This window comes from Pyrus communis, chromosome 4, assembly GCF_041283825.1.
Source record: "Pyrus communis isolate YQ-2024b chromosome 4, ASM4128382v1, whole genome shotgun sequence".
In the NCBI taxonomy this organism is placed as follows: Eukaryota; Viridiplantae; Streptophyta; class Magnoliopsida; order Rosales; family Rosaceae; genus Pyrus; species Pyrus communis.
In genome coordinates, this window is record NC_142568.1 from 7574484 (window position 1) to 7646572 (window position 72089).

The 72089-nt window shown below is 38.0% G+C and overlaps 3 protein-coding genes and 2 pseudogenes across 4 annotated transcripts in view; all 5 read right to left on the minus strand.

The window, feature by feature from the left end:
* Positions 1 to 9646: 9646 nt before the first annotated feature.
* Positions 9647 to 10961, minus strand: LOC148697381 (carnosic acid synthase-like; annotated as a pseudogene).
* A 1281-nt stretch (positions 10962 to 12242) lies between these two features.
* Positions 12243 to 15398, minus strand: LOC137723336 (flavonoid 3'-monooxygenase CYP75B137). Its single transcript, XM_068462502.2, has 2 exons — positions 14306 to 15398; positions 12243 to 13072 (listed from the first exon to the last, which is right to left on the minus strand). The coding sequence occupies exons 1-2, from the start codon at positions 15254 to 15256 to the stop codon at positions 12452 to 12454; spliced, it is 1572 nt and encodes a 523-aa protein (XP_068318603.1). The 5' UTR covers positions 15257 to 15398; the 3' UTR covers positions 12243 to 12451.
* Positions 15399 to 34932: 19534 nt separating this feature from the next.
* LOC137723415 (uncharacterized) lies at positions 34933 to 39420 on the minus strand. 2 transcript variants are annotated; one of them, XM_068462608.2, is made up of 3 exons: positions 39247 to 39420; positions 36034 to 37696; positions 34933 to 35424 (listed from the first exon to the last, which is right to left on the minus strand). In XM_068462608.2, the coding sequence occupies exons 2-3, from the start codon at positions 37691 to 37693 to the stop codon at positions 35069 to 35071; spliced, it is 2016 nt and encodes a 671-aa protein (XP_068318709.1). In that variant the 5' UTR covers positions 37694 to 37696; positions 39247 to 39420; the 3' UTR covers positions 34933 to 35068. The 2 variants fall into 2 exon arrangements, with proteins under 2 accessions (XP_068318709.1, XP_068318708.1); XM_068462607.2 differs by lacking the exon at positions 39247 to 39420 and having other exon boundaries at positions 36034 to 37849.
* A 2535-nt stretch (positions 39421 to 41955) lies between these two features.
* Positions 41956 to 42563, minus strand: LOC148697382 (uncharacterized; annotated as a pseudogene).
* Positions 42564 to 70113: 27550 nt separating this feature from the next.
* Positions 70114 to 72089, minus strand: part of LOC137723558 (MYB-like transcription factor ODO1) — a 2082-nt gene continuing 106 nt past the window's right edge. The window contains exons 1-2 of the mRNA XM_068462758.2: positions 71817 to 72089; positions 70114 to 71174 (exon numbers count right to left, since the gene is read on the minus strand). The exon at positions 71817 to 72089 is cut by the window's right edge and continues 106 nt beyond it. Of these exons, the coding sequence (XP_068318859.1) occupies positions 70529 to 71174; positions 71817 to 72079 (909 nt within the window). The 5' untranslated portion in view covers positions 72080 to 72089 and the 3' untranslated portion in view covers positions 70114 to 70528. The remainder of the gene's footprint in view (positions 71175 to 71816) is intronic.

The following is a 72089-nucleotide window of genomic DNA, read 5'->3' on the forward strand; positions in this document are numbered from 1 at the left end:
TACCTATGAAATTCAAGGCCTAGTGAGTGTGGTGAACCAAGACTCAACTCAAGAACAAAGTGAGTTGAAAAATATTATACCTTTGTTGATTCCTCTTTGCATAAGCAAAGGCTAATCACCCAAGAGATAGGGCCTTCATTCCTTACTTCTTAGCTCCATGGATTTCTTGGATAAGGATGGTAGAGTGGATTCTCCAAGTTCCCAAAATAGAGAACCTCTAAGTCTCCACACCAAGGAGAGCATTGATGAAGAGATGAGTGACCTAGAGGAAGTAAGATTGCTAGCTAATTTCCTCTAGGTGGCCGGACTCTTAGAGAGAAAAGAGAGCTTTGTGTTCTTATATTTTCACCAAAAGAAACCCTTAATGATAAAATGGTTATAAAGTCCTTTATATAGTCTTTTCACTTAAGTGACAAAAAGAACCAAAACCCTTTTCTTTCTCTATATGGCCAACCTCCTTAAGGCTATGGGCTATTTGGGCCCTTTTGGGTCTTTAGTCACTATGTTGTCATACAACTTATGTTAATGGGCTTGTCATTCAAATCCCATTAGGCCTTAAGGCCCAAAACTAACCCGAGGTCTATAACAAACTTATTCGTTTGATTAAATAACATATTAATTAATCCTAGCCATAAATAATTAAACCATTTAATTATCCTTACTCATCTCCATTTTTTCTTCAATCTCTACCTTACATGGTGTACGATCCATTAGGTTCCTTTTAGCGAGACAGTGGGCGATTAGAACTCTTCAAATCGATTGTGAATTGAAACATACTTTCAATTCTCCCTTTAGTGATTATACACCTTTAGGGCTTTCATAAACCATGAGTGACACCTAACAGTATGTCATGGCTACCCAAGCTAATCAGAAGAGGTGGAGAACTATTCAGTTTAGGATTATAATGCAATACGGTATTTCTCTAATACAATACTCTTGACCACATTGTTTAGCTTGATAGTTTATTCATGTCTATTATCCAATGTGATTCTCTTACTTATATGATTACCTTGAACATGATTTGGAACAACTTCCTAAATCTCATTCATACTCCGGCCAGAGATTCTTAATCATATCATATAAAGTATTCTCCCTCAAACAGTTTGAAGGTTTGAGATCCCTTGTGCATTCACTTGCCTCCATGACTAAGTGGCTTAACCCCAACTAGGCCATGGACACCCTTTGACGGAGTGACTTTGACATAGTCAAAGATCAAGGACCTAACCACAAGACAACTATGATGCCTCAGGTTAAATGAATACTTTGCATTATCCCAACCATGAGTTCTCTTATGACATGGGTATAAGAACTCCTTGGTTATCGCGTTCAGTGAACTCATTCTCTATTGAGCACCTACATGATTTTCTTGGTGCCAATCACACCAATGACTTGAGACCAGTCACTATCCTAAGAGAAGACATAACACGTATTGATCTTAACGGACTGTCAATGCCCAATTAGTAATCCTATGATCATGAACTTTTAAGATATGTATAAGAAAGAGAATGGTCTCATGAATCTAACTTCTTTAGATCAAATTCTCCCAATTACATATTCCTTGGACTTATTGTTTAAGCATATAACATTTATATGAGACGGCTTTAAACAATAATTTTTGCCCTTTATATTAAACTAGATTAGTTTAACATGTGAAATGTTTGTAAAGTATCATCATATGATTGGTTTTAGGGCACTTTTCCAACACCTTTAAAACCTATTAAATAGTGTTTTGGCCTACATTTCGAGTAGTTTTGAGAAGTTTGGTGACTTTTGGAATGCAGAAACCTCGGAGAAAATGATTCTCTAGTTTTCTGGCAGCTTTCAAGCCTTTTTATGACCAACTTCAGCCACGACTTAGTTCCACCTAGGTATATTTTTGTCCCTAACCTCTTAGTTTCATTTTGGCTTTTGAATCTTTGAATTTGGTTGAGAAATGAGCTTGTTATGGCCCTTGAAAGTTTTTCGATCACTCTCCTACAAATTTCCAATCTTCTCTTACGAAGAAACCAGCCAACCCGAATCTAGAACCAGGTCGACTTGACCTGAGGAAAAAAAAATGATCCATGGGCTGGCCTAAACCTTTGGGCCATTACTTGACCCGATCCAATTCATAAATGGGCTCAGAATATCTCTGGAATATTCATTGTGTTGACTTTTTCGAAATTTTCTCGAAAAACCTCCTAGGCTAATTTTGACGTCCCGAGTCCATTTTTGACATCCATTTAGTGAAATTATGAAGTTTGAACGTAGTTGACCGACTCATCATCTTGGTTGACTTTTTAGGGTTGACTATTGACTTTTCATCAACTTTTCAAGAAAATTTGCTTAGACTCTTTTTAGCGAATTTCAATGCACTGATTCCAAATCCGCCATCCGTTTTTCCAAATTTAAATGTATTAATTGAGATTTACGAATGGGTCTCCATTATGCTTAGGTGGGATTACTGTCGGAGACTCCGGCTTCGCTCATTCGGGTTACAACTTTGCAAGTATCTGTGAGGGTTTTTTCTTTTATATAATATGTATATTTGTTAGTTTCCACATATATATTTATTAATGAATTTTCTACGTGATTGCCGTAATTAAATTAATGGTTATAAGAAAATGTTGTATTGTTGGGAAATTATGATTAATCCTATTGGATGCACAAGTAAGCAGACTATGGGGAATGCCTTAATTATATTTACGGCTCGGAAATAGTATTATATTGACTGGAATTGTTGAATTATTGTGGCATGATCATATTTACGTTATTTGCTCATCGTGTGCTACACTGGTGTTAGTACTTGCCAAGGACAGGGCCAGTCTTCACTTGTATGTTCACATCACGCTCTATGCTTATTTTGAATCCATTGAAGGTGCGAGTCCTATCCTAGATTGCTATAGGCAATTAGGACTCGTATATGACGCACATAGCACCAGTCTTCACGTGATTGTAGTACCAGAGCGTAATTATTACACCCTGTCCTATTTATGTCAGAATATCTCTACATGAACTCGTGTGTCATCATATGTCGATGAGCACCTGATATTACATGTTCATTTATGCTAGATATGGTACCAGTTGTCATATGTTTTATAGGTGAAATATTGGGATTTATTGTATTTTTGATATATTGCCGTTCACGGTAAGTGTTTACTTACTATATGTAGTGTGTGTGTGTGTGTGTGTGTGTGTGTGTGTGTGTGTTTGGAAACTATACTTGTTTTACAGGGAGGATTTATTACATTTTGAAAAGGTTTTACAAAGCTTTATTTTTAGGCCCACTCACCCTTGTCTTTCACCCCTCTAGGTTTTAGTAGCAAAGCTTTCGTATCGACAAGGATTCTTAGCAAATGTTGGTATACGAGTGTACCTTCCACGGTATGATTCTTATCCTACCTTTACTATATTGTACTTATGCTCTGACATCACATGTGAATTGGGTTCATTCCTGCTCACATGTGCAATCTTGCATTTAGGCACTTTTAGGTTTAAAGTTACTCACATTTTCTACATCACTACACTTAAAAGATGCTCATGAATGCGAATGAGAAACTTAACTTGGCAAAAAGAAAACCCATTGTAGTGTGCAAATATACTCGCATCGTTTTATTTTTATTTTTTATTGCTTCATCCATTCCGCAACATATTTAAAGAATTCTGCTTGAAAAAGCTTTGCTATGATGATTAAGTTTTGTGAAAAATAATACAAAAAAATTTAAAGAAACAACCACCGAAAAGACAGAATAATGGCCTAGTAATCACAAAATACACTCATCAACAATGCACACGAATATGTGAGTTGAATTTTTGAAACATTCGACAACAAAAATAAAGAAGAAAAATTAGAAGAAAAGAAAGATTGCTCACTCAAAAAGAAAGAAGAAACAATACCAGGCTTATTCCCTTCGGCATCCAAAATTCCATCGCTGACTCATTCTTCAATCTTAAACGTATTTAAAATATAAAATAGAAAAAACCCAGAAGAAATCATCACATAGAATTAAATCACCCAAGTAAAATTAGACCATGGACACAAAAAGAAGGGAAGGCAGTTTAATCTGACTTAATCAGTGACTTGCTGAATAACCTTGGAATCTGTCCCACGCATGCGTTTAACTTCAACCCATATCGTCGTTGCCCCTGTAATATGTAGACATAAAGAAAAAGAAATCCACTTTAAGTTGCCAAATATTAAACCCCCATCGTCGTTGCCCCTGAAATATGTAGACATAAAGAAAAAGAAATCAACTGTAAGTTATCAATCAAATCATTTGCTTGGCTAAAAAAGTTAAAATACAATAAATATATTCATATCTGTTGCAGTTATATTTAGAATAGGAATTTAATTGTGTAAAACCTAGTGTATCTACGGATATCTTTGAATATTCCCTTTGGTAGTTAATATCTTATTAGAGTTGTAATCCTTAAAAGATAAGGATTTAACATATCCTACTACTATAAATAAAGGCACAATGGGGTTATACAACACACCTCATAATTAAATCTCTCTTCTCTCTCTCTTTCCGTCGGCTTCTCTCCCTCTCTAGTCCTAAATACAGTTTATATAAATAGGCCTACAACAAGTTATCAGCACACTCATGCCAAGCTAAGGAACTAAAGGATCGTATGATGAGGTTTTCTTCTACAACATTCAAAGGCTTTTATTTGTTTTCTACCAATCAGGTACACTTAAAATCAATTATGATATTTGAAACGTCCACGAAGCATGAAAACATTCTCCATGATGCATGAACCCCCTATATTTATATTTTCCTTTTGATATATATATATATATATATATATATATATTGTATATGATTCATATATTTGTCAATATATATATATATATATATTTCATGCATTACACAATTATTTTGCTATGTGGAATTTGTGATTCAAAGCATATAAATAAATTAGAAGCAATTTAGGGTTTTTTTCAAACCCTAAACATGTCAAAATAAAAAAAACAAAATATAGGAATTTTATGCGACATCGCCGCTGGCACCACTGCCGACCACCGTGTTGGCCTGCAGCCATGCCACGTCGATGCACTCCACCAGAATGACGTCGTTTTGACGTCTAGATTACAGCAATAGCCCTTTGGGCTTTGCTGCGCCTACACGAGCAGTAGGCTTCGGCCTGGTAAGGGTTAACATGGGCCTGCAACCCTTCCAAGCCCAAAACCAACAACTTTTAAGTTACTGGCCTTTGTCTTAGTCCCTGGCCCAAACCTACAGCAAGCCCGTAGCTTGCTAGGTCCAACTCGTGCCTCAGGCTTGCCTGCAACAAGCCTATGTTGCTTGTTGGCCTTCGCGACCCCTCGGCCCACTTGCCCGCAACTTTTGCTGCTAGGCTTGACTTGCCTCGACCCAAAACCAGAAATGCAACCTCAACTGGGCTTCCATGTACCAAACCACAGGCTAACACATGCTAGGCCTACACTTGTGTTATGTTTTTGGCCCAAAACCAATAGCTTTTGTTGCTGGGCTCACCTAGACCACACGACTCCAGGCTTGCAGCCCTCCCTAAGGCCCAATAGCCTGCATTCGAGATGCAAGGCCTATCCCCGCATTGTTACTAGCCCACTTTTTTTTGGGCCGCGTTATTTTTTCAAACCAATGCCAATTTTTGGCATCCTCGTGTTATAAATCATGCCTAAATATATATATATATATATTTTTTTTGGGATACTTTGGTTTACGCTAATTAATTCTAATTTGATTATCACTTGTTTTATCACCAATTGAAGCTAATATGACCCGTCTATCATTATTTTGCTTCCACGATCAGCCCCGTTTGGTCCCAATTTATTGAATTAAGTAGACCTGCAGTCCATTAATCTAATAATTAATCCAAAATTATTGACCTGAAGATCACTTTTGGACATTAACGATTCAATAATTTATTTTTCTATTTTAAACCATCTACATCCTTTCATAATCCCAAAACTTTCACACTTGAATTCCCAAAGCAACTCAAATCCATTACACTTAAATCAACATATGCATTATGTGTTCTTGCAAGAACCTATCCTTTATGAACTAATCGTTAATAAAACAAAATTGAACACGCAGTTTCATATTTAGTGCCTTTGAAACCCAAAGTTTTCATTCAAAACTTACCATATGAAACCTGTAGCTTTCATGCTTAAATTAAACTAATACATGTCTATAGAACCCGAATGTTCTATGATGTATGTCTATAGATTACCATATGACTAACCACATTTTATTGTACCCTCCATTTTAGGGACATGTCTAACTTGAACAAGCTTGATTTCACCACTTTGGAAGTATCTGGAAGAAACTACTTGAAGTGGGTTTAGGATGTGAAGCTCCATTTTACTGCAAAGGGTATTAGAGCCACCATTGAGGCACCTACCGACGCCAACCTCATTGATAAAGCTCAAAAAGCTACTGGAATGATCCTCATTCGAAGATACATCTATGATGCACTGCAGACTGAGTACCTTGCTGAGGAGGACCCACGCACCCTTTCGCTTGCTCTGGCTGACCGTTTCGATCACCAGAAAGACATTTACTTGCCTGAAGCAAGACACGACTAGCAGTATCTACGCTTCCAAGACTTTAAGTCCATGAATACAACTCTGAAGTTCGTAGAATCCAATCACTGCTTAAGTTCTGTAAAGTAGACTTCACAGATGTAGATCTCCTAAAGAATACCTATTCGACCTTTCATGCCACCAATAATGTCATGCAACAACAATATAGGGCACAAAAGTTCACCAAATTTTCAGATTTGATCTTTGTTTTACTTTTCGCTCAAAAGCGGAACCAGCTTTTGATGAAAAGTCATCAAGCTCGACTCATTGGATCGAACGCAACACCTGAAACGCACGCGACCAATTCTAGCAGCCACAAATGATGAAAACATCATTGTGGCCGTGGTAATGGCCGGCAAGCCCAACCATAGGCAACAGAGCCAAGGCCCACCCAAGGGAGGAAATTTGACCTAGAAGTGCCAACCTCTTGCCCCTAAGGCCCCAAACTTCAAGAACAAAGGAAAGGCTACCGTTCAATTGGCTTCTACTGAAATGGACATCTGCTACAGTTGTGGATCAAAAGATCATTGGCCATGCTAATGTAGATCTACCGTTGAGGCCATTGCCAAGTATCATTCCCATCGCGAGTTAACTTTGCCCGTGTGGAACATCCCGAAGATGCTACTACATCCATGGAGATATCAGATTTTCAGGAGGCATCAGCTCCTATGGACGAATAAGTTTTATTCTTCTAGATATGTTTTTAGGGAGTTTTTACCCCTAGTGGCCAAACCCATTAGGAGTGGCCGAAATCCCCCTATTTTCTAGGTTCATGGTTTAATTTTTGGATAATTTTTTCTAAGTATTTGGAATAATTTGTTTGGTTTTGGTTTGTTTTGAATTATGGATAATTATTTTATGGATATTATTTCTCGAATTGATTAATTGAATGAATGAAATTATATTTATGCATGTGGCCAATTCAATTAATTTATTTCTAGGTATGACTAGTGGGGAAGTTAGTTGTCTGGCTGATAGTGCTACTACACACACCATATTGTGTGAGCAACATTATTTTACTAACTTCATACCTAAGAAAGCACCTCTGACAACCCTCTCAGGCTCATCTAACCTGATTGAAGGATAAGGAAAGGCTCGTACAATGTTGTCTAATGATATTGTCTTAACCATTAAAAAGGCCCTCTATTCTCCACATTTCGGAAGAACATTGTTGAGTTTTAAAGATATTCAATATAATCAATATCATGTTGAAACCACTGAAGAGAATAGTTATGAATTTCTTTGTATCACTTCTTACGAGTATGGCCAGAAGCATATTCACGAGAAGCTGGAACATCACTCGAGTGGATTATATATCACAACCATTTGTGACATAGAGACTCACCATGTGGCCAGCTTTGAGCCCAGATTCCAGAGCACTTTGCTGTTTTGGCATGATCGTATGGGACATCCTAGGCGTGACATGATGCATCATATCCTTAAATCATCACATGGGCATCATTTACCTCCCTACGTTGGATTTCCGCCATGCAAAGCTTGTTCTTTGGGGAAGTTGAATACTCAACCCTCAATTACAAAGATTATTCACAACCCTCCTAAGTTTCTTCAGAGGATTTAATGGGATATTTGTGGAGATATTTGTGGACCTATCTAACCAACATGTGACCATTTAGATACTTTATGGTGTCGGTTGATGCATCGACATGTTGTTCACATGCTTGTTTACTATCAACACGCAACGTTGCATTTGTGAAACTCCTAACACAAATTATTAAGCTTAGGGCTCACCACCCTAATTATCCGATCAAGTTGATACAATTGGATAATGCTGGAGAGTTTATGTCACAGACTTTTGACGACTATTGCATGTCAGTTAGGATTGAAGTCGAACATCATGTACCCCATGTTCACACCCAAAACGGCTTGGCAAAAGCTTTCATAAAGCGCATTCAATTGATAGCTCGAACATTGGTTATGCGAACCCAACTACTGGTATTTGCCTGGGGCTATGCAATATTACACACAACCATGTTGGTCTACCTCAGGCCTACAGCTACCCAACCTCATTCACCGTTATAGTTGGTTACAGGATACGAGCCTAACACCTCGCATTTACGTGTGTTTGGGTGCACAGTTTATGTGCCGATAACGCCGCCATTACGTACCAAAATGGATCATCAGAGAAAAATGGGAATCTATGTTGATTATGATTCACCATCAATTATTCACTATTTAGAGCCCTTGACAGAAAATTACTTTACCACACGTTTTACTGATTGTCACTTTGATGACACAGTCTTCTTGTCGTTAGGGGGAGATAAGTATGCTAATGTTCCTAGAGAACGCCACGAATTGTCATGGTATGCTCCCACTATGTCTCATTTAGATTCACGCACTGCCCAATCTGAAACTAAAGTGCGACATATTATAGATCTTCAAAGCATATGCTAGATGTTCTTACTGATCTAGTAAAGGTGACGAGATCACATGTAACCGTAATAAATGCACCTGTAAGGATAGACTTACATCGTAATACCGCTTAAGAAGGCTGAACCATCCCCGAAGGTTAGGGGCAACATCTTCCAGTCGACTCGGTACATTGGCGGTAAGCCGATTACTGCTCCTACCCTGAAGCGTGGCAGACCTTCTGGTTCAAAGGATTCACAACTCTGGAAGAAGAAAAGGGCACAAACTAGTAACCCAGTCTGAATCTGATCATCACTCACTCATTTGTTCCAACACATGAGGTTATTCTAGATTACGGTGATGTCTTAGATGAGACAACCTAACCTCCCGAGAATCGCAAGATTTCGGTCCACTAGCAGTATTGGATGAGGTTTAGAATCGAAATGAGATGATTGTCGATGATGTATTTACGTACACAGTAGCTACTGACATCATACTTAGCAATGACATTGAACCACGTTCTGTTGATGACTGCTGACGTAGCATAGATTGGTTAAACTAGAAACAAGCAATCTAGGTTGAACTCGATTCGCTTGCGAAACATAAAGTGTTTAGACCTATAGCTCATACTCCATCACATGTGAAGCTCGTGGACTACAAGTGAGTTTTCGTGAGGAAACGTAATGAGAAGAATGCAATAGTGATACTAAGCACGCCTCTAGCAGCATTGTTTTACTCATAGAATGCTGGATTTGATAACCTTGGAGTTGGGATGGCAACCAAAGAAATCTTCTTCTTCAACACAATTCCAAACTTCTTAGAAAGATCCAACTTCTCTCATTTTGGTAATTTCCAGTCAAAAGAATGCAAAAATGTAGCCAGTGAATGCATCACCATCCTCTCAGCCATTATAATCCCAGCACATATTCTTATGCCTGACCCAAATGGAAACTAGTTGAAGTTTTTCCCACTGTGTAGTCCCATTTGCTATCCAAGAACCTCTTCAGCATGAACTCTAATGGGTTTTCCCAAATTGAAGGGTCTTTGTGTATAGCCCAAACGTTGACCAAAATCTGAGATCCTTTAGGAATGATGTAGCCTTCCACAATGCAAGTTTCACTTGGGCAATGAGGGACTAAGGTCATCTCCAACCGAAAGAGGACTAAAGGACCATGTTTAGCCCTATAACCCTACAAGAAATTATTTTTTAATAAACAGTGTCATGCCATATTTTATACCATCTCCAACCGAGTGGGCCAAAAGCCCATAGGCCAAAGCATAGCCATTTGACAAAAAACCCATCTCCAACTGAAAGGGGCTATTTTTTAGCCCCTTCAATAATTTATTATTTTAATTGAATTAATATAGGCAATTGAATTAAACTACCAAATTAAAATAATGTATTCGGACATATTTTAAGTGCCACTTGTCGCTAAATTAATAAACCTCCGGATTTCTTATCTTTATATAATGAAAAAGAATGTGAAAAATTGGTGAAGAATTGAAATAAAATGAGGTAAGATATTATTGGAATGCTTAAAATGATGTGAGAAATGGGGTAGAAATGGCTTAGGTATTATAGGGAAAAAAAATAGACTTTTTATTTTTAAATTCGTCTAAAAAAAAAAGTTAAATCCAACAATAACCTGACATCAGGTAGCATGTGTTTGGGCTGGGCTATAAGGCCGGTTGGCTAGCCCTTTAGCAAGTTCTCCAACTTTTGGCCAAGTGGGGCCAACGAGCTCTTTGGTCTAGCCTTCGGTTAGAGACGATTTTCAAGTCAAAATGGGCTATATTTTGGCCTATGTCCCTTTGGCCAGGTCGGTTGGAGATGGCAAAGGCAGGGCTAGGTGTAAGCGCAAAGTTTCTTTCATCACAGCTTGTAAGTATGGCAATTTGTCGATGTGGAACTCTTCTACAATGTTGTGTTTGCCAACTACATCTCCTAACTCTTTCTAGGCTTTTTCCATCATCTCTAGCTTATTCATGTTTTCAGCTAGTGCAAACTCAGTTGTGTTGGAAAAGTGTCAATCCCACCCACCACCATATCCTATGCAGAGAAAGATTCCACACTATTATGTTACTGTACTAATTTGTGCACTCCATCCATCTTCTTTATCTCAAATTCAAATCACGCTAAGTAAATATACACTTAAGATTACCACACACAAACAAGCCCTTAAAGGAGAACTGAGAAAGTAAATGTTCAATACTTAAAATGATCTGTCAAACATTTTCACTTAACGCAAAATTGAAAACAAATATCCAAAAACGAAATAGTAATCAAGCAGGCCACAAGCAGTCAAATTGCATCATGTTGGCAACCATAATTATATAACAACCACATGCTTCAATTTTTTTTTTATATTACTACTATTGTTCAAAATAATCAAACCAGGCTCACTCTTTATAGGGATTAGGTAGGGATTAGAACGTTTGTTACACCTAACTATTTCAGACTGGATTAGCTTTAGAGATTAAGCTGGACTGGATTGGCCTAGACTAAGCAGGATAAAAATAGTGAAGTGTTTGGTGCAGTGCTGGACTAAGTCTCGGACTAAAATATTTTAGTCCCAATTTTTTTATTCCATTTTGCAATGGAACTAGACTTCGTAATTTGCCATTATCCTACAAAACGTTGCCGTATTACCTTCTATGTCTCCCTCTTTACAGAAAACATAAACCACAACCTCTGCACATACCAAACTGATTTGAATTTCACCTTCGAGTTGTACATTGCCAATTTGATGTCCATGGAGACCTTAAGTGACTAGAGGTAGTTGGCAAAGAGGAGGAAGAGAAACTCGACTTTTGAGAGGTTTGGATTCGAGTACGAAAGATCCGATAGGGCGATTTTCGAGACGTTAAAATCTAGGTGGCCTTTGTGGGGTGAACGAACTCATTGAATAGGATTATTGGGCACCAGCCAGATCAGATTAAGGAGAATCAAATCTCGGCGAAGCAAAAAAAAAAGAAAGATAGGAGAGAGGAGGAGAGGGAGAGATAATTGGCAAAGGGGGAACAATGATGGCTTGGTTTGTGAAAACATGTAGCAGAGAGAGACGTGAGGCAATTAGTCATCGCAAATCCCCTGGTTCTTGATAGGCCTCACCAGCGAGAGAGTTTTTCCACGCGTGTTCCCTTTAGTCTCATTTAACTTAGTCCCTGCACTTAACAAAAACAGGATTACATTAATATATAGTCAAATCCAGTCTAGTCTAGTGATAGTTAATGAGGCCAAACAAAGGCGCGAGATTATGGTGACGAACATAAGAAATAAAACATGTCAAATCACGAGAAAAGAAAACCGTAATAAGAGGAAGATAAGTTTAAGGTTTCAATAACAAATTCTCTTACACCATCAAAAGAGGAACATAAGTTCGGTATAAATTCAGAGTCAAATTGATTACACAACGTATTTTATTTTGACAAGAGAACATTATCGTAAACATGCGGTTTTCAAGAAATCTTTTTGGGCTAAGTGAGTATCATTTATTACAAGTGAAGTATTCCAAGGAATTTGGTAGCAGCATTGTTTTACTCATAGAGTGCTGGATCTGATAACCTTGGAGTTGGGATGGCAACCAAAGGAATCTTCTTCTTCAACACAATCCCAAATTTCTCAGAAAGATCCAACTTCTCTCCCTCTGGCAAATTCCAGTCAAAAGAATGCAAAAGTGTAGCAAGTGAATGCATCACCATCCTCTCAGCCATTGCAATCCCAGCACACATTCTTCTACCTGACCCAAATGGAAAATAGTTGAAGTTTTTCCCACTGTAGTCCCATTTGCTATCCAAGAACCTCTCTGGCTTGAACTCCAATGGGTTTTCCCAAATAGAAGGGTCTCTGTGTATAGCCCAAACGTTGACAAAAATCCGAGATCCCTTGGGAATGGTGTAGCCTCCCACAATGCAATTTTCACTTGGGCAATGAGGGATTAACAAAGGCAGTGCTGGGTGCAAGCGCAAAGTTTCTTTCATCACAGCTTGTAAGTATGGCAATTTGTCGATGTGGGACTCTTCTACAATGTTGTGTTTGCCAACTACATCTTCTAACTCTTTCTGGGCTTTTTCCATCATCTCTGGCTTGTTCATGATTTCAGCCAGTGCAAACTCAGTTGTGTTGGCGGAAGTGTCAGTCCCACCCACCACCATATCCTGTGTAGAGAAAGATACCACATTATTATGTTACTGGACTAATTTGTGCACTCCATCCTTCTTCTTTGTCTCAAATTCAAATCACACTAAGTAAATATACACTTCAGACTTTTAATGGACAACGAGTTGTATGCTAAGAAGTCAAAGTGTGATTAAAAGTTCAATCTCAAAGCTTAACTGTCACAACTCCAGTAGCCTTGAATGACTATCTCATGAAAAATACTTGTAACTAAAGAGCAATCTAACCAAACCAGAACACCTACTAACCATTTGGGATTTTAGTGAATCTTCATCATCTTAATCTAAAGATAGTTCTCAAACGGAAGAGTAACTGTAAAAATTATTCCTAGTGTTTCCATAGAGAATTTTAACGAAAAGTTTTTTGTACAACTATTTTAACGAAAAATCATATTTTTACACTAAAAAATCAATCCTGGTACATTCACTTTGTCTTTTATTTTGTCCTTATCGTTACAACTTAAAGTTTTCAAACCCTTTTTATTAATTTTCCTGACTCCTTGAGCTTTCATCCATGACACCACATCCGGAATTGTGACCATCACCTGACCTACTATTTTAATGTTATGTTCTCATCATACGTCATTCGTGATTTTGTCATACTCATCACATAGCTGGAAGTTATATAGGAATGAGGATCGGTAATCTCATCAACAAGAAAAAATGTACTGAAAAAAAAACCCATTTAATTGAACACATCCAAAACTAACAACACAATAAAACGTTGGAATCTTTTAGAATTGTTTTTTTATTGAAATAAGTTCGACAAATTTCATAAAATTTCACAAATTGCAGGCCAATGATCAATCAAGTACAAATAACAAAATCATCGAGATTCTCATGGACCACATGCAAGGGTAGGCACAAACTTCCAACCAGAAATCATTTATTATGTGATAACTATTTATTTTGAATTTATTTGGAAACTTGTTTGATCACCCCAAATGAAAACTGAAAATCAAAACTCAGAAATTCAAACTGAAAGCTATTTTTTTTAGTTTTCAAACCTCACCTTTCCATTTTTAGCTAAACGATTCTAGAAACATTTACTAAACAAGTTTTCGATGAAAATAGATTAAATTTGTAAACAAAATGATATGTCAGCAATACAAAATAAACACGTTAATCTACATTTGGTTAATAATAATTAAAAAAAAAATTGAAAACCAAAACTAAAACCTTGCGGCAAATTCAGTCAATCAAAAATTTACTAACCATAAGCAAAGCTTTGAGATGAGACATGGTGAAAGGCGTCTTGGAATCTCCTCCCTCCTCCTTAAACTTCAACAAAAACGTTAAAAAATCCTTATTGCTCTCCTCCTTCTCTCCTTCCTTGTCAAGCGCCGGCCGTTGATCTATTATCTTCTCAAATATCCCATCAAACCTCCGGACCAACCTGCTAATCTGTTTCACCACCCCCTGTAAATCAAACGGGGCCAAACCCGGATAAAAGTCCGAAACATTCGGCTTCCCTAAAAGCTCCGTCATCTCCGACACTACTTCTCGAAACTCCGCCCCGAGCCCCGCCCTCTCGTCTCCCTCCACCGTTCCGCCCCACAGCATGTTCGTAATAACATTCAGCGCGTTCAGGAACATCTGCTCCCCCACGTTGACCCGCGACCCTATCCGATCGTAGAAATACCCGACGGTCTGTCGGAGCTGTTTCCTCCGGAGCGCATACATCGTGTCGAGAGTGGTGTTGCTGAGCATTTTCAGCATGCAGACTTTCCTCAACATTCGCCACTCCGGTCCGTACGGAGTCCACGCGATGTCGATTCCCCCGTACGTCGCAGCCCGACCCGCGGCGGGGACGTCGCGGTTGGCGAAGGTGGCGTCATGGTCCTTGAGAATCTCGCGAGCAGAGGAAGCGGAGTTAACCACAACACCGACGGTGTTGCCGAGGCGGAGTTTGAAGATTGGGCCGTGGGATTGGGCCAGGCCCGTGAAGTAGGAGTGGAGTTCTGGGTCGAGGGAGAGGAGGTTCCCGACCAAGGGCAGGGCCCGCGGGCCAGGTGGCAGAGGCGGGTACGGGTTGTTGGATTTTTTGACCAGCCAGAGGTACAGAAAGACGAGGAAAATGGCGGAGATGAAGGTCAGCGAAGTTTGATCGGATTGAGACCACAGCGAGTACAAATAGTTGGAATGGGAATGGGAATCGAATGCCATTGCTGTGTACTGTACTACTGTGCAGCGTTTCGGAATGGGAGGAGGACTGGGTTAATATAATATTTAGTCGTCCGTATGGATAATTTAATATTAGATGAAATTGGCACTTAGCTAGCACAACATTGTTATATAACCATTTATTAGTGATAGACTCATCCGAAAGAGGGCCACGTACACCATTATTCAGTAGCCGCCCCATGTGCAATGCCATCTGTTTATGACCGCTAATAAATAAAAAGGTTTCTATCACCAATAATTTTTGAAGTTCACTCACCTTATTAAATTGAAAATTCAATCAATATATTTTTAAAAATAATTGTTGCAAATTAATATGATCATTCCGTCGTAATTCTATTAAAAATTCTATTCTTTATTCTTTGATTATGTGCACGTACTGAGTTCTACAAGTCTAATTAAATATTTTCATATAGATAAAAAAAATATAAATAAATAAAAAACGATTTTATCTTTGTCATAATTAAAATATTAAAAAGGGAAAAATAAAATAAAATAAATTTGTCTTCTAGTGGGCCCACCTAGTAGCGGGAAGACCGAAGACCCTTCTAGCTGGCGCCACGGCTGGCGTGGTTGGGACGCCGTTTTTTTTTTGTATGTTAAGAAAGAGATCTCTGATTAATTCTGATTGATTGGTCAAATATTGTAAATTAATTTTAGTTATTTACTTTCTTATTTAGCTCCCAGTTAGCCTTGATTATAGGCAATAAAGTAGGATCGTGATATGCAATCTGTGTATAAAAGTGTAACCCTAGTTCTGTGAATGAATAAGAAAAGAACAATTCCATAACGCTACTGTTCTTTAGATGGTACCAGAGCACTGATTTGGGAAAACACACAACAAAAAAAAAAAAAAAAAAAAAAGTCAACCCTAGCTGACACGGCATGGGTGACAAGTTAGAATCAAAGTCAACCTCCTCTGGCATGACTTCTCACTCACAATGGGAAAATTCCAACCATCCACTTTTCCTTCATCACTCGGACCAACTTGGTGCAATTCTTGTACCACAGCCATTGATGGAAGATAATTATAGCACATGAGTTCAGTCCTTGAGCATGGCCTTAACGGTCAAGAACAAACTTGGACTTGTTGATGGAACAATCAAGGAACCAAGTGCAAACAATCCTGAGGAGTTGCAACAATGGAACCGCTGCAACAACTTGGTCAAGACATGGCTACTGGGGTCCATGTCGAGAGAAAATTCAGGGAGTGTTATCAATTGCAAAGATGCTCGACAGATGTGGCTTGACTTGCAAGAGAGATTTTCACACGTAAATATTGTTTAGCTATTTCATGTAGAGAATGAAATCCATGATTGCATACAAGGTAACATGAGTGTAAGTTCTTATTTCACAAAACTTAAAAGCTTGTGGGATGAACGCGATGTCTTGTGTTCAATCCCAGCATGTAATTGTGAAACAAAGATAGAAATCACGTCCTATTTTGAAACTCAGAAAACAATGAAGTTCCTTATGGGACTGAATGACTCATATGCTATTATTCGAAGCAATACTCTTTGATGCGAGATTTATACGCACACAAATTAAACCCTATTTGTGACAATTGTAGTAATGATGTAAGTAGGGATCGTTCTAACCGGGGATTAACTAGGGGTGCTAATCTATTTTGAATTGACTTGAAAACACAAAAACTAAATGTAAATACTCTTAACAAGACTACTATGACTCAGAATAGCTTTGAAATACTCAAACTGCCTAAAACAATCAAATTGACTCAAACAGAAACTAGAACTTGATTTAGACGAATTTGAAAGTGTTCATGACTCCAAATGCTTAAAGACACAAAAATAAAACAAATACGAATGATTAAGACTCAACGAAATATGGGGGAAATGTGTTTGGACAATATTAAATTAAATGGACAGAATATAATTAAGGGCAAAATGTAAATATGAATGTTATGAAAATATGGATGATGGAATAGCCAAGGGGTTCTTCTCCACACATGTTACACTTGCATACAATATTGATTCTCAGTTGGTCTTTCGATAAATTATGAAACTCAACGCCCCGGGTCAATTAGGTCCGCTTAAATTAACCGTCAAGTTTTCCTTAAGTTAATGAATTGGATGGGTTTGCGCAACGCAATTCACTACATTCTCCAAAAGTCCTTTACGTGAACAGCACAATAAAGATACAATCAAAGATCATTAAGCATTATGAAAACTATAAGTGTTGACGAGGCATTCGTTACTATGATGAGCATGAAACTCGTGCCAAGAATTCATTTAACGCGATTGTTTATAAGCAACCTCCACTACTTGTGAATATAAGTTCATAACGATTAGGTGAAACTCACTTATATTCTAGCGTCATATTCATGCATGAAAATTAAGCGCGCATTCTTAATAAACATACATAAATAAGTTATCAATCAAACGGTTAAACAAATTGAATCAACAACTTATGAAATTCCAACGAAAGTTAATCAATTCATATTGCAAACATAAACATAGTTTCGAATCACCCCCTAGCTAAATGGGGGTTTAGTTCCTCATAACTTTGAAATCAAAGAAACACCTAAACATTCCAACAACTCAAACTTGAATTGTATGAACGTTTAGGCACTCTTCTCTTCCATTCCTCATACGTACAAAACAAAGAGAATTGAATTTAAACATTGAAATCAAAGAAACACCTAAACATTCTAACAACTCAAACTTGAATTGTATGAACGTTTAGGCACTCTTCTCTTCCTCGTTGTTGTAGCACAAGGTCTAAGGAGATGTTTAGGGCTTTAGGTGTATGTGGAATGGAGTGGGGAATGGTTGGAGTGGCTGCAATGGAGGAGAAAAACTGCACAAAATGGAAGGTGATGCACGGCACAAGATGTGTGTTTTTGTGTTGTGAATGGAATGAATGGGTTTTTATAGGGGGAATGGGAGAATATGTGGCTGAAATAATGATGGAAAAACAGCTAGGAATGGGATGGGAGTGCACGGCAATGATGGGAAAAAGGGATGCTGGATGAATGATGAAGAGTTGCATGTGGCTTAGTGATTAAAGAATGAATGGATGTGCTGGAATTGAGTGGATGTGTTGCTGCCAAGATGGGGGAAAATATGGAAAATGGAAGTGTGATGCACGGCTAAGTGATTAATGGGATAGAAATGGGAGTGAATGTGGCTTAATGATGAAGGTGGAAAGCTGGAAAGCATGTGGCAAGGTGTGTAGATGCTGGAATTGATGGAAAGGCACGACAATGAAGGGAGAATGTGGCTGTTTGTTTTTGGAAGAATGAAATTGAAATGGGAAGGCATGTGGCTGCCAACTAGGGTGAATGATTGAGGTGGGAATGGAAGAATGTGGCTGCAATGATGAATACATGTGGCTGAAATGAAAGGGAAATGCAAAGGGAAAAGCTGGAAAAGGAAGGGTAGGTACGGCAAGGAAAGTTTCTTGATGGTTTTGGGGTTGTGATGCATGTGTATGCATGTGGATTAAAGAGGGAGAATGTGGTGCAATGATGAAGTGGGAAGGTGGAAATGCAAAGGGGAAATGCTGAAAATGAAGGGGAAGGCACGGCAAGGGCTTTGTTTGGGTGCATGTGTGTGTGAATGGTGGTTTTGCATGGCTTTGATGGATTGTTTGATTGGGCTAGAGGTTTTGCATGGCTCAAAGGATTGTTTGATTGGGCTAGGCCCTTTGTTTTATGTCCAAAGTGCATACAAGGCCTTCAAATTCGTCCAACACTTTGGTTCCAAGCATAAGCTTTCCATTCTAAGCCCAATTTTGCTCCAAAATGCTCCGACATGCACCTTTTTGCCTCCTTAGCCATATTAACCTAGAAACACACAAAAGAAGCATAAAGGACTAAAATAACTAAAGAAACATAACGTAAATGCACGAGAACAAGCCATTTAAGTCGCATGAATATACTCCTATCAAATTCCCCCACACTTAGCTTTTGCTAGTCCTCGAGCAAAACAAAACAAAAGAAACCAAAAACAAAACAAAACGAACAAAACACAACCTACACCTTCCAACAATCGTCTCAGGGATTTCCAATGCACATGACATGTTAAAAATCATTATTCCCACAGATTTTAGCCATCTTTACACTTAAGTACATTCTTACTCATAGTCACCACATACTAGTTCACAATTAAGCGTTTAAAACCATGTTTTGAATGTAGTAACATGCCTTAGAGAATTCCCTCAATTCCTTACTAGATGTACTCTCGTTTTTCACACAGATTTTCTGACTACACTCCCTACACTAGGTATATGTGAGAAGATTGATGTAAACATGTAGACGAACACTCACATATGTTATAACAAGGAAAGCATTTTCTGGAATTATTAACATGTATATATATGATCTCATGAATGGAATGCCACTACTTAGACGCGAGAACCAGGGATACCATAAGCTCATACCAAGTTCAAACTCCACAAATTGAAACACATAACACTCAAGATAGAAGTCAAAGGGTTGTAACGGGGCTAAAGGTGTTTGGCTAACAAAGAAGGGATATGGAAAACAAAGGTTCTTAAAGAAATAGCGAGCAAAGCATTTGAATTAACTTAGAATTCACTTTTGAATGAAAACTCAACTTTTGAACAAATAGGGGGAACAAGCTCTTTTTCCTTTCTTTCTTTTCTTTTCTGTATATTTTTCACGCTTTTTTTTTTTTTTTTTTCTTTTGAATCTCAAAACATACATATAAACTTAAGAACAAACATTCCTTCCCCCACACTCATTTTCTTGCATAATGTAACTCAAAAGGAATTCATTTAAGTCATGCTCACTATCTTTTAAGAACAAGGGTGTGGACAGTCCTAAACTAGGCTAGGTTAGGATAATGTGGGTTAACAATGAATAAAGGCTAAACAAGGCTCAACAGGGTTAAAACTTACAACAAATACGAAATATGGGAAGTAAGGCTATTTGGCTATGGTGGCAACTACACAACTTCATCTTGATATATGTTATGCAATTCAATGTCATGCTTTGAATGAAACGGATATAAGTTCTAGCATTTAGTTCTATCATGATACAATTGCATTCTAAGTAGCAACCAAGCAAGGAATAATGAGATCATGCAACAACTTAGAAAACAAAGAATCACAGAAAAAAAAAACTCTCCAAAGAAGGTAATGGCTCGAGTCTCACAGGGTTGTAGCATTTCTTTGAGTTCCTTCCTTCAAGCATGTTATAAAAACGAATTTTTCTTTTATGATTGCATGTGAAGTCATACATTATAACCATAACCAAGCATATACCAAGAGTAAATCAAACTTTTCTCTATGTTTATAACTCTTTTTAACAGTCATGCAATTACAAACCAAATCCTTATCATTGTGTTGGAAGGTACCCTAAGACACAAACACACAAAAACGACTCAAAACACTCTTTTTAGGCTTTTCAAAACATGTTTTTCAAATTTTTATGTGATTTTCGGAGTTATAAAAACAAAACATACTAAAACACTCTAAAACAACTTAAAAACAACTTAAAACAGCAAGGAACAACATTTGAAGTTATGGGTGATAAAATCCCACGAATTTGCATCAAATATACTTAGTTACCCCCCCCCCCCCCCACACTTAAATCAAACATTGTCCTCAATGTTTTAAGCATAGATTCACACAAAACATAAGTAAACACATAAAAAACACTTAAACATACTAAACATGGCAGAATGTAACTAACAAAGAGAAGAATTTAGGGACGCAAATCTGGTTATGGAGTGTAAATTCCATCTTCTCCTTGGTTGAATGCATGGGTTGATCTTGGTGATTCCACAGGCTTAATCTTGAACTGGTTTCCTCCCATCGTTGATTTTCCTTTGTGCTACTCTTGAACTGGGCAGCAGGATTCTTTTGGTCTTCCCCGAAGGTCTGAGCTTACTCCTTTGGTCTGTTTCTTTGTTCAATCTTTCCAATTCGTATTGAAAAGGGTTGGAGGATAACTCAGCCTATGCAGTTGTTGCGCTTGTCTCCACATGCTTCAATGTATCATTTTCACTTGCCTTACTTGCTCCCCTTGCAGAAGTGGTCCCTTCTCTGGAAGTGTATCAACCGTTGAAGATGACTACTCGAGAGCAATGCTAGGTAAGCAACCAGGGAATAGATTCCAGGCAGTCGGAACCAGATCAGAAGACTGACTCCAAGTACCGGCTGATTGCTTCTTTCACTTTGCCATGCGAGTAAGAACAAGGACAAAGAAAAAGACAGGGAAAAAGCATGATATGAGATACTTTTGCTTTTGACCTTGATGATATGAGATACCTTTGCTTTTGAAGAAGCGGTGAATGAATCAGCACATGTATTTGTTGTGCTTGTCTCTATATGCTTTGATCTACCATTTCCTTCTGGGTCATCTGTACTCCAGGCATCTGGTATCATCTTTGGGGAAGAAGAAAAAATTGAGTATTTCGAAAGGCTTTGCTGGGAGTGCGCCCTCAGAGGCGAGGAAGAGTTGGGCATTTTCTTCAGGTCTGCCTTGCCATAAAAGATGAAGGTCGACATATATAGGGATTTCCCAATAGCAAGTGGAGGTACTGTTCTTTTACCCTTGTCGACAAACGTTTTGATCCCGCAAATCCGGCTTTTTGAAATAGTGACGACTCTTCGATCTTTGAAAACGCCTCTTCAATTTCTGAGCAGACGCCTCTTCGATTTCTGAACGACGCCTCTTCGATTTCTGAACGACACGCCGTAGTGCGGATACGGCTCCTTTTGACAAAGTTGCACGCGTTTTCTGAAAAGCAGAGAAAGCGTCGCCGAACTTTGCGCTTGTTGGCAAAAGTGTGTAGTTGCGATGATGGCCTCCACGTGTTTTCGACTTTGTCAGATATCTTTTGACAAAGTTGAACGCGTTTTCTGAAAAGCCGAGATATCGTCGCCGAACTTTACCCAGGAAAATCCGGCTCTTTGAATCGGTGGTCGTGGCGCCTTGGCTTTTTATAGAGGTATCGATCACCTCCAACATACACACTCTGAAGATTTCCCATTCTTGAAAATCGTCTCCAGCCTTTTGAAATTTTACTCCATCCAATCCTTCTCTCTGAACACCTTTGAAAAATGACTAACCCATCGAACCTTTGCTTAGATTTGAGTCTCAGCAGCGATCCGGTTGTGCCCCGTCAAGGTAATGTATGGCGCCCTTCTTTCTTATCTTCTAACGGTCCTCTTACAGGTGAAGACTCCATGATGACGGATGCAACAACAGCTACGATAGTAGCTAGGAACCTCCTCACTCCTAAGGATAGCAGGCTGCTTTCAGGACGGTCCGATGAGTTGGCCGTTCAAGAGTCCATCGCTCTCAGTGTTCAGTGTGCAGGCTCTGTGTCCAACATGGGCCAACGCCTACTTGCTCGCTCCCGTCAGGTTGAATCGTTGATGGTAGAGGTGGAAAGTCTCAAGCAAGAGATCAAGCAGCTGAAGTATGAGAATAGAAGTTTGCACGTGCTTGCAAACAACTATTCGACGGGCATGAAGAGGAAGCTTGATGAGCTGCAAGAGTCTGAAGGTCGGATTCAAAGTGACCGTCAAAGACTTTCCACTTTCCTCCAGAGGCACCTTTTTCCTGGGTCTTCTAGTGTTCCACCAAGTATTGTGGCATCGAATGATCTAGCTCCGATGCCTCCCGCTTCGCTGCCTCGTAGTGGGGCTTCACGTAATCAACCTTTGTGAAGGCTCCATCATTCTGCCATGTTGCTTTTTCTTTTATTTTAATTTTAATTTTTTTTTTTTTTTTTTTTTTTTTTGTAACTTCCCATAGATCAATGGACAGCTTCATTTTATTCAGTGTATTGGGTTGCCTCCCAAGTAGCGCTTTCTTTTACGTCTTGCAGCCGGACGAAACCTTCATTTCTCACTTAGAGCCCACGGCATGCAATGGGATCTCCTCCATAACATGCCCTTCAACACTTCCATAATACGGCTCACTGAATGGGAGGGGATAGTGATCCTCCCTGATGGTGATGTTTTGGTTCTGAACGTCCATGTACATGCTCCCACCACCTTGAGATATATTGGGTACCTGCACCAAAGAAGGTAACAACCTATTAGTTGAAATGGGAATCGGAATTGGGATTGGAAACTTACTAGGATGTTGTGGCAATGCCCCAAGGACAGCCACCCTCTCGCCAATTTTAGCACAAGGCACGGCCATATTGGATGTTTTTAGGGTAGTGGCATGCTCGTTGTGCTCCAATCCAATTCCTTCTTCGATGGTGATTCTTGATGCATCCTTCTTGATTTGTGCGGATCCTTTCGGCCTTATGTCCTTATGCACATCTATGACAAAACAAGAATGAACATCATTAGTATTCTTAATAGATTCAGAAACTTCAAAATTAATCATATCACCACCAAACTCCATAGTTAAGGCTCCTTTGGCCACGTCAATCTTGGTGTGAGCTGTTTTCATGAACGGTCGTCCAAGTAAGAGTGGCGATGGTGGAGAGTGGGTTGAATCCTCCATGTCAAGCACATAGAAATCTGCAGGAAAAATCAAGTGGTCCACCTGCACCAGAACATCTTCCAAAACTCCTCTCGGGTATGCATTAGATCGATCAGCTAATTGAATAATGACACCATCATTTTTAAGCTCTCCTAGATTCATAGATACATAAACAGAGTATGGCATGACATTAATTGATGCACCTAAATCTAGCATAGCATGTTCGAACCTTTTATTACCAATTACACAAGGGATGGTGAAACTACCTGGATCTTTGCATTTAGGTGGTAACTTTCTTTGCAATATTGCAGAGACATTCTCACTTACATGTACCACCTCTTTTTCCTGAATCCATTTCCTTGTTGTGCAAATCTTTTTCAAAAACTTCGCATACTTCGGAATTTGCTTTATTGCATCAAGGAGCGGGATATTGACATGCACCTTCCTAAACGTCTCCATGATGTCTTTTTCATCTTCCTCTTTCTTGGCTTGCATAAACCTGCTAGGAAAGGGCACATTTGGTGGAATCACATTAGAAACCATTGAGTTTGGACCTACCTTACATTTGTTGGACGACCTAGGAGCTTGAAGTGGTTGTGGCAATGGTTGTTCCACCCTTTCCGTGGCTTTGCCCTTCTTCTCTTCCTCTTGCAACAGCTTTTCCTCCTCTTCTTGGCTTGATTTTGGTGGTTGTGAGGTAGTTCCAACTTCCTTGCCACTTCTTAAGGTGATTGCATTGGCGGTTTCAAAGCCACCCTTTGGATTGACCACCGTAGTGCTTGGTAACTTACCATTTTCACGAAGTTGTCCCAAAAATTCGGCCATTTGGCCCATTTGCTTCTTTAGCTCAGTAACCTCCTTTGCTTGGTTCTGCATTCCCTGCACCATTGTGGTTAGTAACTGATATGTTTTATCGTCATTCACAGACGTACCTGAGTTGGTTTGGGATGATTGTGCTTGAGGAGGTGGTTGTGGTGCCACCTCCTCAAGCACAATCATCCCGGAGGTTGTCGGAATCCACTTTGTTGGGCAGGTTGTTGTGCATCTCTCCATCTGAAATTTGGGTGGTCTCTCCAACCTGGATTATATGTGTTAGAATATGGATCGTACCTCGGTTGGTTTTGATTCCCATAGCCCATGGCATTGGCAGATTCCCACCCTCCGTTCTCAATTAATTGAGGGCATTGATTAGATTGGTGTCCTTGAATGGAGCATACACCACAAATTGTAGTTCCTTGCGCTTTGGGGCCCTGCACAAACTGCGACAACATAGATGTAAGGTTAGCCATGTGGGATTGTAACTCAGAAATAGAACTTACCTCATTTACATGATGTGGCCGTGGGGTGTCTCTCTGCCCAACACCTTCATATTGTTGTGCATTGAGTGCTCGATTAGCAATGAGAGTTTTGGCATCCCTAGGTGTCTTGTCCACTAGAGCTCCTCCCGCGGATGCATCCAACATTTGCCGTTCAAGTGGTAGAAGACCTTCGTAAAAATATTGAAGAAGTAGCTCCTCCTTTATTTGGTGCTGTGGACATGAAGCAACAAGAGTTTTAAAACGTTCATAATAAGTTGGAAAAGATTCACCTTGGCTTTGCTGAATTCCACTAATCTTCTTGCGAAGAAGAATGACTCGTGATGTTGGAAAGAACTTCTCCAAGAAGGCTCGCTTCATACTCCCCCATGATGTGACAGTTCCGGGAGCCAACTCATACAACCAATCCTTGGCCTTCTCCAACAAAGAAAAAGGAAAAGCCTTCATCTTCAATATGTTGCTGTCCACGTTCACCGGTGTCATACTTGAGCATGCGACTTCGAACTCCTTTAAATGCTTATTGGGGTCCTCCATTGATAACCCATGGAACTTGGGTATATGATCTAGCAAGCTGGACTTCAACTCAAATTCATCGGTCTTCTCAGGGGCTGCCCTAGGGTATTGGATGCAAAGAGGGGCTGCATTGGCCAAACCCGAGGCAGAAAGCTCTTTGATGGTTCGATTGTCCATTGCCATGGTTGGTACTTCCTCTTCAACCTCAATTTCAACTTCTTGCTCCTTTAATTTAGGTTCGGGACTAGGAGGATTAGACGCTTTTGATTTCTTTTTCCTTCTCAAATTCCTTTCGAAATCACCGTCAAAGTCGGAGATATGCTCACGAACAGGTTGTGAGCCACGGGTCATAAACTAGTATCTACACACAAGAGCAAACAAGATAAATAACCAACTTAATAGGCTCGGCACAAGTAAGGAAATAAGGTGCCACACACGGCACAAAAACAAAACACACACACACGGTGCAAAAGAAAATTAAAACAAAACAGAAACTAAACAATTTAAACAAGACTCAAGACAAAGGATTAGCAACTTTGCCAATCCCCAGCAACGGCGCCAAAATTTGATGCGAGATTTATACGCACACAAATTAAACCCTATTTGTGACAATTGTAGTAATGATGTAAGTAGGGATCGTTCTAACCGGGGATTAACTAGGGGTGCTAATCTATTTTGAATTGACTTGAAAACACAAAAACTAAATGTAAATACTCTTAACAAGACTACTATGACTCAGAATAGCTTTGAAATACTCAAACTGCCTAAAACAATCAAATTGACTCAAACAGAAACTAGAACTTGATTTAGACGAATTTGAAAGTGTTCATGACTCCAAATGCTTAAAGACACAAAAATAAAACAAATACGAATGATTAAGACTCAACGAAATATGGGGGAAATGTGTTTGGACAATATTAAATTAAATGGACAGAATATAATTAAGGGCAAAATGTAAATATGAATGTTATGAAAATATGGATGATGGAATAGCCAAGGGGTTCTTCTCCACACATGTTACACTTGCATACAATATTGATTCTCAGTTGGTCTTTCGATAAATTATGAAACTCAACGCCCCGGGTCAATTAGGTCCGCTTAAATTAACCGTCAAGTTTTCCTTAAGTTAATGAATTGGATGGGTTTGCGCAACGCAATTCACTACATTCTCCAAAAGTCCTTTACGTGAACAGCACAATAAAGATACAATCAAAGATCATTAAGCATTATGAAAACTATAAGTGTTGACGAGGCATTCGTTACTATGATGAGCATGAAACTCGTGCCAAGAATTCATTTAACGCGATTGTTTATAAGCAACCTCCACTACTTGTGAATATAAGTTCATAACGATTAGGTGAAACTCACTTATATTCTAGCGTCATATTCATGCATGAAAATTAAGCGCGCATTCTTAATAAACATACATAAATAAGTTATCAATCAAACGGTTAAACAAATTGAATCAACAACTTATGAAATTCCAACGAAAGTTAATCAATTCATATTGCAAACATAAACATAGTTTCGAATCACCCCCTAGCTAAATGGGGGTTTAGTTCCTCATAACTTTGAAATCAAAGAAACACCTAAACATTCCAACAACTCAAACTTGAATTGTATGAACGTTTAGGCACTCTTCTCTTCCATTCCTCATACGTACAAAACAAAGAGAATTGAATTTAAACATTGAAATCAAAGAAACACCTAAACATTCTAACAACTCAAACTTGAATTGTATGAACGTTTAGGCACTCTTCTCTTCCTCGTTGTTGTAGCACAAGGTCTAAGGAGATGTTTAGGGCTTTAGGTGTATGTGGAATGGAGTGGGGAATGGTTGGAGTGGCTGCAATGGAGGAGAAAAACTGCACAAAATGGAAGGTGATGCACGGCACAAGATGTGTGTTTTTGTGTTGTGAATGGAATGAATGGGTTTTTATAGGGGGAATGGGAGAATATGTGGCTGAAATAATGATGGAAAAACAGCTAGGAATGGGATGGGAGTGCACGGCAATGATGGGAAAAAGGGATGCTGGATGAATGATGAAGAGTTGCATGTGGCTTAGTGATTAAAGAATGAATGGATGTGCTGGAATTGAGTGGATGTGTTGCTGCCAAGATGGGGGAAAATATGGAAAATGGAAGTGTGATGCACGGCTAAGTGATTAATGGGATAGAAATGGGAGTGAATGTGGCTTAATGATGAAGGTGGAAAGCTGGAAAGCATGTGGCAAGGTGTGTAGATGCTGGAATTGATGGAAAGGCACGACAATGAAGGGAGAATGTGGCTGTTTATTTTTGGAAGAATGAAATTGAAATGGGAAGGCATGTGGCTGCCAACTAGGGTGAATGATTGAGGTGGGAATGGAAGAATGTGGCTGCAATGATGAATACATGTGGCTGAAATGAAAGGGAAATGCAAAGGGAAAAGCTGGAAAGGGAAGGGTAGGTACGGCAAGGAAAGTTTCTTGATGGTTTTGGGGTTGTGATGCATGTGTATGCATGTGGATTAAAGAGGGAGAATGTGGTGCAACGATGAAGTGGGAAGGTGGAAATGCAAAGGGGAAATGCTGAAAATGAAGGGGAAGGCACGGCAAGGGCTTTGTTTGGGTGCATGTGTGTGTGAATGGTGGTTTTGCATGGCTTTATGGATTGTTTGATTGGGCTAGAGGTTTTGCATGGCTCAAAGGATTGTTTGATTGGGCTAGGCCCTTTGTTTTATGTCCAAAGTGCATACAAGGCCTTCAAATTCGTCCAACACTTTGGTTCCAAGCATAAGCTTTCCATTCTAAGCCCAATTTTGCTCCAAAATGCTCCGACATGCACCTTTTTGCCTCCTTAGCCATATTAACCTAGAAACACACAAAAGAAGCATAAAGGACTAAAATAACTAAAGAAACATAACGTAAATGCACGAGAACAAGCCATTTAAGTCGCATGAATATGCTCTTATCACTCTTCTTCTCGACCCACTGCCCACGGTGAATAAGGCCTATGCATTAATCCTTCGACATAAACGGCATGCAGAAGTCTCCAGCGGGAAGAACACTCAACCAGAAGCTGCTGTTTTTGTGGTAAAGAACTTTAGCCAAGAACCTGAATTAGACAACAATGGGACTCGATGTGGAAAGTGTAACAAAACTAACCACACCACCAAGAACTGCCGTGCACATCTCAAGTGCACGTTTTGTGGGTGGAAAGGTCATACCTTCGAGTTCTGTCGAAAAAGAAAGGCCTCTGCTGAGATCGAGTCAAATCGTTCTTTTTCTTCAAAAGGAAATCAAGTCATAACATATGAAAAGATGGACACGCCCACTTTCCCATTTTCCTAGGAGGAATGCAAGCAAATCCTTCAAATGCTCAACAAGAACAAGTCATCCTTTGTCAATCAAGTTGGTAATTCCTTTCCTCATGAAGAACTTTCAGGTAAAGCTTTCTCTTTCACTAATAATGGCACGAAAAACATTTGGATCTTGGACAGTGGTGCTACTGACCACATTGTTTGTAACCCTAATTTTCTTACAAATTTAAAGCCTGTTGAAAACCACACTGTTGAACTACCCAATGGATCATTTGCCAAAGTCACTCATATTGGACAAATAGTGTTCTCTCCCAATCTCATCCTTGACAATGTCTTGTGTGTGCCACCTTTTAGGTTGAATTTGATATCCATCAGTAAACTAGCCTATGATTCCCTATATGTCACAGTTTTCCTTAAACATTTTTGTGTCATACAGGACCTACGCTCGGGGAAGATGATTGGGACGGGAATTAAACGGGAAGGGCTCTACTACCTCGATCCACTGAAGAAAAGAATATTCAACATTGTTCACACTATTTCTTCAAATCTTTGGCACCAACGTCTTGGACATCCATCTCATAAAGTGTCTTCGTTATTTCCCTTTTTCAATAATAAGTCTTGTGTAACCAACAATTGTTTAATTTGTCCCCTGGCTAAACAAACAAGATCACCATTTCCATTAAGTTCCATTTCTAGTAAATCAGCTTTTGAATTACTCCATATTGATATCTAGGGTGGTTATAAGGTTCCTTCTCTTTCAAGTGCCAAATATTTCCTTACTATTGTCGATGATCATACTAGGACCACATGGGTCTATTTGATGAAGCATAAATCTGACACAAAAGATCTCTTAGTCAAATTTATCCACATGGTTGAAACTCAATTCAATACTAAGGTCAAAATAATCAGAAGTGACAATGGTCCTTAATTTAAACTTGAGATTTTGTATGCTCTCAAAGGGATTATTCATCAGTCTAGTTGCGTCAACGCACCACAACAAAATGGTGTTGCTGAACGTAAGCATCGACATTTGCTCAACGTCGCTAGGGCGTTACTTTTTCAAGCATGTCTGCCAAAACACTTTGGGGGGGGGGGGGGGATGCCATACTTGCTTCAGCCTATTTTATCAATTGTACACCAACTCCACTCCTCCAAGGTAAAACACCTTATGAAAAATTATTTCATAAAGAACCTAATTATTCCCATTTAAGAGTTTTTGGCAGTTTGTGTTTTGCTTACACACACGCACACAGACCCTCTAAACTTGACCCCCGTGCAACACGTTGTGTTTTTCTTGGATATCCGTATGGCTAAAAGGGTTATCAACTGTTTGATCTCACTCTAAAGAAAGTCGTTGTTTCACGGGATGTTGTGTTCTTTGAGGACCAATTTCCCCATCAAGATAATGAAGCTTCTGTTGCCCAACACCACACCTTGTCACCTACTCCCACTTCATTGCTGCAGTCCCCAATGGCCTCCTTTAATGAGTCCCCCAATTCCGCATACATATCAGGGGACCTTCATCTTGATTTTTCCCATCACCTTGTTGATTCTACTTCACCATTTAATGAACCTAGCCCACCCTCATCAACCATAACTAATTCCCCTATTCTGAGTCCTATTTCCTCACCCCTCATCCTAGACCCCCCATCACCTACTTCCCCACTTCCCCCTTCACCCATCCCATTAACCTTACCGTCCCCTTCTTCCCGTGTCCCCACCCCCCTCGTCGCAGCACGCGTCCCACCAAACCCTCCACTTTTTTGCAGGATTTTCACGTAAAGGCAACCCTCCCCTCCCGCGTTGTTCCCAACTCTTCCACGAGCATGGTTCAATCGTCAGGTACATCCCATTCTCTCTCCCATTATTTATCATATGAACACCTCTCTCCTAATCACAAAACCTTCACCACTAATCTCACCCTTGTCAAGGAACCTACTAGTTTTTCACAGGCTGTTTAGGACTCCAAATGGCGTGATGCCATGCAACATGAGATTGCCGCACTCCAGGCAAATCATACCTGGACTCTTGTGCCCTTACCATCTCACAAACGTCCCATTGGCTGCAAATGGGTGTACAAAGTGAAGCTCAAACCTGATGGGAGTGTCGAGCGCTACAAAGCTCGCCTTGTTGTGAAAGGTTACAGTCAAATAGAGAGGATTGATTATCGGGAAACATTTGCTCATGTTGCCAAGCTCACCACTGTCCGTGTCCTTCTGAGCGTTGCTGCACTTCGCGGTTGGCATCTCCACCAACTCGACGTGAACAATGCATTCTTGAATGGTGATTTGTACGAAGATGTCTATATGACCTTGCCTCCTGGGTTCGGACGAAAGGGGGAGACTCGTGTTTGCAAACTACACAAATCACTCTATGGTTTAAAATAGGCCTCGAGACAATGGTTTATCAAGTTATCTAATGCCCTCAAAGCCGCTAGTTTCCATCAATCATGGTCTGATTACTCACTGTTCGTCCGAAGTCGTCAAGGTAAATTTATGGCATTACTAGTCTACGTTGATGATGTAATACTTGCAGGAAATAACCTTCAAGAGATTGAAGAGACTAAACGATTTCTTTCCCAACATGTCAAACTAAAGGATTTAGGACAGCTCAAATATTTTCTGGGAATAGAAGTTGCAAGATCAAGCAAGGGAATTACTTTATGTCAACGCAAGTATGCGTTGGAAATATTAGATGATGCTGGTTTCCTTGGATCAAAACCCTCACGGTTCCCTATGGAACAAAACTTGTCCCTCACGCAAACAAATGGGACACTGTTGGATAATCCATCTTCATATAGACGGCTCGTAGGCAGGTTAATTTATTTAACAATTACAAGGCCGGACCTAACATATATGGTTCATGTGTTGAGCCAATTCATGGATAAGCCACGACAACCACACCTTGAAGCAGCACATAAAGTCCTCAGATACATGAAACAAGCTCCTGGACAGGGAATTTTTCTACCTACTACAGGTTCATTGCAATTACAAGCTTTTTGTGACGCTGACTGGGCTCGATGTAAAGACACAAGAAGATCGGTAACTGGTTATTGTATCTTTCTTGGACAAGCACCTATCTCTTAGAAGACAAAGAAACAAAGCACCGTATCTCGTTCTAGTGTAAAGGCAGAATATCGCTCCATGGCTACTACTTGTTGCGAAGTCACATGGCTCAAGAATATTTTGAAGGACTTGCGAGTGAATCATGCACAACCTGTTACACTATTGTGTGACAATCAAGCCGCCATGCACATTGCTTCAAACCCAGTATTCCATGAACGAACGAAGCATATAGAAATAGACTGTCACCTAGTACGCGAGAAAATTCAAGGAGGGATGGTGCGAACAGCCTATATACAAACAACAAATCAACCAGCAGATTTGTTCACCAAGCCACTAAGTTCGACACAGTTTGAGACCTTACTTGGCAAGTTGGGTGTCATCAACATACACTCCAACTTGAGAAGGAGTGTTAAGAAAGAGATCTCTGATTGATTCTGATTGATTGGTCAAATATTGTAAATTAATTTTAGTTATTTACTTTCTTATTTAGCTCCCAGTTAGCCTTGATTATAGGCAATAAAGTAGGATCGTGATATGCAATCTGTGTATAAAAGTGTAACCCTAGTTCTGTGAATGAATAAGAAAAGAACAATTCCATCACCCTACTGTTCTTTAGATTGTATAATGAAAAACATATTTACATAAAATCATTTTCGAAAAGTAGATATGTATTTGGATTTCATGCTATTAAGATTGAGAATGTTGTACCAATATTGGGGATAGTGACTAACCTGCAGGATTTAAACTCTGCCATCAACGAAGATAAATTTTAATAAATCGTCCCTCTATTTTTTGAAGAATACTACTAGTCAGATCTGAAATGATATTTGTCAATATTATTCAAATCCAACACAAAACTACGATTGGGAAATACTTAAGAATATGTTAGAAAGATCCTATGAAGACAAGGGATATCATATTAAGAATAAAAAATAAACTTAAAGCTGGTAGAGTAAATCTTAAGCAGAAATATTTGAGGTGGGAATACTTTATGAAGGCAAAGGTTAGATAGAATCATTCTGCAGCCTGAAAAGGAATTTTGAATGCAAGATCCATTATTGAAGGGATGAAATGGATCATGGAAAATAGGAGGAACATTTTGCTCTAGATCATAATTGGGTTTTTCGTTTCACTATCATTAACCTTCTCCAGGAAGATCAGTTAGTTCAACTACATTTAAGCCTTAAGGTAAGTCACTTTATTATAAATGGGGCTTGGAACAGATCCTTGTTGCTCTCCTTATTTGCTCGCAAATTGGGAAGATGAGAAAACCAAGTTGTTTCAATTAGGCAAAAGCTTATCCGGCTAGAGTGGTAACGCTGTCTTTAAATGTGGGAAATGATTATGGTAAACTTTGACGGCTCTGTGAGGAATTCGAACGCGGCGGCTGGCTTCATCGTCAGGAATGAACACGATGACCCGGTGATTGCTGGCGCTAAATCCCTAGGCAAAACCATTGTTAAGGTTGTGGAATGTCTGATGCTAACCTAGTGATCGATGCGGTTCGGGGCACGAGCGATGTTCCCTGGCGGCTTCTGAATATTATTGAGGACGTCAAGAATATTGCCAGGTCCTTGGAGTGTATCTCGTGGGCACATGTTTTTCGTGAAGCAAATTTTCTGGTAGATGTAGGCATTCAGTATGATACCTTCACATCTGCGATAGATCATTACCGTCTTTTGCCTGTAGAGCCTATTATTTGATTGTATCAGAACTAGTTGTTCTCGGGGAGATTCTATTCAATAAAAGAAAAAACTTTGCCATCAACATCGGGCTTGGCGACAGTCACCTGTCGGTCAAACCTCCCAGGCCTCAACAACGCTGAACCAAGAACATCCGGCCTTCCCTCTCGCCGCCCATCCCCGCCTCTCTGCCTCCCCACCTCATCTATCTCATCAATGAACACAATACACGACGCCTTCAACTTGGCCTTCTCGAACAAGTCCAGCACTCTCGACGCCCTCACTTCCCACAAACAACTCCACGAACTCCGAAGCCGCGCACGAGAAAAACATCGTCTTAGCCTCGCCGGAAGAATTTTGAATTTTTTTTTTTCAAGTTTTTAACTATAAAAAAGATAAAATTGTTTTTTTTCATTATTTAATTTTTTTAATCTTCGTGGCAATATTTAATTAGACTTGTGGGATTTCGTATGTGGCACATAAGCACATAACTGAAGTTTTAGTAGAATTGTGATAAAAGGAACACATTGATTGACAACGCCTATTTTCAAGGACTACATTGATTAATTTTTAATTTCAAGGATCATCTTAATAGAGTAGGTCAATTTTATGGACCATTTGTGGTTAAAACCCTAAATAAATGATAATCCATGGACATAAACAAATAAGGGGCTTTTAGATCCAGGTCCAAAAACGTAGAGTGTTTTTAGGAATGAGTCCAATTATCTAATTATATGTTTTTATTTCTTTTATTCTCATTTTATATTTTCTAAAAATATTAAAAATCAATTAAAATCTTCTAATATTATGCATTTTCCAACTCCAAAGGAATATATTTAATATCTTATAACAAAAAAACTAATATACTAACATAAATTTATATGCAAAGCATTCTACCCTAACTCAAGTAACAAATATATGAATGTATATAATACCTATACATGAGATATGAAACCTAATTAAAAGGTAGAAAAAAACATAACATACCTAGAAGCAAGACACATTAATCTATGACAGGTTGATTATAAAAAAAGAATCTGTCATATAGGTAAATAAATATAATTAACCTGTGATATAGGTTGATTATAAAAATTAAAAATAAAATCTATAAATGGGGTTTAAAGTAGAAGGAAGAACGAGAAATAACAAAAAGATAAATGAAAAGAAATAAGCAAAGAGATAATTGGGAAGAAATTTGATTTTTATAATAAATCTTATCATTGAACAGATAACTATTGATAATTAAATAATTAAAGATAACAAATTGGACTTATTTTAATAACCTAGACTATTCCTAGTATTGGCTCAAAAAATTGAACTTATATCAAGTTTCCCCAACAAAAATAAAGGTGTGCAACAAGCGAAAAATATGTGCGGATATCACTTACAATATCATACAAAATTACCTAATAAAAAACACACATTATACACATGCGTATATGAATATACATATATATAGTACTTCGTTTTTTCTCCCTGAACAATTTTAGGGACTACCTCTACATTCAAGGGGTAAGTTGTCCAGCCATGAATCATCCAAAAGTGGGACAGAAGAATCCAACTCAGTAGGCCATTGAGAACTTACATCTACTTCATCAAACACAATGGGTTTGCATTTCCCATCTCTGTGGTGATAAATAGACTGCAACCAAAGGTTGCAGTGTACGAAAACCAGATCATTGAATTTTTCCAGCTCTCCTCGGTTGTGTTTCTTGCTGTGCATGCTCTCGAAGGTGGTCCAGTTCCAACAGCACCAATGGGAGCTACATGGTTGGCTCAGTATCCGTATTGCACATCTCTGGATTGTGGGAATTTCATAACCATAACCTGCCCACCAATCTCCTGTAAATGTATGAGAAATGTTAGATACATACCCCACGTTTTTGAACAAATATAGACCAAAATAACAAAGAAGAGCTACTGTCCTATGACAGATGATTGGAGAAGAAAAAACCATTAATCAGTCTTAAAGCTCGTTTGGGACTGTTATGGGAAACACTTTTGCTTATAAACGCTTTTACTAAAAATCCTTTTCTTAGAAACAAGTCGAATTTTTTTATTAGAAACTCAGGCTCTTCCTGGAAAGCACTTGGAAAGTGCTTCTCTATAAAGCGATCCTATAAAACAAAGAATTTTTTTAAAGTCTTTATGCCAAACGTAATCAAAAGCACTTTTTGTTGTTAGATGAAGCTTAACGCCATTCTAGAAGCATCACGAACAAGCCCTTAAAGGGGAACTGAGAAAGTACATGTTCAATACTCAAAATTGGTCTGTCAGACCTGTTTCACTTAACACAGAAATAAAAACAAATAACAAAAAAACGAAATAGTAATCAAGCAGGCCATAAGTAGTCAAATTGGATTATGTTGGCAACCATAATTATATAACCAGCACATGCTTCAAATTTTTTTGTTTCATTAGTACTTTGATAATAATTGCAAGTTTACATACCTGGGGAATTCAGTGTCCTTCCCAGGATTGCAAAATCCGTCCCAAAAGCACCTTGTGCATTAACATACATAGGATGTTCTTTTGTTACTTCCATTCTATCGTCATGTGTGGTAGCCATCCTCAACATGGTTTCTTGAAATCCATTTCTCATCCTTAAATCAATCTTAAAGTTTGGACTGTAGAATACCGAAGGGTTAAGGGAAGCTGCCGCTGCATGCAAGGATGAGTGAAGCTGCATATTCCATCTCTGATCAATTATATCCCAGATCAGCATATATTTCTCTTCGATACCCTTATAATGGGTCTTTATTGCAACTTTTGCCCTCTCTATTCCTTCATACATGTACCCCATAGCTGGCATATCCCCGTCAACAACCCTAAGGATTTTAAGTAGCGGTTCAGAAATACTCACAGCTTCTCGTGCATGCTTCCAAAATCTCTCTAAATACAACGACGACTTAATAGCTTGAGCCTCAGGGTGTCTACTGTATACTGAAGACAAGGAAAACATGTGCTTTAGATTGTCCTCCTGAATCACAATGGACCTCAAGGTGAGGAAATTAGTCACGAATCTAGTAATTTTTGGCCTTAGCAATTCCATTCCACCAGTGAATTTTCTCATCGTACTCAAAGTCCATGGATGACTGTATAGGAACCTAGCGATGGTCTTTGCCTCTTCCAGAACAGTAGCTAGCCACTCCTGTTTACCGATATCCTCCAGCATCTTATTAATACAATCAGACGCACAAGGAGACCAAAACAATGAGTTGTACTTGGCCATAAGAAGTCTTCCTGCGTAAACATAACTGGCAGTAGTATTCGTTATAACTTGCACAACATTCTCAACACCTACCTCCAAGACAACAGACTCAATCAGCTCAAACAAGTAAGTAGCATCGTCTTCATGACCCGATACATCAACTGACTTCAGAAACAGAGTTCCCTTCGGATATGTAACTGAGAATATTACAAGTGATTTGTTCCTACCATCAGACCAGCTATCACATAAGATAGTGCAACCAGTTTCTTTCCATTCATCTCTGCATTTCTTGTAGCAATCATGTATATCACCTTTGACTTTTTCCAGAAGAGAAGATCGTAGGCTTTCGTAGCTTGGGGCTTTGTAGTCAACCCCACAATCTGCTATAGCATCCACCATTTCCTGATAACATATGGATTTAGCAGCACTAAAAGGGACAGAATTTTGGATGAAAAACACAGCAATTTTTTTATCAGCAACATCCTGCTTTTGCTTTTGAGCATCACCCACTTCTAGGTGTGCCACCGGTGAAGGGCACGGAAACAACAAAGACGGGGATGTGCTTCCATTCTGTCCGCTAGTCCCATGGTTAGGATGGAAGCCACCACTAGCAGAGGAGCTATTCTGTTGACCATTGGCTGCAAGTGCCTTATCAACCTTTGGTTTCTTGGGAGTTTTCTGTTTCTTTGGAGTGCTTATTATGCTTAAAATGTTATCCCGCACATCAGTCGGAACTTCTGTGCAGGGGACTATATCTTTGTTTTTAATTTGAGCTAAGTGAAACTTCATTCTGTATACGCCTCCACTGAACTCCCGTTGACAATAATTACACCTAACCTTCTGCTTTGTTGCATCAACCAGGACACAGTGTTCCCAACACGCATCTCTTCCACGAACCATTATCTTTGACAACAAAAATGCAATAACTATTATTTCCATTCAAATGAATATAAATGTTACAACACATTGCAGTAATTGTCCTATAAAGGCATTATTTGATGCAAGAGAAGAAGAAAACAAATAGTTTGAAATGCCTTCCAGAATAACATTCTATATTCAAACACCTACTTGCCATTACCTGGATCTCCCGACAATTGTTTATCATTCATTGTTACATGGTAAAAGGAAAGCACCTAAGCATGCTAAATTGCTAATTCAATCCAAGTATCCATTTCTACCTAAGGTTTCACTAACTTTACAACCCCATTCCTCGTTTCCATTATCTAAGTTTGAACTGAAACACCATTAATAGCAAATGCATCTTCGCAACTTTTTGTTTGTTTGTTCATTTATTTTCTGTATAAGCAACTAAAACAAGAAATTCACACGGAAGATGTCCCACCTCTGTACCGGATCCATACAAACGAAGTCAAGTAATACAGTACAATGCCAGTTAAATATGCACAATTTGTTACACATTCTTTTGTCACAGTGATTAACTTGGGAACTCTAATATCTCACTCAGTTACAATCCATCCCAATAAAACAAACTCTGCATTTCAATGAAGCATTTACCATGAATCTTTAGGCATCAAATTCTTCAATTTTATGCTGCAGAATTCTATACATTAAAGACAACACATATCCTCTCTTCTTTTCTTTTTTTTCAGTACAAAGATAAATTTTACACTAAGGGGAGGGAGAGTTCGGCTAAGCCACACAATGAGCAACCTAATTTGATATCAAATTCGTTATCCACGAGATTCGATTCTAAAACCTCACTTAAAGAGGAATACCACTAGACCGTAGTGCTAAGTGGCAACATATATCCTCTTTTAGTTTTTCTAACTTATTCAAATTCTATAGCACAAGCTACATTCAAATATTAAGGGTACAAGTCAGCAATACAGTTAGAAATATAGTTAGCAAGTTTGTTAGTATTTGGTTAGAGTTGTTAGGCTTACTAGTATAACAACAAAGTGTGTAAAACCCTAATCTTCATTCTCTCAGTTAATACAAATCATATTTCTCTCTCTAAACTCTCTCTCCCTAAGATCTCTGTGTTCATCCTTCTATTCATCATTTCTTCTTGATTTTCTCCTCAATTTCCAAACATTTCAATGTAGTTAACATCAAAATGGGTTCATGTCTTTTGTTTATCACAAGCGATATTCTACACTAATGTATATTAGGGAGGTTTTGAACAAGAGACGCGGTACATTGAACAGAAGACCCTAACCACCAGGGGTCCGGGCCGCAGTGGATTCATGTCTTCTTCTTTCAGACATATCTTCCTCTATACGTTAATTTTCCCAGTAACCCACAAAATCATTCGTTCCAACCGACAAATATGTTAATCCAAAACAGCAACCTAACTTGTAAATAAGTATTCAAAAGTTCAGTAACTAAATAAACATTTATTTATTTTTATTGAGCTTAAGCAACTCAGTTATATTAGTTCATGTTGTTAATCGGAATTTAGACTTACAGAGAGAGAGAGAGAGAGAGGGCACCTGCTTGTAAAATATGGTCTGAAAGCGTAAAGACCGGAGCGGTCGGTACCCGCAAACTGGGATCGGCGATTTTGGAGGGAAGGATGCAGGAAGAGTGCCGAGGAAATGAAAAACCACGGCGATAAATCAGTGGTCTTCGCTTGGCCCTTGACCGAGGAAAAGGCATAGAACTCTGAACTCTCCTAAAACCGTTGCACATGACTTGCTCGTGTCCCTCATTTTCTCACAGTTGTCCTTTGAAGTTTGAACTGCGAAAACATTTCTACCTTTCCATTTCTTTGCTATTTTTTTCTTGCTTTTTTTTTTTTTTTTTTTTTTGGTAAATTACAAAAAACTACCTCAATTATTGATGTTACGATACTTTCATACCTCATCTTTTAAAATTGACAATGTCATACCTCATCTTACGAATTTGTGTCAATGTCAAACCTCCGTCAGTTTTTCTATTAATTTTTCTGTTAAATGCTGACGTGGCTAGAGACGGAACCTATTTTTTTATTAAAAAATTAATTAAATATTTTTAAAAAATTAACTAAATATTAAAAAAATTAAAAACAAAAAAAACCAATCAACCCGTGTCCCCCCACCCCAGATCCCCCCTTCTCTACCACCCAACCCTCTCTCTCTCCTCTCTCTCTCTCGCCTTTCTCTCTTCTTGCTCCCCGCAACTTGCATCCCTAAAATCCCAAAATCGAGAAACCCTTCCCACCCGTCCCTCCCCCAACCTTCCTTTCCGATCCCACCAACGACAACCCTACATCTGTCATTGACTCCAGCGATGACAACCATGACCCCCAATCGCCCCCAAACCCTAACTCTAGCCACAACCTCCACAACAACATTCCCTTCTCCTCCTTGCCCCTGGAGTCTGCCCCTAGCGCCCCACTCGCCTCCATCACTCTTCCACGTATGCTTTAACCAAGACTAGGCCTGATTTGCCATGGGGACGGACCACGGGTTCCAGATCTAAAACTGCTACCCATTATGCGAGCTCTTTCTCCGCAACTTCGACAACGGGGGCGGAATCGGTGTCGTCGAGATTCTATTTCGTTGAGACGATCGCGAACCCCAAGGGGTTGTGCGCGATGTTGCAGGTGGCGGGGTCGCTGGTGCTGGTGTGCCCTGGCCTGTAGAAGGGGCAGGTTAAGGTGGAGCATTACAGGTTGGGTGGGAAGGGTTTCTGGGTTTTGGGATTTTAGGGATGCAGGTTGCAGGGAGAGAGAAGAGAGAAAGGCGAGAGAGAGAGAGGAGAGAGAGGGTTGGGTCGGAAAGAAGGGGATCTAGGGATGGGGACACGGGTTGATGGGTTTTTTTTATTTTTTTGTTTTTATTTTTATTTTTTAATATTTAATTAATTTTTTAAAATATTTAATTAATTTTTTAATAAAATGGGTCCTGTCTCTAGCCACATCAGCACCTAATAGAAAAATTAACAGAAAAACTGACGGAGGTCTGACATTGGCACAAATTCGTAAGATGAGGTATTCAATTCTTTTATTTATTTATTTTTTTTTGTTTCTTTATTTCTTATGTACTTTTTAATACTATGCTAGGATTTTTTGTTTGTTCCCATTATTTTAGACAAAAATGTATTCGAACACACATTATTTGACGAATAAATCAGATGGATGAATTTAGTGCAATTTAACTTTATTATATATATGTGAAGATGTATTTCTTAGTTTGCCCTCTGAAATTGTATAAAGCTGTCAATTTCTACCATGAACTTTAATTTTAGTCAATTATCCTCTTGAACTTTTATAAGTAGCCAATTTTCCCTCTGAAATTTAACTTTAGCCGGTTAGCCCGCTTAAAATTTTATAAATAACAATTTCCCCCTAGCGTTAGATTTTAAAAAATTTCATCCAAATTTCATCAATCAATTTTTCCATTCTTTTTGCCCCCATGTGGTCGTCATGTATTTTCTGTGTCATCAAAATGGATGAAAAATTAGATGAAAGTTTTTAAAATCTATTGTGAAGGGGGAAACTGGCTATTTATGAAAGTTCATGGGGGTAATCGGCTAATGTTAAAGTTCAATAGGGAAATTGACTAATTATAAAAGTTTGGATAATCAACTAAAATTAAAGTTCAAGGGAAAAATTGGTAGCTCCATACAATTTTCATTTCCAAACCCATTCATCATCCATCTACTTGTATATTGTCAACTTTTGTAACCATGAAGAAAAGAGTGGAAGAAGGCACGATAGTGCACTAAGGTTGAGTAGGCAACCAACACCAAATGGGTTTTTAGAATAATGATTGAGTGGCTCTGAATAAGGAATAGTGGATTTCATCCTACTCGGATAAAATTGGACTGTAGATGTCCTATAAGAGAATTCCATCAATCGCTCACGCGCATGTAGGTTAATACGGCTGAATCAGTAGATGTTACCATACACAATTGATGAGCAATCCATGTTCAGTATCAAGATCCAGTATACTTTTCACATGATCTTAACGCGAGGAAGAATGCTTGATTTGAATACAAAAACTTGTAAATTTGTGATAGACACGACTAAAATAGTGAACATTTCACTTGTTCTCGTGAATTAGCAGCAGTTTCGGTGTGTAAAGTTGAAGAATCAACATAAATGTGATGACAATATAAGAATATGGCACTAATTAGTGTTTAGTTTATTTTATACTACCAAAATCTTGGAAATCGGCTTGCAATCGAGTATATGACCTGAAAATCCCTATACTTCATTACTTTTCTGCTGAACCCATTTGCTGCCTAATTCTGCAAGTGTAATTTTCAAAACTTATAACAACACCAGCACATTTCCGAGGGTTGTCGACATGCTCCTTGTAGTAAGACAAGCAAGCATCTTTTTCATTTGAGTAGGGCATAGGCTTCTGGAACGGAAGCTTGAACTCCTTATCATGAAGTTCCTTGGCTTTTTGTGTTACTTCCTGCAGCATGTTCTCCTCTTGTTTCTGCAACCGCTCCATATCCCTCTCGCTCTCTTGCAGAACAGATCTGATGGCATCAAGCTCCTTATAGGGTGACTATGAATGAGGCGTTACAGGCACGAATAGAGGAGACTGAAAAGGCCATCCTTTAGCACCTGGCCCCTTAAGTGTTTTAGAGTCATCAGAACCCTGCTTCTGAGTTATCTTCACTTGGGGCTATAAAGGCTTTCGTGGTAGCTTTTTAGTTCTTCTAGGTTTCCTCTTTGACTTCTCACCATCCTCAACAAGCTTATTAACCAGATTGGAGCTAATCTGAATACTAAAATTATCCATGGTGGGACAGTTCCCTAATAGCATACCTAGAAGGCTGGAAATATTTATGCAATTGTGCCCAATTAGAACCTAAATAAAATGACTATCGAAAGAGAGCCAATAACTGTGAAACATTGCTGCAACAAACTCTAGAATTTGAGAGATGAAGATGAGTTCTGTCAGAAATTGAAAAGGAAAACTACAATTTAAATTAAGAACTAACAGAAATATACATATTCTGGCCTTGGGCCCACATTCATGTGTGAAGATAGCAAGAGATTTTGACCAATAGGGTCAAATAAGGATATTAGAATCCAACACAACTCTCGTATACTTGAAATTTCAAATGTGAAACACTAACCCTCGAATAGGGATATTAGAATCCAACATAACTCCCGCATACTTGAAATTTCAAATGTGAAACACTAACCCTATATTTTTTTTTCAAATCTTATAAATATCTGGGTTGGTCAGCCAGCTGAGTGATTTCATCAGTCAAAAACTTTAAATTGTTTGAAAGATACACAAATCGTACATTGTATAGCTATGTAATTCCCTTCATCTCACGCACGCTAAGGACAATGGCAGTAGGATACTAGTAATTGAGGACCCTCAGCCCCATTCTTGGATGAAATTCAACAGCCAGTTGTGAACACACATTATTATCAAACACCAAAGAAAAAATGACAAACTTAATAAAGTTCAAATGTAACTGTACCATTGTGATTCAAGGTATCTCTAAACCTTCACAAATTATGTTGCATGCATAACAAATATTGAAATTTAAAATCCAAGATCAAGTTCAAGAGAATAAAGCCTATTCAACAAAGTAAAACAAGGATTCAGTTGCTGAATGTTAATGGTTATAGCTTCATTGACCAGACAGATGTATTATGATACATGATACACACAACGGATTTCCGTGGATTTTGAAGAAATCCCATCTCCCAAATCTCTAAGGAATCCTAAGTTGTGGCATCTTAGTTCATACACTTTCCAGCAGACAAGGTTTACTTCAACAGTCTATTGTCGATATAGAGATTACGTACTCCAATGTCCTCCTAAAGTTTGAAAAGACTCTTTTATAAAGATATCTTATTTACATATAAAAGATATTCAACCTCAAGTTTTGATAACATTAGACTCATTTGTGGGGTTTAATCAACACAAAGTTACGAATGGAAAAGAAACCTATCACCACAATAACATATCTTATCCACGGCATGTAATGACATCAACTTAAGTTAATCTATAAGTGGAAGTGAGACAACAAAAGACAAAATACACACAACTCAAACAGAATAAACTATTTGACATCTTGTTAACTTTTTTCCTCCTTTTCACATTTCCAAGCCTAATATTACAAACAAAAACAGTATAGCTTGTGCAAATATATCTATGACAAATGGAATAATTATACTTGAAGAGTACTAACATGCAAGTATGGAAGACTAAAATACAATAGAGAACAAATTTTGACAGTTAAACTTTCTATCCCAATCTTTTTGGGAGCACTTATTATTCCATAATGTGTAACCAATAGGTTTCAAACTCCCTAATCTATAACTGGTTTCAAACTCAGGAAGCGAAACACGAGTAAAGATAAGGCAGACCATATCACTTTTGTTCAACTGAATTCAAGTTGCATTAATATGCCTAAGCTAGTCCTTGCATTTCCCGAATAAGAAAAATAGTGGTCTACATTCACCTATTTCCTATAAGAATTATGATTTGTATGACCACAAACATCAATATGGCCGCCCAGTAATTCTTAATACTAGTCGAGACGTGAAATCAAAGACCACAATTTTCAACCCCAAAAATTTTACAAACAATTGCAGCATAAACAGCAACCCTAGTATATATGTATCGACCCAAAATCTCCACAACATCAAATTCATGTCAAAAATTACAACAACATTACACACATTATACGAAAAACAATTAAAAACTAAACCAATAGAAATTTCAACAGACGAAAAAGGAGCAAAAAAACCTAACTAATTCGTCAGATACTTCTTTGAGGCATTTAATCAAACAGCTTGCAGGCCAAACATGCAAAACCCTAAACGAATGATCCCAGAACAAACTATGAAGCGACAAAAAACCCTAATTCGACGAAAGATTGATCCACGAAAAGAAGAAGGCAAACCTGGCTGTGCCTCTGGAGAAAGACAATAGGATGAAGGGCACTCTATAACCGCTTTGGGCCGCACTTTCTTCTGCTCGATACGGGCATCGGTGAAACAACAGACCCCGCGGAAAGTAAAAGAGTGGGCGAAATTGTAACTACCCGTCAAGTTTTGGGGAGGAGCTGTAAATTCCTGTAATTTTTGAGCAAGCAGAATAGAGTACAGGGCCTGGATTTGGAGGCCCGCCTAATTTGGCTGAAGTAATTTTGGGTTGGGCTGGATCAAATAACAAGCCTGGATAAATTCATGGGTATGCCTATTTACTTCAATTTTTAGTTTCAGAATTGTTATTGGCAATCCAAAAACATTATTATTTACTTCAAATTAATGAAATTGCAAGTGAACATTTGTATACAAAGAATGCTGATGAAAGTTTTTTTATTTATATTTTTTGTGATTCAGACATGAAGAATGTATATTAGAGAAATGAGGGATGAAGAAGGATGATGGGATACAAGGCAAGAATAAGGAGGAATCAATCAAAGCAAAATCTTGAAAGTGAAAACATCTTAAAATAAATTTTGGTTTTTAGTTTTCATGTGTGTATATACTTGTACATATTTTCAGCAACTTTCCTACTATCCATCATCCACTCTTCTTCATCACTAACACAAAAGTGAAAAAATAAAAAAATAAAACAAAAAACAAAATGGCATCATACGTGTCGAATATGTGTAGAAACCAAGCTCCTTATAAGCACATATAAGATTCCTTGATTCCTCGATGTGAGATTCACCACTCTTAGGGCTGGTTTGGTATTGTTGTGCTTTGAAAAAAAACTGATTCTGCTGTGCTGTGAAAATAAGCGGCTGTGAAATAAAGCAGCAAAGTGTTTGGTAAACTTTTTTGTAAAAGTGCTTTTGAAAAAAAAACAGTATTATAGTGTTTGGTAAATTTTTATGTAAAACAGATGTGAAAAAAAGCCGATTTTTCAAAGCTGGGTTTTGCAGCTTCTTGTTTTTTGCTTTTTTTTCACCCAAAACTGTGAAAAAAAGCTGAAGCTGAATGTTTACCAAACACAAAAACAGCTCAGCTGTTTTTGATAACAGCTCCCAGCTTTTTTTGATAACAGCTTTTTTCAGAATCACCTCAGTACCAAACCAGGTCTTAATGTGCCTCTTCACGCTTGAGGTATTTAAGCATAACACATACTTGATGATGTGGTAGCACATCGATTGTTGGGCTCAACGTGTTAGTTAACCTACTTTGATATTGTATAGGAAGTTGAGGTTCTACCACAGCATGAGTAGTATCCTAACTCATTATAAGTACGTGTAACGTCCCATAATGTTGGATTTACACTACTTACAATCAAATAGGTAAACTGAAACAATACATGTACCCGCCTACTTATATTGATTTAGGCCTAGGCTGAGCTACCTAGATACTTATATTGATTTAGGCCTAGGCTGAGCTACCTAGATAGAGAGATTTGGTGATACAGATTTTCTATGGTTCCCTGAAGTATGCCATATTCTAGGAATTTTAACTGCTAGATCTTTATTTAAAAATAAATAATAAATTAAGAATCAACAGTTATAAAGTTTGCAGTATCTATACTCCCTAGCATCATAGATTTACTATTTTTCTTACTTGAAATAATTTAGATTGAATTACTAATTAAAATCTTATAGATGATGAGTAAGGTTATGTAGTCAAAGGTCAATATAATCTTACTAATTAGCCATGTATCATTGCCAATTTTTATCTTTTTTTTTTTTTAACATAATCAATGAAATATAGGGGACCATGATATTCCAAGCCGGAGTAAGATGGATCAGAATACAATACCTCAGAAGTCTAGTCATGAACTCAACAACTCGAATTAGATTGAGTTGATCAAACAAGCCAATGATGCCACCACATCCTACTGAGCTCCAAAAAAGTAGGCGACCTGATTCGATTGGGGATCATACTAATTTCCAATATTCTTGGAGATTCTTATAATTTAGGGCTTGGCATGTGCTGCAGTAACCATACTCTAAAGAGAACACAATATATAATCTTAAATATCCTCTTGGATTCTCCTAGTTTAATACGGATTCCATATCCTAAAAGGCCTCTCTCTTGACTAGTATAAATACACTCATCCAAGGTTCATCTATGGTAATGCAATTATCGTATACTCTATTCTCTTGCTCACTGTTTAAGTCTTACATTGCTTACTAACTTGACTGTTGGAGATCCTTTGGCCGGTACCTCATATATACCCAACTTTTATCTTTGTTGTTTGTTCTTTTACAGGTTGTCGGATTTGTGTAACTCCTCTGTCTGCGATGGTGTGTGAATTTGATTCCAAGAATTGGTAATTCAGATAGTTCAGTGAATGCTAGTACTTAATATTCCCCCATCCTAATCACTCTACCACATCATGTCTAGTTCAGATAGTTTATATAGTTTAGTGAAGGCATGTACCAATTCCTATTGAGGAAGCAATCAAGATTTGTACACTTTTGTCGCACTAGGAAACAACGGGGCCCTAACGATGAAGTTACCCGTATCATACACTAGATTTGGGAAGTCTTGATGAGGATCAATACCTCTGTCAACAAACTTCGCGAGATCTTGATGACTTTTCAGGTGGAGAATTGATCAAAACTTGTTAACAAACTTTGCGTGGAAGCTCTAGAAGATGCTGTTTTCAAATTTAAGGACCTGAATACCATAATTCCAGAAGAACAACCAGCCGTGACAACACTTATTTTGACCCCAAACCTACGATAAATGACATGGCCGAACTTTCAAAACCTCTCATAAAAAGCCTAAGCATGATTTAGAATAGTATGATAACCAAAGGTTGGTGAATAAACGAACACTAAATGTCAACTGCATCTACGAAGAGCAAAAGCATATGACAATACCAGAAATGAGAGAAAGACCGCATGCAAAAAATCTAGAATGCTAGCTTCCATCAACAAACTTTTTCCGATCGAGTCCAACATCTTGATGTTCTTTGATCAAGATTTGGAAGATCTGCGCTCTCACATAATGACACTTTGATGATTAAGATTCAGATCTCAAATGCAATGGTCAACCGAGTTCTGATAGATAACAGATCCAAAGTTAACTTCTTCATTAAAGAAACAACGAGGAGGATGAGAAGAGTAAGACTACTCTACATACCTTTAATGGCACTTCAACTCGATCTCTCAGAATTGTGAAACTGGCGATTTAGGCGTAACCCTACAACAACCTGGTAGTTTTTCATCTTATGCACCAATGAATCATCAGCATGCAAAAGAACTCAATAAGGCTAAGGAAACAGAGTATACCTTATAGTAGCAATAGATTACTTCTTTAAATGATTCGAAGCAGAGCCCTTGTCTCAGTACTAGTGCAGTGGTCAAGTCTTTTGTCTTGAAAAATTTCTTCAAGTCTTTTGTCTTGAAAAATTTCAACTACTAATTCAACATTTCACACACCATTCTCCAACAATGATCTGCAAAGTCACAAACTGGTACAAAGAACTCGAAATCCTCTATCTTACTTCCACTATGCGATACTCTCGGAGCAATGGTCAAGTAGAAGCTTCAGACAAAACGATCATCCATTGCTTGGAGAAAAGACTTGAGCAAAAGAAAGGTAAGTAGACAGAGGAATTGTCTTGAGTTCTATGGATGTATCACACTATTGTGTGGAAACCAACTGGAGAAACTCCATTTTCCATGCCTTAGAAACGGAAGCCATCATCCTAGTCTAGGTCATAATAATGCCAAACTTGGATACTGAAGAACTGACTAAATTGGAAAATGCTGGAATCCTTAAATCTAAATGACTTTGCGAAAAAGTGCAAGGAATGTGCCTAAGTCCAACTTGTCGCAACCAATTTAGGTACAATCAAACATAAAAGCCTGGGAGGCTTCCACAGTGAGAAAATTATCCCAAATATGCAAATCAGCTGAAAAACCAACTCTACTGGCAGCATCAGCCAGAAAATTCGCTTTCCTAAAGACATGATTCCAACTAATCTTCAAGAACGACTTAGCCAACTAACGAATATCTTCAAAATGGTCCTTAGTCTCCACTAGGGGTTATAGTTACCCTTAATAGCCTCAATCACCAATTTTGAATCACCTTCCACCATGATACGAGACACACCTTTGGCCTTAGCCAACCAAAGTCCATCTTGCAAAGCAAGGCATTCCGCAACAGAAATCGTGTTTTTGCCAGTATGTCTAGCCCTCGTAGTAATAGGATTCTCTGCCTCATTCCTAATCACAAAACTAGAAGCTGCACCTTGGTCCATCACAGAGCCATCAAAGTTGAGCCTAACAAAACCATTATGAAGAGGCCGCCATTGAATATTAGAATAATAGGGAGATGAGTTACCATTTTGACTTACAAGGCTTAAATTATTAGTTTCAAGAAACTCCTTTCCAAGATTAACCGCAACCTTAACAATCCAGGAATGGTTTGGCATTTTATTCTGAAATATCACCTGGTTTCGTTCCTTCCAGATTTGCCAACAAATGAGTAAAGCTTTACTAAGAGCACACATACAAACATCAATCTTAACCTCAAGATCATTAAGCCAATCAATAAAATGGAGATTTTGATCTAACCTTATAGAGTTAGGAATAGCTTGACCATTCCATATTAATCTTGCAAGGTTATAGTTCAAGAATAAATAGGCTTTATTCTCTTCCTCATCATCGCACATAGGGCAGGAGGAATGAATTGTTGACCAACCTGGATAATCTATCTCTTGTATGCAATCTTCCTAAAATAAGAAGTTAACTAAACATCTTAACTTTATGAGGGATCTTAAGCTTCCACATTTTCTTAAGAAGCCCACTAACATTATTATTATTAAAATTTCCGTTTTGGATCCACGTTGCTGACTTAACCGAAAACTTACCATTCACATTAGGGCCCCAGCAAAACACATCATCTTGAGGTGTCATAGGGAGAAGAATGATGGATATCTTAACCACAATGTCATTATCAAGTAACTGGCTCAACCGACTACAATCCTATTGACCATTAGTGATGAAATAACTCACTTTCAAGTTTGAATCAATATTAACCAAGTTACTGGGTGGGATCAAGTTGGATAGGGGGAAAGGAAAAACCCAATTATGGGTCCAGAAGCAGACAGCCTAACCATTTCCTACAATCCACCGCATCCCCAATTAATGATATTCTTGGACTTAAGAATACATTTCCAGGCACATGAGTGGTGTTGTCTGACTTTAGCTTTAAGGAACCTCTCTCTTTTTAGATATTTATCCTTTACAATTTGAACCCACCAGTTTTGACTATCCGTTAAAATTTTCCATCCAAGCTTAGCTAGACAAGCATTATTGAAATGGCTACTTTTCCTAATGCCCAAACCTCCTTTATCTTTAGGGCTGCACACTTTATTCTAGGCCACAGGGACAAGCTTACTATCTTTTCCCCACAAGAACTTCCTACTTTCTCTATCTAAAGTTTCAGAAACTTTCTCAGGACATTTAAAACAAAACATAGTATGATTGGGAACACCTAGCAGGTTAGCCTTGATAAAAGTTAGTCTTCCAGCTTTAGAGAGAGTATGTGCTTTCCAGCCAGCTAACTTATTCTTTATTTTGATAATAAGCTCTTCAGAATTAACTTGGTCCTTCCATAGAATAATATTAAGGATACCTAAATACCTGCCAATCGTGGCTTTATGTTGAATAGCAAGAATATTAACAATGTCATTCCTAATGTTGTTAGGGGTGTTGTTAGAAAAATAAAGAGAAGACTTATGAATGTTTAGTTTTTGGCCAGAAGTTTGGGCAAAATTATTAAGAACTCTAGCTATATTCCTATTCGCAATGCTAGTAGCACAAGAAAAAAAATCAAACAATCATCCATAAACATCAAATTAGAAATTCTATAACCTCTAGGTGCCATTAAAATACCAACATTACTTTTAGGTGAGTTTCCTAACTTATCTAAATGTCTAATTAAGGGCTCCATACAAAGGATGAAAATATAAAGGGATAAATGATCACCTTGTCTAATGCCTCTGGACGGGCAAAAATAACCATAAGCCTTATCATTAATAATCACCGAGAAGGATGCCAATGTAATACAATCCATGATCAACTTGAGCTAGTGATCATTAAAACCGAACTTAGCCAACACTTCCTTAATAGAATCCCACCTGAGAAGAGCATAAGCCTTTTCCAAATCAAGCTTAATAGCCATAGCACCCTTCCTATCTTTTTTAGCCTTAAAAGAGGCAAAGATTTCATGAGCTATAAGAATGTTATCCTGAATGGATCTTCCAGGAGCAAAGGCCCCTTGGTTTTTAGAAATGCAACTGTTTAACAAAGGTTTATTCTACTCAACAAGATTTTGGTAATTATCTTATAAGTAACATTACACAGGCTTATTAGTCTGAAGTTAGTAACCACTTCAGGGTTCTCCACCTTTGGGATAAGGGCAATATTGGTATGGTTTATTAGATGAAGGCTTGAACCATTCAAGAAGAAATCTTTAACCAAATTAACCACAGAAGGGCCAATTATTTCCTAGCAATTATGATACAAAGAAGCATGAATACCATCTGACCCTAGAGCTTTCAAGGCTCCAATACTTTTAACCATCTTAAACACTTCAACTTCGATAATAGGCCTATTAAGATTATCATTATGAACATTACTTGTACAAGGAACAAGGATGTCAATGAAGCTCGCCAGAGCGTCATGGGAAGGCCTCAAAATCTAGATTTGAAATCCTCAACGATCACTCTCTCCATGCCCTCACCCATCTACCACCAATTGCCTTGACTATCCTTGATTCTACAAATTTCATTCCATTTCCTTCTTACATTAGCCACCGTTTGGAAATATCTAGTATTCCTATCACCAAGCTGTAGCCAAATGGTTCTAGCCTTTTGGGCCCAGAATAATTCTTCAATCTTAAGAACCTCATTAAATTGATTCTTGATCCACATTTCCTTAACAAACTGGCTATTAGAATTAGGGTTATTCATAATCTCTTCCTGCACTTTATTTAAATCCCACAGAAAACTCTTCTTTCTCTCGAATAAATTCCCAAATACCTCTTTATTCCAGTTCTTGACTAGAAATCTAAAAGTCCCTAAACAACCCATTAATTTCTCATTCTCACTGCTAATAAAAGTTTGATCCCAAGCCTTCCCAACAACACTTTTAAACTCTGGATGAGAAAGTCATATGGCCTCAAATTTAAAGGTGCTAACCCCCAGAGTGTTACCACTTCTAAGATTATTCGTATCAAGAAGAATAAGACTATGGTCAGACCCAAAGATAAGGTAGTTATGAAGATTAGCATCTGGAAATGTATTAATCCAATTCATATTAGCAATGGCTCTATCTAGTCTTTCAAAGATAATAGCTTATCCTTATGACCATTACACCAAGTAAATGGCACCCCAGTAACAGAGATTGAAATTAAACTTCCCTCATTAAGAAAATTATTAAAGTTTACCATATGCTCACTAACATTCCTATCACCCCCAAACTTTTCTTCCAAGTTAACAATGTTATCAAAATCGCCTATCAGCAACCAGGGAGGAAGAGGATTATTGCTAGGAAATAAAGATATAATTTCATTCCAAAGTTGGGGTTGAAGACTTTTTTGGGGGAATGCATAAACACAAGTAAATAAGAATTGCTTAGCAGAGCATTTTTCAGTGACTTCACAGTGAATAAATCTAAGAATTGTGGGCAAGAACATTAATATTAATATTGAAAACGTTCCAACATAAACAAAGACTACTAGCCCTACCATCTCATCTGGCAAAAAGCATATTACTGAACCGCTTAGACAATTTAGCACTTAGACCTCTATCTAGGTTAAACTTCGGTTCTACTAAACAAAAAAACATCTAAAATATTTAAACTACAAAGGCAATTAAACTGGCTGGCAAAATCAGGCCTGCCCTAGCCGCTACAATTCCAATGCATCAACTTCATCAATCAACTTCATCCAGGTTGTAACTCGGACCCTCTCTATCTTTAGCTTCACTTTTTATCCTCTTCCTATTCCCCCCATCTGAACTTGCTCAAGCACACCATCTTCTGTTTCCATGAAAACATAATCTCAAGCCCCAAGATCGGTAAGCTCTTTCACACTTTTTCGCTTGCTACTACTACCATTACCCAACTCTTCAGCAACACTCCTGCGACCAACGGTACTATACCTAGACCCTCAATTAGCCACCAGGCAAAACTTATACACCAAGTCAGCCCCGAGACCCAAGTCATATTGCCCTTGACAACATTATCATAGCTTCTCCCATCCCTACGAGATGAGCTTCTACCCCTGCTGAGGTTTCTACCTCTCCTCATAGGAACCTCAGACCACCTCTCATTTTCCTCATGCTGCTTTTAAACATTTGCCCCTTGAGATAGACCATCACCCTTCGAATGACCAAACTCATCCACCAAGGTAGGTTGAGGAAACAACAACATAACCCCCTCTTGAAGGTCATTCTTAGTCTCATCACTAACTGGGCAGTTCTCTGGGCAAATCATCGGCTCATCCTAAAAAATCTTATCCACTAGCAAGCATCAATCATTATCAAAATTTCCAGGATATGAGTGCCTCTCAGAGCGTGTTCGTCTACAATAAAAACAAATTTCAAATAACTTCGCATAACTTAACAGAAGCAGACACTCCTCATCATCATTCATCACAATTAATCTTTTAAGAGGTAATCAAAGGTCAACCTCCGGAAAAACACAAACAAATAAGCCAATTAAACCAAACAAAGTAGCCTCACTAGCCCTAATAAAGCTTCCAATAGGTTCAGTATTAACCTCCAGAATTTCTGCATTCCTATATTGGACTGGCACCCTTGGAATTCTTACCCAAACTCTCAGGTTGGATATAAAGTCAGTATCACGAAATTGGATGCTCCACCATTCCAAATGAAATATTTGCCCTTTCATATACCAGGGCCTAAGGTCCAGCACAAACTCCAATTTTTCCTCATTCGTAAACTCAACAGCATACCACCTATGCCCAAGGTGGTAAAGATAAAAAAGGTTTTTGACTCTATCCCCCCAAGTTTGACCAAGCTTCCGCTTAATAGTCCTAGCATCCAGTTGTTTACCCACGAGTTTACCCACTAGGACTCTACTCTTCATGTACTCCATATTGAGGTTAGAGAAGAGGCTAGTAGAGACCCGAGTAACCCCATTCTCCAAAGTGAAGGTTCCACGAGCCCCTTCCACCACAACAGGAGGTTGACCATGCAATGGGTTGGCAAACTTATTTGGCCAAGACAGGATCCTAGAGCTAGTAGGAATGCGAGCATGCCTAGAAGAGGAGGCTTCAAGTTGAGAGATGACTGTCATGGCTAAACTGAGGACACTTAAGCAGGGAGGATTAAAGGTTTGGATGATCACTGCAACTAACTCCCACCATCTATAAATACTACCCCGGAGCATGCATCAGATACTCACCATGGGAAGATCAATAGATGCACCTAAGCACGTAACCTCGATAAATATCAGAATACTAATCGGCCTGAAACAAACTCTACAATGGGCTTGCTGAGCCTCGGGCTGCCTAAAATTAACCCAAGCACACACGAAGACATTAATAATTACCCTTTCGAAATCATAAAAAGGAACACTAGAATTTAAATAACTAAGAAAAAGATAACAACCCTTTAGCTTCCCTCTAGCATCATAATTAACATTCTTGTAATACAACCAATCGAAATGAGTACTTACCTTGCACACCCAAATTTGAGATCTTGTCTTAAAGGAAGTTTGAGAACACTAAGGTACCTGAAGAAGGCAACCTAGGGGCTAACTGGGAAGGTCTTTACAAAGTCATTGGATGCCCAAACTCTCAGGTTGGATATAAAGTCAGTATCACGAAATTGGATGCTCCACCTTTCCAAATGAAATATTTGCCCTCTCATATACCAGGGCTTATGGTCCAGCACAAACTCCAATTTTTCCTCATTCGTAAACTCAACAGCATACCACCTATGCCCAAAGTGGTAAAGATAAAAAGGGTTTTTGACCCTATCCCCCCAAGTTAGACCAAGCTTCCACCTAATAGTCCTAGCATCCAGTTGTTTACCCACGAGTTTACCCACTAGGACTCTACTCTCCATGTACTCCAAGAGAAGAGGCTAGTAGAGACCCGAGTAACCCCATTTTCCAAAGTGAAGGTTCCACGAGCCCCTTCCACCACAACAGGAGGTTGACCATGCAATGGGTTGGCAAACTTATTTGGCCAAGACAGGATCCTAGAGCTAGTTGGAATGCGAGCATGCCTAGAGGAGGAGGCTTCAAGTTGAGAGATGACTGTCATGGCTAAACTGCGGACACTTAAGTAGGGAGGATTCAAGGTTTGGATGATCACAGCAACTAACTCCCACCATCTATAAATACTACCCCGGAGTATGCATCAGATACTCACCCTGGGAAGATCAATAGATGCACCTAAGCACGTAACCTCGATAAATATCAGAATACTAATCGGCCTGAAACAAACTCTACAATGGGCTTGCTGAGCCTCGGGCCGCCTAAAATTAACCCAAGCACACACGAAAACATTAATAATTACCCTTTCGAAATCATAAAAAGGAACATTAGAATTTAAATAACCAAGAAAAAGATAATAACCCTTTAGCTTCCCTCTAGCATCATAATTAACATTCTTGTAATACAACCAATCGAAATGAGTACTTACCTTGCACACCTAAATTTGAGATCTTGCCTTAAGGGACATTTGAGAACACTAAGGTACCTGAAGAAGGCAACCTAGGGGCTAACTGGGAAGGTCTATACAAATCATTGGATGCCCAAAGTCTCAGGTTGGATATAAAGTCAGTATCACGAAATTGGATGCTCCACCTTTCCAAATGAAATATTTGCCCTCTCATATACCAGGGCTTATGGTCCAGCACAAACTCCAATTTTTCCTCATTCGTAAACTCAACAGCATACCACCTATGCCCAAAGTGGTAAAGATAAAAAGGGTTTTTGACTCTATTCCCCCTAAGTTAGACCAAGCTTCCACTTAATAGTCCTAGCATCCAGTTGTTTACCCACGAGTTTACCCACTAGGACTCTAATCTCCATGTACTCCAAGAGAAGAGGCTAGTAGAGACCCGAGTAACCCCATTCTCCAAAGTGAAGGCTCCACGAGCCTCTTCCACCACAACAGGAGCTTGACCATGCAATGGGTTGGCAAACTTATTTGGCCAAGACAGGATCCTAGAGCTAGTAGGAATGCGAGCATGCCTAGAGGAGGAGGCTTCAAGTTGAAAAATGACTGTCATGGCTAAACTGAGGACACTTAAGCAGGGTGGATTAAAGGTTTGGATGATCACTGCAACTAACTCCCACCATCTATAAATACTACACCGGAGCATGCATCAGATACTCACCATGGGAAGATCAATAGATGCACCTAAGCACGTAACCTCGATAAATATCAGAATACTAATCGGCCTGAAACAAACTCTACAATAAGCTTGCTGAGCCTTGGGCCGCCTAAAAGTAACCCAAGCACACACGAAAACATTAATAATTACCCTTTCGAAATCATAAAAAGGAACACTAGAATTTAAATAACCAAGAAAAAGATAACAACCCTTTAGCTTCCCTCTAGCATCATAATTAACATTCTTGTAATACAACCAATCGAAATGAGTACTTACCTTGCACACCCAAATTTGAGATCTTGTCTTAAGGGAAGTTTGAGAACACTAAGGTACCTGAAGAAGGCAACCTAGGGGCTAACTGGGAAGGTCTATACAAAGTCATTGGATGCCCAAACTCTCAGGTTGGATATAAAGTCATTATCACGAAATTGGATGCTCCACCTTTCCAAATGAAATATTTGCCCCCTCATATACCAGGGCTTATGGTCCAGCACAAACTCCAATTTTTCCTCATTCGTAAACTCAACAGTATACCACCTATGCCCAAAGTGGTAAAGATAAAAAGGGTTTTTGACTCTATCCCCCCAAGTTAGACCAAGCTTCCATTTAATAGTCCTAGCATCCAGTTGTTTACCCACGAGTTTAGCCACTATGAAGGAACTCTTCATGTACTCCATATTGAGGTTAGAGAAGAGGCTAGTAGAGACCCGAGTAACCCCATTCTCCAAAGTGAAGGTTCCACGAGCCCCTTCCACCACAACAGGAGGTTGACCATGCAATGGGTTGGCAAACTTATTTGGCCAAGACAGGATCTTAGAGCTAGTAGGAATGTGAGCATGCCTAGAGGAGGAGGCTTCAAGTTGAGAGATGACTGTCATGGCTAAACTGAGGACACTTAAGCAGGGAGGATTAAAGGTTTGGATGATCACTGCAACTAACTCTCACCATCTATAAATACTACCCCGGAGCATGCATAAGAAACTCACCATGGGAAGATCAATAGATGCACCTAAGCACGTAACCTCGATAAATATCAGAATACTAATCAGCCTGAAACAAACTCTAAAATAAGCTTGCTGAGCCTCGGGCCGCCTAAAATTAACCCAAGCACACACGAAAACATTAATAATTACCCTTTTGAAATCATGAAAAGCAACACTAGAATTTAGATAACCAAGAAAAAGATAACAACCCTTTAGCTTCCCTCTAGCATCATAATTGACATGCTTGTAATACAACCAATCGAATTGAGTACTTACCTTGCACACCCAAATTTGAGATCTTGTCTTAAGGGAAGTTTGAGAACACTAAGGTACCTGAAGAAGGCAACCTAGGGGCTAATTGGGAAGGTCTATACAAAGTCATTGGATGCCCAAACTCTCAGGTTGGATATAAAGTTAGTATCACAAAATTGGATGCTCCACCTTTCCAAATGAAATATTTGCCCTCTCATATACCAGGGCTTATGGTCCAACACAAACTCTAATTTTTCCTCATTCGTAAACTCAACAGCATACCACCTATGCCCAAAGTGGTAAAGATAAAAAGGGTTTTTGACTCTATCCCCCCAAGTTAGACCAAGCTTCCACTTAATAGTCCTAGCATCCAATTGTTTACGCACGAGTTTAGCCACTAGGACTCTACTCTCCATGTACTCCAGATTGAGGTTAGAGAAGAGGCTAGTAGAGACCCGAGTAACCTCATTCTCCAAACGAGCCCCTTCCACCACAACAGGAGGTTGACCATGCAATGGGTTGGCAAACTTATTTGACCAAGACAGGATCCTAGAGCTAGTAGGAATGCGAGCATGCCTATAGGATGAGGCTTCAAGTTGAGAGATGACTGTCGTGGCTAAACTGAGGACACTTAAGCAAGGAGGATTAATGGTTTGGATGATCATTGCAACTAACTCCCACCATCTATAAATACTACCCCGGAGCATGCATCAGATACTCACCATGGGAAGATCAATAGATGCACCTAAGCACGTAACCTCAATAAATATCAGAATACTAATCAGCCTGAAACAAACTTTACAATGGGCTTGCTAAGCCTCGGGCCGCCTAAAATTAACCCAAGCACACACTAAAACATTAATAATTACCCTTTCGAAATCATAAAAAGGAACACTAGAATTTAAATAACCAAGAGAAAGATAACAACCCTTTAGCTTCCCTCTAGCATCATAATTAACATTCTTGTAATACAACCAATCGAAATGAGTACTTACCTTGCACACCCAAATTTGAAATCTTGTCTTAAGGGAAGTTTGAGAACACTAAGGTACCTAAAGAAGGCAACCTAAGGGCTGATGCGAGATTTATACGCACACAAATTAAACCCTCTTTTCGTCAAATTGTAGTATATGTATAAGTAGGGATCGTTCTGGACCGGGGATTAGGAGGGATTGTTAACCACTTGGATTTGACTCAAAAATGTAAAATAACAATATGAAACACTATACTAGACTCAAGGAATGCAAAACTAAACTTTAAAACACTAAAACAAACCAAAAGACTCAAAACAGCACCAAAACACTCAAAACTGCCTTAAAATCACTTTCTGGGCAGTTTTGAGCACCTTGAGTACTTTTGACGAATTTGGGAAACAAAATGAATCAAAACACTTACAAACACAAACTAAATGTATTTCTAACTAATCTAACACTTTAAAAGAAATGGGGGATTGGTTTTGAATGAAACTTGAAATAAAAACAGAAACTTGGAAACAAACAGATTGTAAAAACGAAATTAATGAAATAAAATGATGAAAAACTAGTTAGAGGGTTCCTTATCCACACATGAACATAAGCATATAAATTGACTCCCAGTTATGACTTCAACAAACGATGAATGACAATGCTCCAAGTTAATTAGGTCCGCTTAAATTAACTTTCAGATTTCCCTAGATTCATTGGATTGGATGGGTTAGCGCATACAACAATCCAAAGCATTCCTAATCAAAGTCCCTAACCATGGAATACGCATGATAGAGACATTCAACAAAGATCATTAAGTTTAACGGAAATCATAAACATCGACTAGGCATTCATAACTATGGAATACGCATGTTAATCCAGCCTAGGGTTTACTAAACACAATCGTGACTAGCGATCTTTACTACTCATGAATATAAGTTCATAACGATTAGGTGAAATTCCCTTATATCCTAGCATCAAGTTTAGGCATGCAAATTAAGTGTCGACCCTCAACCCACATACATAAACAAGTTCTTAATCAAAACAGAAAAGTAACCCACATCTAAAGTTCATGAGTTCATAACTGGAGTAAATCAAATCATAACCAACATATGTCCATGGCTTCAAATTCGCCTCTAACTAAAAAGAAATTAGTTCCACATGTTTAACATAATTGAACGACAAGTTAAATTAAACATGAAAACAGAAACAAGAAAAGAAAGAACAAATGGATGGAATTGAATGAATGGAAAGTTAGCTACGGGGTTCATCTCCACATATGTTATACTTGCATAATAAAATGATTTCCAATTGCGTTTCAATAAATCATTAATTCTCAACACTCCAAGTTAACCGTGATGCACTAATTAACCTTCAAATCTTCCTAACGTTATTGAATTGGATGGGTTAGCGCATACAACAATTCAAAACATTCCCCACAAGTCCCCTACATGATTGCATAATAGAGATACAAGCAATAATCATTACGCTCTATGAAAATTATAAGTATTGACGAGGCAATTGTAACTATGAATGCATGATACTCTTGCCAAGAATTCATTTAACGCGATTGTTTATAAGCAACCTCCACTACTTGTGAATATAAGTTCGTAACTATTAGGTGAAACTCACTTATATTCTAGCGTCATATTCATGCATGAAAATTAAGTGCACATTCTCAATAAACATACATAAATAAGTTATCAATCAAATAGTTAAACAAATTGAATCCACAAATTATGAAACGCAATTAGAAGTAATCAAATCAAAACGCAAGCATAAACATATATTTCGAATCACCCCCTAGCCAAGGGGGGTTTAGTTCCTTATGATACAAAACAAAGAGAATCAAAGAAACACCTAAACATTCCAACAACTCAAACTTGAATTGTATGAACGTTTAGGCACTCTTTTCTTCCATGCCTCATTCGTACAAAACAAAGAGTATTGAAATTAAACATAGAAATCAAAGAAACACCTAAACATTCCAACAACTCAAACTTGAATTGTATGAACGTTTAGGCACTCTTATCTTCCTCTTCGTTGTAGCACAAGGTCTAAGGATAGTTTGATGGTGTGAATGGTTTGGGTAGTGGTGGAGGAATGGAAGGATGGTGTTTGGATTTGTAGGGGAGAGCACAGCAAGGGTGTTTGATGTCTACATTCTGAAATGGAAGAGTGAATGAGAATGTATGCAATGGATGCTTATTTATAGGTGAAATGGGGGGAACATGACAGCTAGGAGGGAATGTGGCTGCATGTTTGAATGATTAAAGGATGCATGTGGGTTGGAATTGCATGTGCAATGAATATGTGGCTGCATGTGCAAGGGGACAATCTGAAAATGCATGTGAAAGCATGTGTTGGCTGCAATGATGAAATGGATGGGAGTGCATGTGGCTTAATTAATTAAAGGGAGTGCATGTGCAATGTTTTAAAGGATGGAATGCATGTGAATATGATGGAAATCTGATATGGTGATGGGAGATGCATGTGGCTGATTTATGCATGTGATTAAAGGGAGTGCATGGCAAGGTTGTTGTTGGTGCAATGATGGAGGAACAAGTGCATGTGGCTGAAATGTGGAAGGTGTGTGGCTACTTCAAGTAGGAATCCTTGTGACATCAACTCTTCAATTTCGTCCATTCCTTTTGCTCCAAGTATAAGTTATCCCTTCCAAGTCCAATTTTGCTCCAAAATGCTCCAAAATGCATCTTTTTGCTTCCTTAGCCACATGAACCTAAAAACACACGAAAATGGCTTAAACGCCAAAAACAACTATGAATTAACAATATAAATGCACGAAAACAAGCTAAGTAAGTCGCCTAAATATGCTCCTATCAAGGGCTAACTAGGAAGGTCTATACAAAATCATTGGATGCCCAAACTCTCAGGTTGGATATAAAGTCAGTATCACGAAATTGGATGCTCCATCTTTCCAAATGAAATATTTGCCCTCTCATATACCAGGGCTTATGGTCCAGCACAAACTCCAATTTTTCCTCATTCGTAAACTCAACAGCATACCACCTATGCCCAAAGTGGTAAAGATAAGAAGGGTTTTTGACTCTATTCCCCCAAGTTAGACCAAGCTTCCACTTAATAATCCTAGCATCCAGTTGTTTACCCAGGAGTTTACCCACAAGGACTCTACTCTCCATGTACTCCAAGAGAAGAGGCTAGTAGAGACCCGAGTAACCCCATTCTCCAAAGTGAAGGTTCCACGAGCCCCTTCCACCATAACAGGAGGTTGACCATGAAATGGGTTGGCAAACTTATTTGGCCAAGATAGGATCCTAGAGCTAGTAGGAATGCTAGCATGCCTAGAGGATGAGGCTTCAAGTTGAGAGATGACTGTCATGGCTAAACTGAGGACACTTAAGCAGGGAGGATTAAAGGTTTGGATGATCACTGCAACTAACTCCCACCGTCTATAAATACTACCCTGGAGCATGCATCAGATACTCACCATGGAAAGATCAATAGATGCACCTAAGTACGTAACCTCGATAAATATCAGAATACTAATCGGCTTGAAACAAACTCTACAATGGGCTTGCTGAGCCTAGGGCCACCTAAAATTAACCCAAGCACACACGAAAACATTAATAATTACCCTTTCGAAATCATAAAAAGGAACACTAGAATTTAAATAACGAAGAAAAAGATAACAACCTTTTAGCTTCCCTTCAGCATCATAATTAACATTCTTGTAATACAACCAATCGAAATGAGTACTTACCTTGCACACCCAAATTTGAGATCTTGTCTTAAGGGAAGTTTGAGAACACTAAGGTACCTGAAGAAGGCAACCTAGGGGCTAACTGGGAAGGTCTATACTAAGTCATTGGAGTACGAGGCAAATGAATGTACACCTTGCACACATGGATGAAACTTTGATCACCAAAAGATATCAAACTTCGGCAACATTACTAAGAACTTCCAACGCCACCCGTCGACTATTAGACTTGGAGAAACAACTCGAAAGCTTGCTTAAGCCAAGACACCTTCTTCAAAGATGAACCCCATTGTAAACCCCCATTTGATAGGAGCATATTTATGCGACTTAAATGGCTTGTTCTCGTACATTTACGTTATGTTTCTTTAGTTATTTTAGTTCTTTATGCTTCTTTTGTGTGTTTTCAGGTTCTAAGGGCAAAGTATGCAAAAGGATGCCTTTTGGAGCCTTTTGGAGCAAATTAGAGATTGGAATGGATATCATATGCTTGGAGCCAAAAGGATGGACGAAATTGAAGACTTGAAGTAGGAAAGTTAAATCCTAAAAAGACCTCATGTTTGAGCATCATTGAAAACTCCTACGCATTTTAGAACACAAAAACAACATTCCTAGCAACCTTAGGACATTGTCGTGTGTTTCCTTGTGTCTCCCTTCCTTGCCATGCAAGGAAGGGCTTTGTTCCCTATTTTAAATACTTAAACACTACCACTTATCATTCACCACATATCATTCACCACTTATCATATCATACATTCATTTATCACTTATCATAATCATTCACTTATCACTTAACATATCATACACTTATCACTTATCACTCATAATCACCTACAACATCCACCTACTTCACCTACAAATGACATAGCCATATGTTCCCTCCACTACTCCTATAAATACCCTTGCATTCATTCATTCATGAACATCTCATTCACAACACAACACCCCTCAAACACTTCCATTATTCCCTAGCCGTGAGCTTCCCATCTTCCCCTTAGAATCCAAACCGTGAGTCCCCCTTCCACCATTCCTCATCCATTTCCATAATTCCCCAAACCTCACCTTAGACCTTGTGCTACAACAACGAGGAAGATAAGAGGGCCTAAACGTTCATACAATTCAAGTTTGAGTTGTTGGAATGTTTAGGTGTTTCTTTGACTTCAAAGTTATGAGGAACTAAACCCCCTTTAGCTAGGGGGTGATTCGAAACTATGTTTATATTTGCAATATGAATTGATTAACTTTCGTTGGAATTTCATAAGTTGTGGATTCAATTTGTTTAACCGTTTGATTGATAACTTATTTATGAATGTTTATTAAGAATGCGCGCTTAATTTTCATGCATAAATATGACGCTAGAATATAAGTGAATTTCACCTAATCGTTATGAACTTATATTCACAAGTAGTGGAGGTTGCTTATAAACAATCGCGTTAAATGAATTCTTGGCACGAGTTTCATGCTCATCATAGTAACGAATACCTCGTCAACACTTATAGTTTTCATAATGCTTAATGATCTTTGATTGTATCTTTATTGTGTTGTTCACGTAAAGGACTTTTGGAGAATGTGGTGAATTGCGTTGCGCTAACCCATCCAATTCATTAACTTAAGGAAAACTTGACGGTTAATTTAAGCGGACCTAATTAACCCGGGGTGTTGAGTTTCATAATTTATCGAAAGACCAACTGAGAATCAATCTTGTATGCAAGTGTAACATGTGTGGAGAAGAACCCCTTGGCTATTCCATCATCCATATTTTATTCACATTCATATTTACATTCTGTTTTAATTGCAATTTGTTCATTTAGTTTAATTTTGTCAAAACCTAAATCCCCCTTTACTTTAATGTCAAATTCGTTAGAAATCAATTTAGTTTGTGTTTTTAAGAGTTTTGAGTCTTTTGAACTTGTTAGAATCTGTTTAGTTTATGTTTTAAAGTATTTTTGAATTCTTTGAGTCTAGTTTAGTGTTTTATATTGTTTTTACGTTTTTAAGTCAGTTTCCAAGAGATTAACAATCCCTCCTAATCCCCGGTCCAGAACGATCCCTACTTGCACCTATACTACAATTTGACAAAAAGAGGGTTTAATTTGTGCGCGTATAAAACTCGCATCACCATTGTATCATCTTTTCTTAGAGTTACATCAGCGATTTGATTCTCTTTCTTAGAGATATGTAAGCAGTTCGATCTGGATTTAACCACACTCCATCAAACCTTCATTCTTTAATAATAGGAATTTAGTTTGATTATCACACGAATTTTGTTTGTTCGATTCTTTCTTCTTCTTTTTTTTTTTTTTTTCTTTTTTGCGGTACAGAGAATCCCCCAATATCTCAAATATCACACAGCTTTGAAACTCTACCAATTCCAAGTTAAAAAAATTCTAAGTGGTAGTGTTAAAGAAGACTCTTATGATAAAGCCCATTCCCATGGTATTATGTTTAGCAGCTTGGGAGACCCGACTCATATTGAGCGTAGTTACGTTAGGAAGACTACGAACATTGAGACATGGCCATGTTGTCCATAAGCTTATAATACACCATATGGCTTCTAGAAAGTTTATGCAACCTAAGGGCTGTGGGGTACACACTGGCTCTGCCCATTCGAGGGAATAATTGAAAATGGCGAACCGAACCCAATTGAGTGGTGGCTCTAAACTTCAACCTTGAAGTATGATTACTTCTATCTAGGTCTAGCATACTAAGTCAAGTACGTTATGTTGTGAACTTGTGCCTAAATTAGGTCAGATTGAGGCATTTAAACTTGGAAATCCTCCGAATGGAATTTTATTCCAATGGAGCTCTAATTCGCAGAAGTAACTTAGCAAAATCAGTTTAAGTGTAATCCAATAAAAAAAACTCTCAGGTGTGATGCATATAGGGTCTGACAAAAGAATTCAAAAGGTATTTTTTATCTTACATACAAGCGGCTGAATCCCTAATGAACATTTTGCTTAAGGTTCACTAGAAACAAATACGCATTCGGTTTAAGGAGGAAGTGCCTTCTAGGTTACAAGTTATGATTATTAAAATCCTTATACTGGAGTAGGGCAAGGCGAACGAATAATGGATCCAAGGTCATGCTCAAAATACATCGCAACACTTAGATTAATCTTTTGCAAGTGTAAGCAAATGTTATTTAGCTAGCAAGGCAATCGAAATATGCCGACTGACATTAAGATCCATAGGCCATTCCGGACAAAAAACGATCACTTTATCATCCTCAATCCTATCAATGCATCAAAGCAAGTTTAAGAGCAAGAAATTTTCCACAGCTCTTAGACCTAATGTCAGAGTAAGGTAGTGTTCGGATTATTGCAGCAGGAAACTTTATAAACAATAAGTGTAGGGTATAGCATTTTTTATGCAATGTTATCATGGGGGTCTAAAGGGCACCTAAGCCTGCAAACATATATGTGTTTAATTCTGTTACTTATTAACTTCGAGTTTACCTAACTCCAAAAATTAATTGAATTAAATTATATTTCACTTCAAGGAAGCAAAGGATGAAAAGTTCTAAGTATTTTTACTCTAACAAGATTAATGACTTGAGTAAAACACCTTAGTAAATATGTGCAAAATAAATATTCATTGCATATAAAAAAAACATTCAAAGGCCCATGAATAGGGCAAAAAGACAATTTTTGGGAAGACAAAGCTTGGTCCTTAGTGAAAATTGTTCAAACACCTAAAGGAATACACTTAGCAAATATATGCAGGAAATACACATAGCGATAGTTATGCCACGTTATCACTTAACGGATAACTTGACGGAAAAATTAAGGGAATTATTAAAGTGTCAGAAAAATCAAAGTTTAGGTATGAAATAAGCATTCAAAGTCCCATAAATAGGGTAAAATGACACAATTTTTGGGAAGACAAGCCCTGGTCCCAAGTGAAAATTCAACACCTAAGGGAAATACACTTCACAAACATATGCAAAATACACTTTTAACAAAATTTTTGCTATGTCATCACTTAATGAAGAAAAACTTGACAGAAAGACTAACGGAAGTATTATGTGTCAAAAAAAATCAAAATTTAGGGATGAAATAAACATCCAAATTCCCATGAATAGTGCAAAAGAGTACAATTTTTAGGAAGACAAGCCCTAGCCCTTAGCAACAATTGTTCAATACCTAAGGGAAATACACTTAGCAAACATATGCAGGAAATATACTTAGCGAAAGTTATGTCACGTCATCACTTAATGAGAGGTTAACAGAAGTATTAAAGTATCAAAAAAATCAAAGTTAGGTATGAAATAAACATTCAAAGCCCATGAATAAGGCAAAAGATGAAAAGAGTACAATTTTTTGGGAAGACAAAACCTCACCCTCAGTGAAAATTGTTTGACACTAAGGGGGAATACACCTAGCAAATATATACAGAAAATACACTTAGCAAAAGTTATGTCACACCATATTTGCCAAAGTTATGTCACGTCATTACTTAACAGAGAACTTGACGGAAAGACTAATGGAAGTGTTAAAGTATCAGAAAAATCAAAATTTAGATATGAAACTGAGACCAAAATAGCCTAAGGATAGCAAAGTGTGAACTTTATGATACTTGAGGGTAATAAAGTGAGAATTACCCAATTATCAATATCATAACATTTTATTGGTTTGATAAAAAAAAATTACCCTAATTAGTAATACCACCTTTTTGGTATATTATAAATCAACAATTCAAGGTTAAAATTCGAGAAAAAAAAATCCAACTATAGAAGAAAAAGAAACAGCTATGATTTATAGTGTTTCTATGGAACTTAAATTAGTTTAGGCGTGTTGTTTATTCAAAAAGGGTATTTAGAGTGTTTTTTAATAAATTGTGAAAGCATGAAAGGCTAATTACGATTAACTTGAAATTATTATTTTCAACTAAATCCATTTTTGTTTATGTCTGATACTTTTTTTAAAAAAAAAAATTTAATATATAAGCGACATGGAAAAAGAGGAGAATATGTTAGGGTTTGTTGGTAATTTACTTGAATCTAACTTTTTAAACTCAAAAAAAATTTTCAAGTTTTTAAGTGTTGAGAACTTGTTTGGTATTTGACAAAAAAATTTGTTTGGTATGACTCTTTAAAAATTGAACTCAAAACTAATTTAAAAATTAGCCTATTTCTTAAAAACAAGAGGTTTTAGAGTTTTTAAATTTAAAACTTCCTCTGTCTCTTTTCCCTTTCCTTTCACACCTAATTCCTTATCTTCTAACTCAATGATTTCTCTCTCCTCTCCAATCTTCCCTATCCTTACCCTCCCCAATTTACCTTTGCTTTTTCTCCTTCTCTTTCTTTGTCTCTCTCTCTCCTCTGATTGTCTCTCCTATTTCTTTCTCCTCTCTCCTCTCCTCTGATGCTCTCTCTCATCTTTCCCTTTGTTGAATTTAGAAGTTCTTGGTGTAGGATGACATTTTTTTTTTCTTTAAAAATAATTGTGAATTTCATACCAAACAAGTTTTTGAATTATGAAGAAAATTGTTCTCAAGAAATGTTTTATAAAATTATGAAATTTTTGTAATAGAATACCAAACAGACCCTTAAGATATCAGATGTAAGAGTCAATGCTATTAAACAAGAGCTACAAGTTTTTTTGTTTTTTGGTTATAATTTTCATCACACAATCATTGTGTATAGGATTTGCCATTGAAGTCAAACTACGTATTCTCACATTTTGATCATCCAATTGGTTTGAACTTTAGGTGGTTCTATGTACACATCAAAGGAGCTCACTTATGACTTTATCCTCCTACATATGAGCTAATTTGATAGGTCACACGAGTCACCTTGTTTTTCAAAGTCACCAAAAATATTCAAGCATCACGTAAGGGGCACTTGAAAACATGGTCCATTTTTCAATTTAACAACACCACAAGTGATTGAGCTTTCCACTAAACAATCATTCCTTGTTGAGGCCGGCCACCATGACCATGAGCACTCGATCGATCGATGAGGATTGATGAGATTCTTAGGTGTTGGGTCTCTCTCGCCTCGCTTGTATTTCCCTTTTGTTTTTACACTTTGATGTGTATTTAAATTATTTAATTATTTGTTGTGGCATCATGGGTGTGAACTATTTTCATCACATTCACATTGGTGTGTGTGTGTGTGTCTATATATATATATATATATATATTCTCAATTCTGTTAATTAGAGATCATCTCCTTCTCGCTTGTATCTCCCTTTTGTTTTTACACTTTGATGTGTATTTAATTATTTAATTATTTGTTGTGGCATCATGGGTGCGAACTATGTTCTTCCCATTCACATTAGTGTGTATATATTCTCAATTCTCTTAATTAGAGATGATCTCCTTTTCTACTTCTGTTGAGAAAAGTGGCTCAATTCCTTATAATTGTGTAAGGTTTCGTAAGTTTTTGAAGTAAGATGATTTTCCACGTCCTCACATGAATCATCTGTGATGAAATTTCAAGCTAAACTTAACACACAAATAATTTAACCGAATAATATAAATCCCATAAAGTTGAAATTCCACTCCAAAATTAATGAAAAGAACCAACTTCTTGTAAAACTTCTTGCAGGATTTTTTGACTACTACCACTTCAAACCTATAGGTGGCTCTCCCCATATAATTGTGCAATTTCTTACTGATGCTATGATTACTTTTACGATACTAGCGTTATATTCACTTTAACTTGTTTCTCAAGAAACTGATTCACGTTGACATCATGATTATGTAAGAGATATATTGTAAATTCTTGTAAATACCAACTTGTTGAAATGAAATAGACAGACATGTGTGTTTCGTGTTTTCAATCAGGTCTAAAACATATGATGATTAGCGTTTAATGACAAGTGCTGATGTTGAATGTGAGGAGTAATCGTTAGCTATCTCCCTAGTCATGAGTAGTGATAGATAAAGACCAATCTAATTTTGTTATATAAAAAAGATGACCAGTCTTAATCATAATCTATTATGTACGTACAGCAATCTAATTACATGGGAATACAGATATATATGGTTGGGGTGTGTGTGTGTAGAGTACTATATTCGGTAATCCAGAGGCTAAAAGTTGTGAATTATTTTGATTCGGAAAATGTTAGAGAAATCATATTTTTGTATCACATTTGTGTAGCAAGTGATGTGCATGTCACTTCAATTAATGAACTTCTTGAAAACAAGACCCTTTTTTTTCGTCCTGTCAAAGAACCCGGAAGTACTGTTCTTTTTAAGATTCAAATCCTACCCTTATATTCTATTTAGTTCTCTCTCACATTAACATAATATCCTATAAAATATTAAGAAGAAGATCTTATTTCAATAAACATGTCTTTAAATTGAATGCTTATTACAAAATACATTAAGGTGTATATATGGCAGCATAAAAAGTTCAAAATTATTATGTCTGCTTGAAACAAAAACTAGCTAAGATATTAAGTTACTTTTGAAATAATCAACCTAAAAGGTTTTAGTTTTGAGAATTTTTTATAACATATAATGTACCGACTCGTATTTCAGGTATATAAAAATATACCTCATAACATAGTGTTTTTTTTTTTCCGTTTTCCTTCTTTTTTCCCCTTGAAGATCTTCTCAATGATGATAGGGTGACAATGCTTTAAAAGGGAACTCCAATGAATAAATTCACTAGTGCGCACTCAAGTTTTATCATCTCCGCATAATTTATCAAAACCTAGCTGATTGTGGCACTACAAAGGTGTGCTCAGGATGTCATCATATATCGACACGATTTTCTGGCCACTTGGGAAGTGGCTAATTGGATTTCAGCTATAAACTCTAAACCCTAAAGTGGTAGTAGTGGCATGCTATGTAAACACCTTCATTTTAGTTTTTAGCACCAAAACACAGAAAAGAAAATTCATGATGCAGGACAGATCAAGGGTCTGGATCCATTCACATTCTTTGCTAAGGCTAATTAACATATTAATTTGGGAATAGGATGAATTAATTTTCCTCTCTTTTTTTTCCATCATGTATTACTTGTGGCGATTGTGCATGATTTATCTCAAATTAAGCATGCATGGTTCATATGCACATTTATAATTCAGTTCTCATATATGGATGTAGTACATATGAACTCACACTTTTTAATTTCGCCCAATCTTCTTTTTTATTTAGATAAAATAAAATCTCTAGTCTACAAACAAACACAATCGAATGTAATAAATTAACCTTTTGTTTTATTTAATTTCAGCGTAAATATTGAAGAACATAATTGATGTACAGAAGTTTCATCTTAGCAAAACCCAGCAGTACTACGAATACTTTTACAATATTATCCAACTCCCTAACATATACTTTTACGTAAGATATATCACAACATGTACATTTTATTAGGTAATTTGGTATCGCTGTTTCTTTGGTAGGTGAGAAAACCTCTTAAGAAGCGGGTCTAATCCTCGACCTTCCAAGAATATTGTATAACGTAATAGATAAAATTCAACACCAAGAACTTAATAAAAAGTGAGGCAGCAGACATGGTACTTTGTAACATGTTAGCACATTTGAATTTTGACTACTACTCTCTCTTCACTAATACATTAATAAACATTAACTGCATGCTTTCTATTTAATTAATTTATTTTAGTGCTTAATTTTCCCCCCACCTCTAGTGTTTTGTTACCATTTACTTCCACATCATTGAAGCAATCCATACCAAAATCATGAATACCAAAGTCTTGGCAGTCCAAAAGCCATGCACAATTGTCCTCCCAATTAGATTGGAATCCCATTCCATTATTCTCAATGATGTTGTAATCGATCCCTCCTTGATCAAGTTCTACTTGATTGTTGTCGTTCCACAATGCATCAATCAGAGGTGTTTCATCCATCCACAGGCTGTTCATTAACGAATCGTCATTGCAAATGTTGTTTAACAACACCGATTCAGCGCCTGTGGAGGAGTTTTCGGTCGATGAGTTTATTTCCTCCGATCCTGATGAATTCACCACGCTTTGATCATTTTCTTGTGAATTGTGAAGATCATTTGTAGACTGATCAGCTAGCAAATTATTGTTATGATCATCATGATCATGTGACGATGATGATGATGAGATAGTTTCTTTAATATTGGACGGCAACTCTTCTTCTTTGTGGAGGGGTTCATGTGTGACAGGATCAATTCCCATCCTAAGCAGCTTTTTCTTGATATGGGTGTTCCAATGATTCTTGATCTCATTATCTGTTCTCCCTGGCAATCTGCCTGCAATCTTGGACCACCTATATGTCCAAAACAAGCAGAAAACCATATATATTAGTTAGTAAAACTTGTATTAGTTATCATAAGCTTAATGCTTCTCATAAGTTACCAACTAATTAATATAGGATGCATGTAATTAGCACCAGAGTAAACTTAAACTTATAAGCAAGCAAAATCTTGAGGGGTAAATTACTCTTGAGCCTTATGCATACAATATGAGATGAAGATGTTAGAACTAATGCATACATTCCCATGTGAGAGACGTGATCAGTAATATGGTTAGTAAATATGATACACGTAAAAAAATAAAAAAAATCTAAACCAAGAAATTGAAGGTCATTTCTCTTAAAAGTGTCAACCTTAATTTCTTTGTCTTGTTGAACACATTAATTCCAGTCACATTTTCAGCTTTATGGAGAAAAGAAAGTTTGAAACCAAGCTTGTAACTCAAGAGAAAAGAAGAAGAAGAAATATTGACATCTTTTATAATATATACTAAAATTACGATGAAGGTGAAACAACCTTTTTCACCACCAAACACCATTATTTAATAAAACCATTCACATGTACGGATCCATGCTCCCAAACACAAATGTAATGAATGATTGATATGTACATGTATATGAATCATGCACACAGAAACATGAATATTAGAGGGTGACCTATTTCCAAGACGAGCATGGAGATCGATAACCAACTGTTCTTCAGCTTCAGTGAGGAGGCCTCTCTTCAAGTCGGGGCGGAGATAATTCGTCCAACGGAGCCTGCAACTCTTACCACACCGGCGAAGGCCAGCGAGTTTAGGCACAGCCCTCCAACAACACTGGCCATTGGTGATAATAAAGCTGATGAGCTTCTTGTCCTCCTCGGCAGTCCATGGCCCTTTCTTTACCCCAAGTTTGTCACAACACGGTTGCCTTCCCATACTACTAGTC

Excerpts from the sequence above, each read along its gene's own strand:
- LOC137723336 (XM_068462502.2), bottom strand. The coding sequence starts at position 15,256 with ATGGCATTCGATTCCCATTCCCATTCCAACTATTTGTACTCGCTGTGG. Across the intron at positions 13,073-14,305 it reads ATCTCAAAGCTTTGCTTATG|GATATGGTGGTGGGTGGGAC; the intron begins GTTAGTAAATTT and ends TTCTCTACACAG.
- LOC137723415 (XM_068462607.2), bottom strand. The coding sequence starts at position 37,732 with ATGGAAATAATAGTTATTGCATTTTTGTTGTCAAAGATAATGGTTCGT. Across the intron at positions 35,425-36,033 it reads AAGGACACTGAATTCCCCAG|GAGATTGGTGGGCAGGTTAT; the intron begins GTATGTAAACTT and ends ATACATTTACAG.